We start from the raw sequence: 72,089 nt of genomic DNA, 5'->3' as shown, positions 1-72,089 counted from the left end.
TGTCCTAGTACTGCATCGACAGCATAATCACTAGCATCACACATTATCGGTGCAATTACTAGTTGTTTTTTAAGATTTTCAAATGCTTCTAAACATTCTTCATAAAAATCAAAAGACTTATCTTTGCTGAGTAAATTACTCAATGGCTTTGTGGTTTTTGAGAAATCCTTGATGCATCTCTGGACTGTAGCAAGAGCATTACATAGTCCAAACTCCAAATGACATTCTTATATATGCAAAGATACCAAAATGGCAAGTGAATGATGTCTTTTCATGATCTTCTAGATTGACAGTAATTTAATTGTATCATGAGTAGCCATCACAAAAACAGTAATATCATTGTCTTGCTAATCATTCCAACATCTGGTCCATGAATGGCAATTGGAAATGGTCCTTCCTGGTTGCTTGATTTAATCTCCTGCAGTCAATGCACATTCACCATACTGTGACTGTTCTGGGAGGAATCAATAATTCATTTTTCTCATTCCGAATTACAGTCATTCCTCCTTTCTTTGGTACCAATTGGACAGGACTGGCCCGAGAGCTATTTGAAATGGGATATATCATACCTGCCTCGACAATTTTACCACTTCTTTTCTGACCACTTCCCTCAGGTCTCATATTATTTTAAGTGACTTTAATTGTTGTAATATTTTTTTCTCATTATATCACTTGCCATTCTACATATGAACATTACAAGATATTATTTTAAGAGTCGGCAAGCTGCAATTTTTTTAAATAACGAATCTGCAAGACTTCTTACTTTTGATTCAGCTTCCCCGCGTGTTCTTTTTAAACGGTTCTTGTTTTAGGCGCTAAACTTGAAGTCATTGTCGTAGAGAGGCCCAGTAACCGAAATCAGTATACAACCCTCCAGTTTTTATTGTCACACATTTTATTAATTAGAGCGTTATTGTTTATGAGTGATGACTGGTGGTTGGATTTTGTTTCAGAATCCCTCGTCTGATACGCTTTATGATGATGATGAAGATGATAGTAGTTAAACAAGTTTGTCTTCAAATTCTACTTTGCAGAGAATTTGGTAATTGTTATGATTTTGTAAAGTTGCAGAGGAAAAGATTAAAGGTGGTTGCTAGAACAAGTGGAAGAAGAGTAAATTTCTTATTCAATTCAAACGTACAAATAGAAAAGTACATAATAGAAAATAACTGCCCACTAATATCATGTTCCTATAAGTTAGGCCACGATAGAATACTAGAATTAAACTGATTGCTGAAAACAAGGAGGAAATAAAACTAAACTAGAAATTAGGAGAACATATTTAAAATATTCAAAATAGAATTAAAATGAACTCAGCAAACGTGGCAGCAGTTCTAAACACAATAGTTAACACTCCTCCTTGCTTTAGATACTGCAGACACCAAGTTTAGTTCTCAGGTCTTCAAACTTGCTAGCTGGTAAAGGTTTAGTAAAAATGTATGCTATCTGCTCTTCAGTTTTGCAGTAAACAAGTGCTACAACATTATCCTTCTATACCTCCCTCACAAAAAACAGCTTGATGTTGAAATGTTTAGTTTTTCCATGAAAAACCGGATTATGGGAAATAGCTATTGCAGCTTGATTATCAACAAAGATCTTAGTGTCTTCTTTCTGCTCAAGATGAAGATCACTTAATATCTTCCTCAACCATAGAGCTTGATTTACAGCAGCAGTAGCAGCAACAAATTCCGCTTCAGCAGTTGATTGAGCCACTGTTTCTTGTTTTTTTGAACTCCATGAAAAAACTCCTGATCCAAAGCTAAAACAGTACCCCGAGGTACTTTTCATATCATCAATGGATCCTGCCCAGTCACTGTTAGAGAACCCAAACAGCTTATATTCCTTGTTTTTCCTGAACTTGGTGCCAAAGTTGATTGTGCCTTTGATGTATCTAACCACCCTCTTAGCAGCCTTCAAATGAATTTCGCTTGCACAGTGCATGAACCGAGATAAGATACTCACAGCATTCAAGATGTCTGGTCTTGTTGCTATAAGATACATAAGGCACCCAATCAGACTTCTAAAGTAGGCCTCGTCTACTTTTTCAGTTTCATCTTCTTTACTCAACTTCTCCTTTTGATTCATAGGAGTGCTTACTGACTTGCAATCTTCCATACGAAATTTTTTCAGAATTTCCCTTGCATATTTCTTTTGACAAATGAAAACTTCATCTTGACTTTGCTTAATCTCCATTCCGAGAAAAAAAGTCATCAGCCCAAGATCTGTCATCTCAAATACTTTTGTCATTTCCATCTTGAATTCATCAATCAAGGTTGCATTATTTCCAGTGACAAAAAGATCATCAACATAAAGAGATATAACAAGAATATCAACCTCACATTGCTTAATGTAAAGAGTGGATTCTGATAGACTTTTAACAAAGAGAGCTTGCTTCAGTCCATAGAGAGCTTTCTTGAGGAGATAAACCTTGTCTTCTTCCCCTTTCTTCATGAAGCCTTCGGGTTGTTCAACATAGATTTCTTCTTGCAAGAAACCATTTAGAAATGCTGATTTAACATCTAATTGGTACACTTTCCAACCCATTTGTATTGCAACAGCAAGCAATAACCTGATAGTATCTAGCCTGGCAACTGGTGCAAACGTGTCTGAGTAGTCTACTCCAAAAATCTGAGCATAGCCTTTAACCACCAGCCTCGCCTTATGCTTGTTGATGGAGCCATCAACATTTAGCTTGGTTCGAAACACCCACTTCACACCAATGATTTTTCTGTCTTGAGGTCTATCAACAAGTTGCCATGTATTATTTTTCTCTATCATGTGCAGCTCCTCCTTCATTGCAACCATCCATTTTCGATCAAGTTTTGCTTCATTGAAATCAGCAGGCTCACAAACAGCAATGTTGCATCTTTCATAAACATCAGAAAGTAATCTAGTTCCTCTGATTGGAATGTCATCCACCATCTCATTTTTCCAATCTTCTTCACTAGTCTGCCTCTCAACATTTTTAATCTGATTTGAAGCTTGATTTGACACTTTTAAAGTATCCCAGACCCATTCTTCATTTTCCACAAAGTGCACGTCTCTGCTTATGACAATATTTCCCGTTTCTGGTTGAAAAACTTTGTAAGCTTTGGATATTGTGCTATAACCGATGAAGATGCCTTGTACTGCCTTCTTGTCAAGCTTATCACGCTTAACTTGAGGAACATAGGTGAAGCACAAACAACCAAATACTTTAAGAAAGTTTAAAGAAGGTTTGTATCCATACCAAGCTTCAAATGGTGTCTGATTCTTTACTGCAGTTGTGGGAAGCCTGTTTTGAAGAAAAACTGATGTATTTGCCGCTTCAGCCCAGAACTTTTTTGGTAAGTTCTTCTCATGCAACATGCATCTGGTCATCTCCATTATGTATCTATTTCTTCTTTCACTAACTCCATTTTGCTGTGGAGTGTAGGGAGCGGTAAGTTGGTGTTTTATACCTGCTTCTTCGCAAAATGAATTAAATTCTCCAGATGTGTATTCTTTTCCATTATCAGACCTTAGAACTTGAATGTTGCAGCCACTTTCATTTTCCACCAGTTTCTTGAACTTCAAAAACACTCCAGCAACTTCTGACTTGAATTTTAAGAAAAAAATCCAGCAAAATCTTGTAAAATCATCGATGAAGACAATATAGTAAAGGCTACTGTTGAGAGACGGTGTTCTATGTGGTCCACATAAATCAGTATGAATTAACTGAAGCTTTTGTGTTGCTCTCCAAGCTGATTTTGGAAATGATTGTCTGTGTTGCTTTCCATATTGACATGCTTGGCAGTGAGGAAGAGTATCTTCTAACATAGGTAAATCCCTCACTAATTTCTTTGATTGAAGCAGTAGTAATCCTTGATGGTGATAATGACCAAGCCTCTTGTGCCACATCTCTGTGACACTTTCTTTGACAGTAAATGCAGATTGCTTCTCCTCTAATGGATTAAGTGTGAAGCTCTTTCCCCTCATCTTGACCTTGAACATCTCTTGGCCAGAAGCATCTTTTATCAGGCAGTGTTTGTCTTCAAAGTGTACCTTGAAACCTTTCTCTAACAATTGACCAACACTTATCAAATTTTGGTCAATTTCTGGAACATAGAGAACATCAGAGATAAGTTTTGTACCCGAACAACTTACAATTGCAATGGTGCCTTTTCCCTTTACAGCAATATTTTGTCCATTGCCAATTCTGACTTTTGAGGTCTTTGAACTCCTTAATTCCTTGAAAATTTCTTTGTCATATGTCATATGATTAGTGCAGCCACTATCAATTAACCAACTGTCACTTGAATCACTGCCTGAAAAGCAAGTAGCAACAAATAGTCGGTCCTCCTCATCCTCCTCCTCTTGATCAGCAACTTGAGCATCTGCTTCTTGCTCCTTAAATTCAGTTCTGCAAATTACAGCTTCATGACCAATTTGGTTACACTTGCTGCATTTTGCATTAGGTCGCCTCCAACATCTAAAAGGAGGATGACCCATTTTGTTACAGTGTTGGCATGGAGGATAATTACCCTTTGAACTTACGATCTTGTTCTTATTGTTGCTTGTTGTAGCATCATCACTTGCACTAAAATTCTTCTTGTTCTTTTTCTTCCACATTTTCTCTCTGTCTTGATACTTGACTGAAAGTGCTCCTTCAACAACTCCTTCTTGCCTCATGGCCCTTCGTTGCTCTTGTGCTTGCAGGGCATGAATGACTTCTGCCAAAGTGATCTTACAAAGATCCTTTGTGTTCTCCAAAGAGGCTAGAGATGCCTCATACCTTTCAGGCACCGTAACCAAGATTTTTTCTACAATTCTGGAATCAGCAAATCCAGTGCCGAGTAGTCTAACCTTGTTTGCAATAGAAAGTAATTTGTCAGAGTATTCTTTTATTGTCTCTGACTCCTTCATTTTCTGCAACTCAAATTCTCTCATCAGATTCAGCACTTGCATGCTTCGAATTCTCTCATCCCCTGCATATTCTTCCTTCAAATAGTCCCAGATTGCTTTTGGTGTTTTGAGGGTCATGATTCTAGTGAAAACTGTTTCTGAAACACCAGCAAAAAGACATGATTTTGCCTTTGCCTTCTTTGTTTTTTTCTCCTTGTGAAACTTCAACTGAGCCATAGTTGGATTATTTGGCAGCGGAGGAACTTCATAATCCTCTTCTATGGCTTCCCAAACGTCCAAAGCTTCTAGGTAAGCCTCCATTTTGACAGCCCAAATGTCATAGTTGTTCCCATCAAAGAGAGGAGGAGCAACTTTTGAAAAACCTGACTCATCATCCATTTCACAGGCCCCTCAAGAAGAGAGCTTTGATACCAATTTGTTATGATTTTGTAAAGTTGCAGAGGAAAAGATTAAAGGTGGTTGCTAGAACAAGTGGAAGAAGAGTAAATTTCTTATTCAATTCAAACGTACAAATAGAAAAGTACAGAATAGAAAATAACTGCCCACTAATATCATGTTCCTATAAGTTAGGCCACGATAGAATATTAGAATTAAACTGATTGCTGAAAACAAGGAGGAAATAAAACTGAACTAGAAATTAGGAGAACATATTTAAAATATTCAAAATAGAATTAAAATGAACTCAGCAAACGTGGCAGCAGTTCTAAACACAATAGTTAACAGTAATTGCTGCAATTCACATTAGTTTACGGAGAAATTTGCTGCCAACCCCTCATGCTTTTTTTATTCTAGGTTGAGTTGGTGTTGGATTTTAGCAGTACATTATTATAGTGAATTTGTTTTCACATTCATGAATTTGTAGTGAACTAAATGTTTATCACATGCTTTTGACATTTAATCTCCTTAAATCAACTTGGTTGTTTATGAGTTGTTACCAAATGGGAATTTGTGGGACTGGATGCATACCTATAAGTTCCAATTACTTTTCTTTCCAAGAGTATATAACAAGCTATTTATGTTTAGAAATTTATGACCACAAGTTAGAACCTCTCTCTTTTCTGAATTTTCTCTATTTGTAACATGCTCATAGAATTCTTGAGCCAGGACACATAGTTAGGGTTAATATTGTTATAATTTGACTTAGGATCTGTTTGGATTTGCTTATTTGAGATTATATACTAGCATAATAACTTGTGAGATTGTTTGAGAGAGCTTATGTAATCAATTCATGACATGTCCATAACTTTTCATTGTAGCTTATGAAAAAAGTTATTTATAGTTTGTATGAAAACAGCTTTACTATGTCGGATCTTTTGTTATACAATAAATAGCTTACACATAAGTACTTATATGATAAGCGCTTATGTTAAGCGTTCAACTAAGCCACTCCTAATTGCTTGTAGTTTGATTCTGCAAATGGGATTGAAGTATTCCCACTATATCTGGCATTCGTATTTTTTTTCTTATGTGTGTGTTTGTCTGGGATGAATCAAGTTCTTTTTATTGCTTTTTTCTTCTTCTTATGGTTGGTTTTTTCTTCTTAAGGTTGGTTATTGACATTGATTATATTACTGAGATGTGTATTTTAGATAGTGTTCTTGTATGCCCTGTAACTTATAATTACAATGGATCCTATTATAGGATTAGGATTAGAAAACAAAATAAAAATGAGTGACTATTTAAAAAGCATGTAATAAAATAAAGGGTTAATGGTGCTTTACCTCCTGTAATATAGGTTATTTTTTGTTTTCTCCCTGTAAAATATTTTTTTTTATTTACCCCTGTAAATTTTATTTTTTTTGGAATACCCCCTAATAGGTCATAAAAAAACGAAAAAATTCTTAAAAAAAAAAAATAAAGTCGTTTTTTTATGACCTATTAGGGGGTATTCCAAAAAAAAATATTTTACAGGAGGGTAAATCAAAAAAAATATTTTACAAGGGGGAAATTAAAAATGACCTATATTACAGGGGGGGTAAAACACCATTAACCCTAAAATAAAAATGCATTAGTCATTCCAATAGGTATATTCATACATTCAAGTAAGGGTTAATAGTGTTTTACCCCCTGTAATATAGGTCATTTTCGATTTTACCCCTTGTAAAATATATTTTTTGGATTTCGTCCTTGTAATTTGAATATTTTTGGTTTTGGACCTTCATGAATTTTGACTGTACAAAATTGAAGATATAGCATGGGGGGTAAACCGAAATTTGCTCAAATTAACAGGGGGTAAATCGAAATTTGCTCAAATTACAAGGGGATAAACCTAAATTTTCTCAAATTACAGGGGGTGAAATTTTTCATGAAGGTTCAAAACCAAAAAATCTTCATATTACAAGGATGAAATTGAAAAAATTATTTTACAGAGGGAAAACCAAAAATGACCTAAATTACATGAGGTTAAAGCACTATTAACCCTTCAAGTAATTATCAGGAAAAACATAATCAATTTAAAAGATTTTATATATGAGCAAGTTTCAATTAGTCAAATTCAATAGGAACTATAGGAGGGCTTTTAGGTTGCCAGAAAAATGTTGTTTGAGTTTCTAACAGCTCGTTTTACTCACTTTTAAGTCTTTGATTATCTTCTAGATCTAACCATGGGAAGCTCTATTATGCAATATGCTGACTTTCATTGTTGTAATGTTTACCACTTTTATTTTCAATCTTTATTATTTATTCTAAATCTGAATAATAAGCAAGCTAAAGATAAGCAATTGTGTAGGTGTGTGGAGTCGAAGTTAACGTAAAACATTTATTGTTGAATTTCCACTTTTTGCTACAGTGTGGCGAAAGATCCTACCATTGCTTGTGTCGTAAGTAATGTATATATACTGTAGTATTATTTACTAGTGTGTTATAACAAGAAAGATATAATTATAAGATAAAAAGCTAGCCCAAAATCATATACCCTCTTTATATATAGATGTAGAATATATTAATATTATTAATAGATAAAGAATTAAAACTTTGATTTTATTTAGCACAATACTAACTCCATTTATTTGAGGTTAAAAAAAAAAACACTTTAAAAATATAAAAACATAATTTATCAACGTCTTTGAATGAGAATTGTTAAAATAATAAAGAAAACGACTTTGAATGGCAAATTCCCCTAAAACAAAAAAGATTTTGATTGGTAAATATGTGACAGCAATAAATGAATATGGAAAGTGAGTGCGGTGGTGGAAGCAATAACGGAGTTTGCCAGTGTTAAACTGCCACGTCAGTCCGATTCCTTTCACACACACTGTATACATTTCCCAAAATAACCTCCAAAATCCAATATAATGAATGGATCTGGCCAATAACTAATCCAGTTTCATTTCTACTGAACAATCAAACAAACACGTAACCGAATTTGAAGCGATTTTCTTCTCACATCAATCAAAAATGGCGGAACATTCTTTCAAGTACATCATCGTTGGTGGAGGAGTTTCAGCTGTTAGTTTCACTTTTTCCAATCTTCATTCTTGTTTCAATTTTCAGATCGATCTTCATAATTCTACCGTATATTCTTGTCAATTTTCAATCTGAGTTAAGCGAATTTAGATGATGTTTCTTTAATAATTCTGTGTTAAAGGGATTAGAATCGGTTAAAGAGTTGAATTCTACTAATTCCTTGTGAAAACTGTGATGATTAATTAGTATACTTAATTTCTATACTTTGATGTGCTTTGAATTTTAGGAGATTAATTTTGATATACAATAAGTGTAAAACTTTAGACACTACCTTGGTATGATTTTTAAATAGAAATGATATGATCGATGATTAAATTCAAATATTTGTAATGATGTAGCAATTGTGATTACTTGATGGTGTAAAAAAATCTTTACACATTCTGTGCATATCAATTTTATTATTATTTTTTTGATTGAATAATTGAGGTGTTTTTTGAAATTGTAGGGTTATGCAGCAAGGGAGTTTGTGAACCAGGGAGTTAAGCCTGGGGAGCTTGCAATCATATCCAAAGAAGCTGTATATACTACTTTCTTTATGAACTTCACTTTGCATCATAGTTAAACTGTGTTTTTCATTTCATTTAATTCTTTTATTTTGGTTATACTTTTCTAATGGTGATTGTGGGGCTAAAAATGGTGTTCATCCATATAAAGTTTTAAATTTTATTTATTACTACTAGTTAAACTGTTGTTTATTTATTTGAATTTTGTTTTATTTTTAGTTTATCTATTAGCAAAAAGCATGCATTTATTCTGTAGGAAAATGTTGTTTGTCTTGAACAACAATTTTGTGAAAACTAATCAACGTCTATGTTTGCTAAACTTCACCTTGTCCTCTTGTGTTTTCCGTCAAACAAGACGTTGAAAGTCTATCTAACTACTCTTTCAAGACTACACCACATTATTTCATGAATTTCATGAGATGTATATTCGTCCCGAGAAATTTAGTGATGGGACATACTAGTCCTTAAAAAATTTGAATTTTTACTCAAGTACTCCCTTACCTATCATTCCCTTGTGATTGACATATTTTGGCAGTTTTAGGAATTGAAGTGTCATATTTTTTTTTCTTTTCAAATTTTGTACCATGTATTTATTGGCTGAGCCTTGTGCAGTTATGGTTTTGCTACAGATTCCCTTACCTATCTTACCTTTGTGCAGGTAGCACCTTATGAACGTCCTGCTCTAAGCAAGGCTTACCTTTTTCCAGAATGTAAGTTTGTATGTTATTATATGTGTTACATTCCCCTTTCCTCCTTTAATTTTCCCCCATTCTGTTATGGGTTAATTAATCTTGAATGCAACAATGTTGTAATATTGTTAATTTGATTGCATTTCTTCAAATTTATTTTTGATTTAAATTTAGTGAAGGCTATGTTATCTTGGGATTGTTATCTTTGATGAATTCTCCATTGAAGTATAAATAGCACCTTGCCTTGCTTGTCACTCTGAATATCTAACTTAATTTTACAATTGGATTTTTGCAGCTCCTGCTAGACTTCCTGGGTTCCATACCTGTGTTGGAAGTGGGGGAGAAAGATTGCTTCCAGAATGGTACAGTGAGAAAGGTGAGTTTGGCTTTTGATCACCCTTATTTTAATTCTTTATTATAATTGGATGGTTTTCAGAATAAATATTGGGTTATTGTGTCAAGTTAAAGGAAGAGATAAGTAAATATAAGAATGGGAATTAGGCGGCAACAGTTATCTAATGTTAAATTGCAAATTGAACCAATGATTGCAGGGGTACAGTTGCATCTTAGTACAGAAATTGTAAAAGCAGACCTTGCTGCAAAATCTCTGACAAGTGCAAAAGGAGAAACATTCAAGTACCAGACTTTGGTTATTGCAACAGGATCAACTGTAAGGCTCCTTGTTGATATTAGAAATGTAACATTCGGTGTTTATATTTCGCATCCTTTTTGCGCATACTAATTACTAGTAATTTTGTTTTGCAGGTTATAAGGTTGACCGATTTTGGTGTAGAAGGAGCTGATGCCAAAAACATTTTTTATTTGAGGGAGGTTGATGATGCCGACAAATTGTACGAGGCAATTAAAGGAAAGAAGAATGCGAAAGCTGTGGTTGTTGGGGGAGGGTACATTGGTCTGGAATTGAGTGCAGTTTTGAGACTCAACAATATTGATGTTACAATGGTCTATCCAGAACCTTGGTGCAGTAAGTGGACATTTATAAATGTTTCTCGTTACACCTCCCACTTATGTGGATTTGTGTGCACTCAATTTTTAAACTACTATTTTTAAACCATTGTTGCAGTGCCAAGACTTTTTACTGCTGAAATAGCTGCATTCTATGAGGGATATTATGCAAATAAGGGTGTCACTATCATTAAAGGAACTGTTGCTACTGGATTCACCTCTAATTCCGATGGAGAGGTATGGCTGCATGAGATCTCGGAATACTGTCATGTGGTGGCGTTTTAAAGTTCCTAATCATATTTAGCTTGACTTTCATCCATCTGTCAGGTAAAAGAAGTCAAACTAAAGGATGGAAGGGTACTGGAAGCAGATATTGTTGTTGTTGGTGTTGGAGGAAGGCCTCAAATATCCCTATTTAAAGGGCAGGTTGAAGAGGAGAAGGGTGGAATCAAGGTTAGTGATACCATATCCAGAGGCTAGTGTCAAGCGTTAAAAAAGTCTTTTAAGTTGTGATTAATAAATTTTTATATCAATATCATTGATACATTTGTTGTGGTTGTAGACTGATTCCTTCTTCAAAACAAATGTTTCCAATGTATATGCTGTTGGTGATGTTGCTACGTTCCCTTTGAAATTGTACAATGAGGTGAGAAGAGTTGAACATGTTGATCATGCTCGCAAGTCAGCTGAGCAGGCTGCGAAGGTAATCAACTTCCCTACATATTTATGCTTCTCCAGTTATGCACAAAACACATGTATTCTTTTCCCCGGCATGATCCCTATATCCCAACACGCGGTTTTGAAATCATTTTGGTTCCTTAGTTCTACATAACAAAACATGCACAAACTTTTTTTCTGGTCCTCCATATGGAAGTGTCTTATTAAGAGTCATGCTTGCCAGTGCTGTTCATTTTTTGTTAACTTTTTTTCTTCTTCATGCAGGCCATCATTGCAGCAGAGGCAGGAAAAACAGTTGAAGAGTATGATTACCTTCCATACTTCTATTCCCGCTCATTTGATCTGTCTTGGCAATTCTACGGCGACAATGTTGGTGAGACAGTGCTATTTGGAGACAACAATCCTGCATCATCAAAGCCTAATTTTGGAACATACTGGATTAAAGACGGGAAAGTTGTTGGTGCCTTTTTGGAGGGCGGAACTCCTGATGAAAACAAAGCTATTGCCAAAGTTGCAAGAGCATTGCCTGCAGTGGAGGATGTGAATCAACTTGCAAAGGAAGGCATTTCTTTTGCCAGTAAAATTTAATGATATTTTGGGAAGGACAAGTTGCTTGGTGATTGCACAAAATATATCTGTACTGGCTTCATTTTACTCTAGGTTATATCTTAGGGAACTTATATTGTGCTTATTTGTTTTATATATCATTGTGTGGCACCTGCTTCAGAGTGTCTTCTACTCAATAACTCTTGTAATTTTTGTTTGTTATGTTTTACAGACTTGATATGAGCAAGCCAAAAACCAAATAATAAAACTCCTTGCAAATAAGATCTTTTCGGCATTTAGTTTGCATATTGTTTTTCAATTTTGCGTGACTTCTTTTTATAGTTTGCCCTACCAGTTGCGACTAATTTTCATCGAAGTCTTTGACTTTGTTTTTTAGAAATGATATTTGTAGCGCGATGGGTTATAGTGAACAGATAACAAAACATGTGATTGGCTGTTTCATAGCACATTCCCTCCTGATTTCTGCCAAACCCTGAGGTTTAATTTTTTTCTACTGGACATGGAAACATTCATGATGTTCGCCAGGGACCTACTTTGCTATATATAACACTTCTCCTGAGATTTCACTTTTCATTTTGCATCTCCTTTCTTTTATGATAAGATTCTGTCTCCACTAACAATTAGTCTCAGATGTATTTTTTTTTATTTTTGAAGGTCTCTTAAAATAGTGCAAAATCTCATAAAGTGTGAGAACCTAATGTAGCCAAGTTTAGGATAAATTCTTTCTGCGATTTCTTCTTACTTAACTCTTTACTTTTAATTCTCACAGATCACACATAACACATTGCTTACTTATTGAGCTAAATTGAAGTTTTTTTAACAGATAAACGTTCTCATCAAATAGAAAGTTAACTAATTTTTTTTTATAAAGTATACACTTGAAATCAATTTTTTTAATTGCATGTTTTCAAATCTTCCACTTCAAATGTATCACATAATATTAAAATTATCATGTGGATGAAAATATCATACAAAATGGAGTCGAGACCTTGGCATAAGGGCGTACTTTAAAATGGTATACTTTAAAAGTTGGACAATCCTTGCTCACCAAACTATTTCTTACCGGAGATAGTACACTTATATAGTGGCATTGTTCTTCTTTGACTGGTTATGTTCTTAGAGTCTACTTTGCCGAGTAAGAACTATTGGTACTGCTTGCATATGAAGATAGTGGAGTAGATTACATTGTATAACCATTGCATTGTTGATAATGTGGCATTGTATTAGTTTGAATTTTTGTCCCCCAGTAGGGCATTCTTAAATAAGTTCATGACATTATGAGAATTTTAAAAAGATCCATGACTCAACCAAATTTTACTCATGCTAGTCCTTCAAATAATGTCAGACTAATTTGATAGTAAGTAGATAATCTTAAAGGACCAAATTGATAGTAAATGGTTAAATATAGGGACCAACTTGACAGTTTAATAGAGTCGAGGACCTTTTTAAAATACCCATAATCTCAAGAACTTTATTTGAGATTATCCTACAAAGTCAGGGACTAATTTTAGAGTTTGCTCTTCATTTTTTATAAATGAACATTTATATGAATTTGTGAGAAGCATAAGAAATGCAACAACTTAAACTTAAATTCCAATATTTCACTTGTCAAATAGGACGTTGAAAATGGAAAATGGAACACATTCAGCTAGACTAATATAGAACATAAATGTCACTAATATGTCAAATTGTAACTTGTGACTAGTAAATTCTATCAGTTAAATGACAATTAAGATTATTTATATCCATACCAGGACATCAATTTCTTCCACTAAACTTGTATTGAACAAAAAAAAAAACAAGCACAGAACCATTTTGTGAGTGGCCAAGTAGAGAATTGAAACATAACAGAATAAACAACAATTAACCGAAGTTATTCAATACTTTCAAGAGCAAAGGTTGAATTCCTTTGATCAATTCATTCAAGATCTTTGACAATTTTGATTCCCATGCTTCTAGCTGTACCAATAATGGATTTAGAAATGGACTCAAGTGGCATACCCTGCAAGTAAGGATCAGACTGTTTCACCTTAGCGATCTCATACACGTGCCGAAGTGACAGTGAGGTGGCGGTCACGTGACCGGGCCGGGTACTTCCCAATTCGATACCCGCGGCTTTCTTCAGGTACCACGAGACGGAAGGAGATTTCACAGTGAACTCAAAGGTGTTGTCCTTGTAAGCTGTTATTGTAACAGCCATTGGTGTATCAGGCTTGAATTTCTGAGTCCGTGCGTTGAAGTCTTTGCAGAAAGCCATAAGGTTCAGTCGGTACTGACCTAGCGCAGGTCCCACAGGAGGCGCCGGACGTGCTCCTCCAGCTGGAACTCTCAACCGAATTGTCGCCGCTACCACTTTCGGAACGCTCATCGTTGATGGCTGGAAGTGGCGGTGCTGCGATAAATAAGAAATTGTTCTTAAAATAGACCCAAAAAAATTTATCATACCAATACAAGATTACAAGATCATATACTACTATCATAATCTAGAATTTCAACATCCTCATTGGAGGTCAAAACAAGGTAAAGATTATCTGCCAAACAAAACATGAAAGTTTCACAACACATTTGAAAATTTAAAGCAAATCCACTCTAGTTTTTGAAAATATCGTAACACTTCTAAAAATCTCTGTTTACTAATTTCCAACAGCCTTTCATCTTGTCCTTTTGAAAAGTGCCATTAAAAAATTTAAGCCAACTCTTTTGTTATGTGACATATGTTGTTGATGTATAAGATCCATGGACTTTGTTTCCCTGATTTAGCTGATGCAAGAATACATCAACAAGGACATTGTCCATCTCCTGAGTCCCAATTTCTTTTTTAGGGCAGGCATTTTTCAGCCAATGAGAACAAAAATATGAAGGATTAAATCAACAAAAATATACCATGACAAATTCATATCAACTAGCAGATTAGCAAATCCAAATTCATATTAGTTTGTACATTTCTAAATACACTTACTTTTAAATAAACTCACACTATAAACATTATCTTCAACTATTCATATAATCAAATGAGTTTAAATCTAGTTTCATATGAAGAAAAAAAGTTGATTCTGCAGTAAAACCACACCAGTGTTAACTTAGCAGGATAAATAAATTTCATTCTATATACCTAATAGGAAACAATTTTTCTAACATCAATATGAATGCATATATAGTTATATACCTAATAGACTTGTAAAGTTGAGTTGAGGAATCTAGTAAATCCATCTAAATCAATCATGGGCCAACATAACACTTTTTATGCTTTAGATGATATATATGCCTTTAGTCTTCTCTTTATTGAAGATCATGAATCACCATTACTCCAGAACCTATCTTTTTATTCTAGCATATTTACTAATTAACAAGTAAACGCATAAAAGTAACGGTAACCTAAACAAAGGTATCATGACAAGTGAAAGCTTAATAAAGGTTTTCTCTGGGAACACAAAATGGAATATGCAGAGTAATGAAAATTTGAAAAGGGATTGAATCACAAAGGTCAAATTCAAACTAGAAAACTAAACAACAACAATAATACCTATAAAACATACAAAAGTAACAAAACCCTTCAAGAAAAGAGTAAAAACAAAACAAAAACTAGATAGCATAAAGCCGAATTTAACTCAAATTTGAAATGGAAATAGCAAATGCAAGCAACGAGTAATAATCTTCAACGGTTATGACAAGTACTACATGGTAATAGGAAAGAATGACCACGAAAAGCATGTGGCTAGTTTTTAGTCCATAACATAACATAGGTACAATCACAGTCCATGCTACTCTTCTAGTTCTATATGGTGAGAGAAAGTTGGTAGCTTTGGAATAATGCATTATATAGTGTCTAAAATGCAAGAACACTCATCATATGGAACTTTATTCTAGATCAATTCTGGCAAATAAAAATGCAAGAACACCTTTGTAGCACCGATAATTCTTGTTTAAAGCGTGTTTGGTGTCCAACATGTGTCCTTATCCAACACAACACATGTGATTAAATTCAATTCGGTCATTTTTCTATTCAAATTACCACTGGTATCGACGTGTTAGTGTCGTGTACGGTGTTTGTCCTTCATAGCCTCATAAGCAAAAACACTCTCACAAATCACAACTTCAACTAGACTAAGCAAGCAAAGGAAAATATATGACAACATTTATGCAGCTATATTGAATACAGTCATTATTTATGAAGCACTAACAGAGACACCGGACACGACACTGACTCGATGACACCACTACTAATTTTATTTTTTTTAAAATGACATAATTGAATGTAATCACAAGTGTCAGTGTCGTGTCCGTATTGAACATGGGACTTGTCTTTGATCAGAAGAGTTGGTGCTACGGAGGTCGTTATACAATATAATACGCTCATTCTATAGCAATCAAAATCAGTTGAGGCGAAGAAGAATAAAAACAGCTTCTTTAAACACAGAAATTTTTACCATTGCATAAAAAATAACCAAAGAAGTACATATTAGAAAGAAACAGAAAATGACGAACCTGCAAAGAGTTTCGCTAATCTGGAAGATTTCAAGCAAGCTTTGTTAACCTAATAGCAACAAAATTGAAAATGAATTAATCAATTTCAACGAAAAATGGAACAAATAAAATGAAGAAGAAGAAAAAGAAGATGAATGATGAACCTGGAGAAATCATACAGAGAGAGAAATCGAAACAGTGGAAGCGTTGAGAAAGAGAGTGTGTGCCGAGTGGTAGAGAGACTGAAACTAGGGTTTCGTCAATTTTGCAATTACAAAATTATGTTCAGGTTAAAATTGTAAATGCATGTGTATAAAACTTCATTTTTTACAAGACTCCTTCCAAAATGTTCATTTTATCCCCTATGAATTTTATAATCTAAAATGTGTCTTATTAAAGTTTCAAATTATAGAATTTAAATATGTTAAAATCAACATTTTAAAGGACGTGCGAAAGAAAAGAAGAATGTCATCGAAAATCCTCTTTTAAAATGTGTTTTGTTTACACATTTGTACGTCTCAGAAAGTTTAATGAATCATTTTGATTTAGGTCTTAATTAAAAATTGACTATATCATTTAGTTGTGTTATTTATTTTTATTTTTTTAAGAAATCATTGAGTTGTATTATTTAACATTTAAAGAATACACATACCTCTTCAAATGATAAAATTTGGAAAATACATATCATTGAGTTGTGTTATTTATCCTTAGTATATGATTCATTTATTAAGACAGTTTGTTAGTTTTTTCTATTTGCAAGAAAAAAAAAACAATTTTAAAAGATTTCACATGTTTCACTGTTTGATACAAATTTAAAAAATAAAAAAAATCAATCTAAGAAAAGAAATTCCAGTAACTTCATCAAATGAGAAGTTGAGTAACATGTCATCTCTTAAAAATTAATTTTTGTATCTGTAACTTGCTTTTTTGTTACTAAAAAATTACTTTTTTGTTTTAAAGAAAAAAAAAACTATTTTTATCATGGTAAATAAACACAAAAAACTACCTATAAAAAGAAAAAAGTTAATTTATAAATTACTAAACGTTAAAATCACTTTTAATACATAATCCATTTTTTTTATGTCCAGATATATAATCATGTCCTTTTTTTTTTTACTAATCTCTCTTCCCCTCTCTCTTTAAAAGTATACGACAACGTAATCGTCGATCTTGCACCTAGTTAGTTATGTGATCCCAAAATTATAAACTACCGTGATTTCATTCGTGAGTTTGGTATGGCCATGGCACATGTGAAATCACGATAGAGCGAACAGGCAAGGTGTTTTTCCATTCAATAGAAATAAATTTCCATTTCTATAGATACATTCTTTTGTATATACATTATTTTATATTAGATACATGCATACGAATTTTGTATTATAAATTATTATTTTCTGCTTGGTAGCTGGTGAACTAATAGCCAATAGCAAATATGTTAAGAGGATTGTAACCAAAAAATATATGTCAAGAGGATTAAATTTGTAGTAGATAATTCAAGTGAATCTAATGGCATTTCGTCCACTGATGGATGAAGAAGTGGGACTAGATTATTTGATTCATGTAGCCGACCACTACTGTGTTTGAATGAGATTCTAGAGATCTAACTGCGCTACTGAGCACATCATTCAATTTCTCTCCAGACATTAATAACGGTCAACATGTTACAGGATAACAGAGGTCACTCATGTCAAGCAGTGGAGCGAACCTAATGCCTAGAAGAAGATAAATCGCAAAAAGCCGTCAATATTGCAAATACAATGGTAAGACGATTGAAGGATATGTTACTAAGGTGGGGCAATTGTTGTGACTTGCTACATGTTGAAATGTAGGGACTGTTACTAGGCTTGGAGCTTATCTAATTCTTGAATGACTCTCAAATCTTGATAAATATGGTGAGGTTGGGAAGGCAGCATAATGCTTATGCAGTACAAGCATTGGTTTGTAGAATGCTCACGTTGACAAAGGCAACGGGCATAGCATCGAACTACATTAAAAACTATGATAGATGAAAATTTTAATTAGATGGATCTATCAATTTCTATTGCTTTAGCACTTCAAATAAGAAACAAAATGTCTGGTGAAAAAGTAAGACAAGAAATAAACTACTCTGTCATAACCAAAATATAACATTAACATTAAGAAACTAAAATACCAAACTGAATCCATCCAACTTAGTTTTTAATCATTGAAATGAAATCACACTCCATTATCTATCAAACAAAACTTCGACAAACTCAGCATCTGTAGACTTAATCAAAAAGACTGAAACCCATATCCTGCATCACAAGAAAAAAGTTGAAGATAAAACAATCAGAAATATTTCAGATTAAATAAATTACATACACACTTAGAATTTGCACAAAAATCTCAAGCCAAGACAGTATACATAACTACTCAAAATTATTGAAAAACAAATAGCGAAGTGCATCAATCATATTATGAGTGATTCTTTGCAGACAATGGCGGATAGTGTAGTGTGGCAGCCAACCCAAAAAACATTATTGTAGCATAGCAGGGCATGGTACGACCACCACATCAAAGTTTAGCAAAACAATACAAAACATACATACCATAATACCATACACATAATCACATAAAAGATCTCAAAAGTAGAAGAATAACCAAAATTAAAGACATATTCCATAGCTATTAATCACAGTTCATACGATCCATTTTCAAAACCAATAAAAAGAAAAAAGTTTTAGGGTAAATTGACTAAAAAGATTGGTTGGAACCACTACAAGAGTAGTGTTGAGGGCATACTTGATTCTTTACAGTAACTCAGCATATATATAAACCGCAATGTAGCCGCTATAGCTGGTACTAAAACCGTAATGCAACCGGGTTTTGAATAAAGCCTAGTGGCCGCTAAATTATGCGACACTGCTACATCGGCTGCTATTGACTACAGGGGATTGAACAAAGCTGAACTAACTACAAATCAAGAACCTTTTCCAGTATAAAACACATAAATCTAATTAAACTAGGCTTGCCAACCAAATGCAAGTTTAAACCCATTTATAGGACATACATATAACAACATAACTAGAATAGCTAAATGATAAAAGAAGCAATATGAACCCAGAAAAAGAACTTACGTCATCAGATTCTTCTTTCTCCTCTACCTTCTCCTCTTTCTTTGCCTCAGCAGCTGCAGGAGCAGCACCACCACTCGCAGGTGCAGCAGCAACAGCGACACCACCACCACCAGAAGGAACTGATGCCAACTTTTCCCTACCAGAAGCAATAACCTCAGCTATATCTTTGCCCTTAATTTCAGACAAAAACGACTCAATCCTATTATCTTCTGCGTCTGCTCCAACTGTACATAATAATAAAATAAAAAACAATTTCCCTGTCAGATATGCTTCAAATCAACGAGTTCAAAGTCATGTCAGATCAGTGGTGAGCTCTGTAGCACACCGGCACTTCTAATCAAAGGTGTTTCCGGTGTCCAACACATGTGAATGTCGGACACCGACACAACTGACACATGTGAAATACATTCAGTTATGTCATTTTCTTAAATAATTATCGATGTCAAAGTGTTTTGCTTCGTGTATGAGTTAGTGAGAGTTTGATTTTGTAACCTTAAATACATTTGTTGTAAATAATTTCACAAATAAAGAACCCTAATTTATGTTACTGCATAAAAATTTAAAGAAACCCATTTATCAAATTCCATAAATTATTAAAATTTAATTGACACAAACATAACTACAATAACAATATCTTTATACACAAAAATAATAAGCTAAAAACATTCAACATAAATAACGAAAAAAACAAAAACAAGTGACGAAACGAACCGGATCCGAGGATGTCCTTGATGGTTTTGGCGGAGGGGGTGTTGTCGCCACCAAGAACAGCAAGCAAATAGGCAGCAACAACCTTCATCTTTACGCTGACGGCGTTTTCGAATGAAATGCAAAAGAAATGAAGCAGGGTTTTGTGTAAAATGGATTTTAGGGTTTCATATATTTTTCGATGGATTAAATTATGGGCCTAAAATATGGGTGCCATTTTTTGATTTAGAAATTAAAATTCATAGACTCACTTTTAACACCTCCCATACTTTTGGAAGAACACCACGTTACCTCATTGTTGGACAACAATTTCTTACATGATTTTTGTATTTAAAACTATTATTGTTGTTTTTTGTATTTACCTCTAGTGTTAGAGGTAATCTTATTTGTGGTGCTAACAAGTACTTAATATGATATCTTTTGAGATTCGAATATGTAGTTACAACATTGTGAAAGATTAGACCATCATGATATGATAGTTCAAACTCTCAATAACAAAAATAAATTGTAATTACATGTATAAATTTAACATTAAAAAATGGACTATGTACAAATTATAAAAGTGGTCTATACAAAGAAGTACAAATATATTTTTTATTATGAAACATAGGCAAGCAAAAGTATAACTATAATTAGTTTGGCACTTAACCCTCTACCAAAGACATGCACCATAGTTTAGTAATGTTGTCTGCTTCCTTCACCCAAAGCACTCGAGTCACTTTTTTTTTAATTGAGAAATGTTATGGTTTAAATGGTGTGTCTAAATAACGCAATTCTTTTTCATAATTGTATGGGCTTAAATGTGGTTTGTCTAAGATAATTAGTAGTGTTTGTTCTAAGTTTAATTTAATAGATTTATTTGTAGGAATAACTTTTCTTCTGAATATAATACTGAGAGTTTTTTCCCTCAAAAAAAAATGTTGAGAGTTTTATCCCTTGATATTTTTTTCTTTCACAAAAAAAATCCCTTGATATCTTTTAAAATAATATTTGATTAATATTATATTATTTTCATAAACCTTTATAATAGAGAAGTTTTTTTTTGAAACAGTAAAATATTATTAACCGACAAGCCCGTCAAGAAGCGCTAATAAGCTTGGGTGGAAAAAAAAATACAAACAAAGGGAAATCGGTTGTCATACAAACACCAGCTCAAACAAAACCCCCTTAAAAACCACCCCTAAAGAAAGGAACAACCTAAAAGAGTAATGACGCAGGCATATACATATGACAAACCACATGAATACCCTTACGTCAACACCACAGGTGGCCAAACCAGCACAAAACTAACCACCACCAGCGCTACTGACAAAAGGCAGCTGAACAACAAACCAGTCCTGCCACACAACCCATACCACCCGCACGCAACACTCCACCAAAAACCCAACTGCTCACAGTAAAACAGCAGCAACCTTCACCTCAAAAGTCAAACCGAAGCATCTCAAAACCCCAACACAACACTGCTTCCGTGGAGAGAATACAAACAAAAGGCCAGCAGCAGTAAACTCCAACAACGGCTGCACCAAACAAAAACAACCGCTGCAACCACCTACACATCTATCGCTCTAGACAAAGTCTTGGATTCCAACTCCATTCATAGAAGAAGCAAGACGGAGTACTAGACCTTTCCAACATCCATCTCCAAGACAACACCTTAATATCTTCAATCACATCCTCCGTCACACAATTAATCCCCTTGAAAATCAAGTCATTTCTCTTAGCCCACAAAACCCAAATAGTAGTATGTCACACCAACCAAAGGCCTTTAGTAACTTTATTAGCACTTCCGCCTTCACTCCAACAATCCCAAAGAACAAATAAATTAGGAGGAATTAAAAAACAACAATCAAACCACTTCATCACTCTAGACCAAACCAAACTTGCAACATCACGATGAAATAAAATATGAGTGGCCGATTCTTCCTTCAATAGAGAAGTTAAAAGGTAGTTATACGTAAATTTATTTTCATCTTTTGAACTTTATTCCCACTAATTTTTTGAAATTTTTTTTCTATTCCTTAGAATATTTTATATCCAAAAATAAAATTTAATAAATTTTTTACAAACATAAAATTCATATTTCTATTATTTTATTTCTGAAAATCTAAAAAAATAATTTGAAACAAGCGTACTCATAAGTCCAAATAATTTGAGTTTTTGTATTGATAATATTCCTTGAATTTTTTTTCGTGTATAACAATGAGTTGGTCTTTCAAAAAAAAAAAACAATGAATTGTTTTTTTTTTAAGAAATGAGTTGGTTGACCATTAAGGGATATGTTTATTTTCCAAAGGAAAATTTATTAAAATAAAACAACACAAGTATTGCTATAAATCCAGCCATCGAATTCAAATTCATATCTGATTTGATTCTTTTTAACAACAAATGTTAAGTAATTTGTTGTTAAATTAAATCAGAACCTCCAACTTTTTATCATTTATCTTAAACAAATTGAGCTATCTAATATCTTTCAATTTGAATCATTAGTCATTATAGTCGCACATAAAGAATATCCAATTGAAAAAAAAAATCAACAATTGTTGCAATGGGATCATCGCAATACACCATCATCACTTTATTTTTTTTTGAAATAATAACACCATCACTTGTAAATTTTATTTTTTTTCTCTTCTAAGTTTTTACGAGTTTTCTAAAATACTATAAAAGAAGAAAACATTCATTTCTTTTTTTCTTCTTAATTTTACATTGTGAAGCCATATGTATTACAAAAAGATTGATGAGAGAAACATATAAATTAAAATTTAAAAAAAAAAATTTGAAATAGAGAAAAATGCTAAATGAACTTAATAAATAATTGATTAATTTCCTCTTATCAGTGTATCAATCTGGTAATATGTACGAGACATCGCTCCTCTTCCTCTTGATTGAGCCAAAAATGCTTGAGCATCCTTCCAATTATTTTGATTCAATATTTAGCACATAAAAATAAACAAAATTCTACAACTATTACGTCTCCAATGATAATGTAATTTGATAATTAGTTTAGTGTACTTATTTAGCTGGGAATCTTATCCAATAGTACATATTAAATTCTAACCAACAATATCAAAGTACAATTTTGCTTCCAAACTGAATTATTGAGGCAAATACTGGCATCATATCAAATACTATTCTACTTTATTGTCATATCCATCCAAAACTCGAGCAGCGACATATCAAAAGAAACAAAAGTAAAAGAACCTTGAAAGGGATACACATCTTTTTCTTAATTTCTTTCCTTTTCAAAGACTTTGATTTGATTAAATATGTGTTTGTGTACTAAATTTGATTTATAATATATTATTTTTTATAAAATTGATTATAATTAAAAATGAATAAAATGTAAACTGATTTATGTTTAAATACATTTATATAAAAATGAGGTTAATGAAAAAAATAATATCTAAGATCATCCAAACTTATTATAATCAATTATACACATTCATAATCAATTGTGTCTCCTTCTAAAATGGAATCAAACATAGACTAAAAGGACTTATTATATCCTCTAATTAGGTCATATTTAACTATTATTTTTCTTGAGTTAGATGATTAAAAACTATATGTCAAGGTCTACAACTCTCTGGACCGTAAACCACTCTCTTGTTTTTTTATGAGAGAAAAAATGGTACTAGCCGTCATGAATGGAAGAGGAAAACACTACGAACTACGTACTCTCAATTTCAAGAGTCAAGGATTCACTAGTAGACAATAGATTCTGGGTATATGGGACCATATAAATTTTCAATATTTGAAATTAAATTAATTTCACGTGTTGTTTACTTATTTTGTGGAAGAAGGTGCAAGGTAATGAGGAATGACGAATGCAACAATAAACTTGGTAAAAAAAATTAATGCAGCACAAATTTGACTTTAACTCTCTCCACGGAATGCACATGCAACATTATTATAGATAATAAAGGTAGGTACACACAATCAAATGATGGGTTGTTTTCCCTTTTGTCCATTTTTGTTTGGCATATGTTATCCCCCACACCTGTATAATGGATTCAGTATGCATTGTTGTAATAATAATAATCAAACTTCTATCTTTGCCTTATAACAAGAAGGGACAATTTGGATTGTTTGTGTCGGGGTCATTTGAAAGGAGAGGAATAACCGAGTTTTCAACAATAAATTGGCTGATACTTTTATCATTCTCGACCGGATCAAACTTACTTCTTTTTTGTGGTTAAAGGTTCACTTTTGCGTTTGATTATCATAACTGATGGTGAAACCCTCTCTCATGTATGAGTGTTTTTGTGTAATTATTTCATTTTTATTATGCTCATAGGCGGTGCTCCCTTGATATTGCACCAATGATTCCGTAACGTTTGAGGTTTTTCAACCATGGCACACCTTGTGCGCTAAGTTTCACTCCCGTTTAATACCATATTTCATTTTGGCTTGTTAAAAAAAAAGGGGACAATTAAACGACAATAATATCTCAAACTTAAGATTTAAACCGATGAAACTTATAGATGAAACTTATGAAATTTCATGTAAAACAAAAAAAAATGGCACTCTACTTAGTCACGCTAATGACGATTATAGCACAAGTTTTTTATAAAATAAAATTGAGAAATTATTATTAATTAAAGTTACGCTAATGACGATTATACAACCATCTCAATAAAATTTGAGCTGTCCTCTATAGGGTAATCAGGTTCAAGAACACACTTTCATGACCAAACAAATTGTGACATTCTTTAATCTAAACAATTGAATATTTATGATATATCTATAGCTAAAAATTTATGTATTCATTGTATACATGCTATGCTAAATGGAGCCTCAAAATCATCCTTAAATAGTTTTATACTTACGATTCATTCAACAAACTCCTATATTTATGTATGGATGGAATATTCCTGCTAATCTTTCGTAAATCACCACCAAGCTCACATTGATAGTATGTGATCTGGTATATACCGGATCGTGATATATTCAATCAACCATAATGGTACAAGTAGTTCTCTGATGCAGAGGAATTATGCTAACTCATGTCGGCTATAGTTTTTCGGTGAGATTACAATGATGATATTACAAAGAGAAAGTCTAGAGAGCGCTCTAAAAGAGTTGATGAAAATGGTAAATAAATGTGGATCTTTTTGCATTGACGTGCAACTATTCTTATATAGAGGTGTCCGTCATAAGTTCTTTCAAGAAACCCGACATGAGTTAGTTAGATATCGTGTCAATGACTCAGATCGATGGAGTTGTTCTCTTGTGCCAGGAGGTGCATGGAAGCTCCTTTGTGGTCCTTGATCCGACGAGGATTATAGGTTATTGGACCGCTGCATATTAGGTCGATGGTGTGGGTCAATGTCCGTCCGAAACCATAGTTATTGAACCGAAAAAAAACTCCTTACCCTCCTTAGTCCTTTCTAATCGCCGAGTCAATTCCCAAGAAAAGTCGAAGGAAAAAGGAAATCCTACGTCATGATTTATGTATGTACAATAATAATGTGGGCAACAAAAAAGGGTACAAGGGTGTTTATTAAAGCAAGGACACATTCATTGTTGTGTAGTACTACTACTATAAAATCAATAGCATTAAAAAGAAAGGAAATATAATTAAATTGTGATATGCTTCTATTGGTCCGCGTGTATTTGCGTAGCTAAGCATTAGTTATTGCACCGGTGACTTGTCTTTGGATTGCACCATCCTACCATGTCAATCTACGGTCAACTAATTTAACAGAAAAATAAAGCTATAGATTTTAGTTAAAAACACTATTTCATCGAATTAAACGAATTCAGTAAACACACAATGAATCTAAGTAAGATACACTAGTTTTACAATTTTCAATAGTTATTTTCACTTATATTAACACATTCTTTATTGAAAAAGATACGTATGAAGTGTATTTGAATTTTTAGTACAAAAAAAGTATGTTTTTAAATTAATCTTTTATGTTTGGATGGATAAAATAGTTTCTAAACATTTTGTGTATAATTATGAAAATGAAGTAGGAAATCAAGTATAATTCAACTACGGTGGGCGGAAATTAAAGTGAAAAAAGTTTTCTCGACCATATCTTTGGTCTTGTATAAGTGTTTCATGTGATCCTCAATCTTTCTAATCGAATTTTTCTCTGTCTTCTTTTATTCTGAATTTCTAAGTTATTGCCTATAGCCAGCACAGAGGTAGAAATTTGATTTTGGGGGACCAAGGAATGAAGTAGGTATAAGTTTGTTTTTTCATGTGTTCAATGTTGATTTTGAGGACCCTGTAATATATGTCATTTTCAGTTTTCTCCCCTATAAAGTTTTCAGTTTGTTTTACACTCTCGTAAAAAATTTATTTTTCGGAAAACACCCCTAAATAGGTCATTTTCAGAAAAAAAATTCAAGAAATTTTGATTTTTGAATGGTCTATTAAAGGTGTTTTTCGGAAAATACAAATTTTACGAGTGTGCAAATTAAACCGAAAATTTTATAGGAGCGAAAACCGAAAATAACATATATTACAGGATGAAAAACATTATTAACCCTTATTTTTATGGCATGGGAAATGACAACAAGGTTGATACTATTGACTCATGTTATAGTATGTCTCATTTTGTAATGGAAAATACTAGTACATCATAAATGAACAATAAAAGTAACTATTTTCTCTCTTTCATCTATATTATTTTTAAGTAATAAAAAAATATTCTTTTTTTACCCAAACTCAGTCGGACGGACAACGACATCGCGCGTGTGAAATATATATAATTTATAAACGATCACTCATTCGTAAAAGTGGGTATCTCAATGACCATATTTATAGGTCATCTCCTGCTTATATAAACACTTACTAAGTAGTATGACTATCCAATATGAGATATTTTTAAATCATATCAACACTAGCTCTTACTAAGGTGTTTATTCTATCCAACTTTCCACTGTTGTTGTTGGTGTTCCTGCAAACTCGTTATTATATCTTGTATCTATTTTACCCTACTAAGTACGCACCAAATAGACCTTTAACAACTTTATTTATTTCTCTAATTTAATTAAAGGAGTTGTTACTTGTTAGGGATGGAGTTGTTACTTGTTAGGGATGGAGTAGTACAAACATAAACTTAAGTATACTAAAACAAAATTTATTGAAGGCATTCAATATGTACTACCAACTTTAAGGTCGAGTAGTTGAAATAATCAAATCAAAATTTGACAAACAAAGTTGAAGTAGTAAAAAAAAGTAGCCGATGCCATTCAATTGAAGGAACGAGTGGGAAGACAAAGCCACAGAGGAGGCGCGTAGCGGTAGATATATAATTTTATATCTTTAATTTTTTTTCTCATTAATACTAGTAAAATAAGAATATTTTAATAAATAAATTATTTTATCATTAAAATTCACAATTAATCATTATCTTAACAAATTTATAAAAACTCAATTGAAAATATAAATTTGATTTACGATGATGATCTTAAACTCGAATTATTTAAACTTTCAGAAACTCAATTCTACGTAAACATTCACAAAATAATTTACACAAGCATTCTTAAACTCTATTTATATAAAATAAGTTTTTAAACATATGTGAATTTTAATAACATTAACACACATGAATTTAGTTCATGTAATCTCTAAAATTATAACTTTAAATGACACATACATAAATTGAGTTCAAGTTTGATACCCAAACGAAGAAAAAGAGTAAACGAATAACATAGACACACATGAATTTAGTTCATGTAATCTCTAAAATTATAACTTTAAATGGAACATACATAAATTGAGTTCAAGCTCAATACCGAAACGAAGAAAAAAAGTAAAAGGAAAAAATGCATGTTTAAAAACGTAGAAAATCTCCATGAATCTTTGGAAGACGTGATTCAATCTCTAATTTTCATTTAACTTCATCACATATTCATGGATGTTTGTCGGTGAAAGAAGGCAAAAATTAAGAACAAGAGATGAAAAAAGGGTTTTTAGATAAATTTAATATTAATAAGAGTAATTTCAATATTATTATTAAAGTTCAATTAAGTTTGGTTATAAGTAGATATTTTTGAGATATGATTTTTTTTTTTAAAATAGATTAGTGGTTAGACTCACACATCTTAAACGTGAAAAAGTGTAAAATATATAGTTCAAACTCCGACCTTTACATTTTAATATTTAGTTACCAACCAAGTTGTATTTACATAGACAAACATCTTTTATTTAAGTATTTAATACTAAAAATAGTTTAGTAAATAAAACAATTTAATGATTATCTATAAAAAGTGAATAAAAATAGTAAAAAAGAAGTGGACCTGACAGGACAGTTGGTGTTTATTTCTCTATATAACTCTACCTTAGCTAGCTGACTACAGCCTCCTGTGTGCCTCCCATCCTCACATTCCAACTCTTGTTCATTTTCTTTCCTCCTAATAATAACTCCTCTCTTCAACCAAAACCATTTCACTTTTCTTTTCACAATCTCTCTCTCTCTCTCTCTCACATTTCAAAACACACTTTAATTACCACTCTTCAAAAACAAAAACCAGTGTTTTGTTTTAATGGAGGTTGAAACTCACTCTTCAAACCCTTCTTCATCATTCTCCTCATACAACATTCACCCATCGGATTTTCGGAGCTCCGAATACCCTGACCCGACATTTCATCTCTCCCTTCACGATGATCCGCCACTATCTCCTCAACCATTCCAGTTTTCCGGACCTCACGCGCTTCAAAGCGCGTCTTCTCATTCCAACGCCGCTGTTCATGTTCAGAAGGTTTACCGTGGATACCGTACACGGCGGAGGTTGGCTGATTCCGCCGTCGTCGCTGAAGAGCTTTGGTATATCTTGCATGCAACCCTCTCTCTCTATATCTCTCTTCGTGTTTTTTTTTATTATATTTTATTATTTCTGTTATATTATTACGATTTTTGAGAAATAAATGTTGAATTGTTGTTCAGGTGGCAAGCGATAGATTTTGTTAGGTTGAATCATAGCACAATTTCGTTCTTTAATTTGCCTGAAACTGCTGCGTCTCGTTGGACACGGGTCAAACTCAACGCTTCCAAGGTCCTCTTTGACTTTTTCTCTCTCTCATTCTTTTTTCTTTTCTATTTTTTATTCATTATTTTGATTTTTTTTGTGACATGCATGTATATATTGTGCTTTTGTTTTTCATTATTATGATTATGATTAAGATTAAGAAATGTACAAACATGGTGTGACACATGTGGTAGATATTTGAGTGAATTTGGATTCCTCGGGGTCAACCACATTGGTAGTCATTGAATCAAGATCAAACGATAAAGATTTCAAACATCGTTTTAATTGAAAAAATATATAATAAATTTGATTGAAATTTGCACTGTTCAATCTTGATTCTACAACCACTGATAAATGAATCCAAAATTCATGTTTTGATCTATTAATCATGTGATCAGGTATTCGATCCAATGAAAATATATGTTTGATTATATTCGATCAGGTATTCGATCAGTTGTGCACATAGATACCTTGATTTACCTAAAACAATTAGGGAAGGTAGGGTTTTTTTGGGTTGGATTATTTCTAAAGTCAACCATTTTTTGTGGCAGGTTGGTAAGGGATTGTCCTTAGATGCCAAAGCACAGAAATTGGCTTTTCAGCATTGGATTGAAGCTGTGAGTATGATTGTTTTATTTTATAAAATTTTTATGTATGACCAATTATTATTAATTGTATATTATAGTTTTTTGATTTTGATTGGTCTTGATTTGAAATGTAGATTGATCCACGCCATCGCTATGGGCACAACTTGCATTATTATTATGAAGAATGGTGCAAAACTGACTCTGGTCAGCCATTCTTTTATTGGTGAGATCATTTTTTTCGCCTAAACTAAGGGTTAATTGGATGTGACTTGAGTAATAAGACAATTTTTTAATTTGCTAATTTACTGTTAATCTTATATTTTTATTTGTGAGATCAATTTTTTCCTAAAGGTTGAATTGGCTGATATGATTTGAGTACTGTTTATTTTCTGTTCATATAAGATGATTTCAATGTCGAAATAGTGAAACATGATTTTTTTTTTTTAACTGTAGCATCTAATTCTAATTAGTTATTCAGTGTTTTTCATACTTTCAATGGATATGCTTGTGCATTCAGTGTTTTCCATTTGAACTATTTTTCACATTGGTGCTTATACTCATCGACTTATAAAGGTTTACCTGAATTTTACATACTTCTTTTGGAAAAAAAGTATATCAGATTCGTAGGACACGGTGTTTAATTTTGCAACTGAATTTTTCTCTCTTAATTTACAGGTTGGATTTGGGAAATGGGAAAACTCTTGATCTTGATCGCTGTCCCCGACCAAAGCTCCGAAAACAATGCATAAAGTATCTTGGACCGGTATGTGCATGCATCTGTTTATTGGACTTGGCATTTTCTTTGTTTTGTTAATTGTAGTTGACATTGACTATAATATTGACTTATAGTTAATTTTTTTTCAAAAGTTATTGCTTCTTCCTGCTTTTCTAACCAGTTGGTCATTTCTTAATTATTCTTAAATAGCAAGAAAGAGAGCACTATGAATACATTGTCTGTGAGGGAATAATTATACACAAGCAATCTGGTGATTTATTTCATACGAAAAATGACTCTGAAGATGCCAAGTGGATATTTGTAATGAGCACCTCTAAGAAACTTTATGCTGGCAAGGTAACAATTTAAGCTATGTCACTGTTTCAACTTTTCAATTTTCTATTCAATTCAATTCAATCCTAATATAGATGCATTGTCGTAACCCTGCAGAAAAAGAAGGGATTATTTCATCATTCTTCCTTTTTGGCTGGTGGAGCTACCTTAGCTGCCGGACGGCTTGAAGCTGTGGATGGAATTCTGGAGGTATAATTAACTTCACAAGGTTCCATGATTCAATGTTTTGTTTTGTATTTCTTCCTGGTTGTATATGTGACTATACACGTATTAAATTTCAATTTATGCGCGATGGCAAGTGTTTGATTTTTAGTAACCTTTACTTTTCAGTCCATCTCTGCATATAGTGGACACTATCGGCCAACAGACGACACACTCGATACCTTCTTATCATATCTCAAACAAAATGGTGTCAATCTTGATGAAGTAAAGGTAATTGATTATCTTCAGAACATATTTATGACTTAACTGTAGTATTACCGTAGTTTTTAATAGGTTCTTAGAATTTTTTAGGCCAATGGACGTTACTTCAAGAAGATATTAAACAATGATTTCATATTGGGCAAACTTAATTTTGATAACTAATTTGGAAACATGGTGTACTATATTCGTATACATTTTGATCTCGATGAGGTTGGTCTGCTAGAAGCATGCAGACCAGCGTGCTAGGTCCTACCTTTGTTGCTATGTCGGTTTTCGCCTTCTATATTTGTGGAGTTTATCCGAAAAATCTGATACATTTTTATTGAATATCGAATAACTTATTTTTTGTTTTAGGTACGCAAACCAAATGATGACACTGATATTTACGAGGATGGGAAGCTCGGCGAGAAAACCTTAACATCTGAAAGTTCTATCACTTCTAACGTATCTGAGGAAACCGAGAATACTCCATCCGTAGACAAGAAAGACGTAGACAAGAAAGACGCTCCTCAACTCAGTTTGGAGGTTAGTAGTTATAAAAGGACTCTATCAGGTGGTCTTCAGAGTCCAAGAACGACCGAGGTGCCCAAGACTTCTATATTGCAAAGAATCAATTCCAAGAAGGGTTCAAAGTCCTACCAATTGGGACATAGACTTTCGCGTAAATGGTCAACTGGAGCTGGTCCGAGAATCGGGTGTGTTGCTGATTACCCTGTGGAGCTTAGACTACAGGCCTTGGAAATGCTTCACCTTTCTCCGAAGCTTCCACCCTCTCCCATGTCATACATGTCAGGTGCTCTTATTTCGCCTGTCGTTTCTCCAACGCCTAATACCGTGCACATTTACAATGATGAGAGTGCACATTTAAAATGATGAGTTTGGTTAATTGAATTACTGCTGATATTAGTATTATGTTTTCATCTCAGTGCGGTGATGCTTTAAGTTTTCTTTTTCAAATGTAGAGGACTTGGTGTTGTGTAATAAAATGAAATCAAAAAAATATTTTTATCATCCACCTCATGCATGTTTTTACTAAAGTAGAGATAATTGAAGATGTGTTTAATGTGACCCTTGTGGTAGTATATAGATTGGTTTAAAATTGAGATCTAACCACTATTTTGTGGCCAAGGTCATGTCATGCCACACCAACTGTCTTCCACAACAATCCTCCACGTTTTTCATGTACTATCAATTATTGTTGTCTGAATTTAACAGAGAGAAAAAGGTGATTTTAGAAGCATAAAATTGGCAAGTCTATGGATTCAATTTTGAGGTATAAAATTGGCAAGTCTACGGATTCGAATTCAGTTGAGATACACACTGCGTAAAAAAATAAATTAGATACACTAAATTGATTTTAGTCTATGTTTGGTTCCACTAGAGGGAACCAAAATTGATTTAACATGTTTTGTGGTTGTTTTTGAGTAGAATTGATTTTATTTTTAAAATTGATTCTACTTGAAGTTAGCTTGAACTTGTAGCTTTTGATTCTAGAATTGATTTTACACAAATTTAAAATTCATCTCACTTTTACATGAATGTATACAAGTATAAATCACTTTACATTCAAATTGTTTTTAGTCAAAATAAATAATTATTGTCTACTAGAAACTATTGGAACCAAACATACACTTAGAAGTATAAATTTGATTTTGATAAATTTGATTTTGACATTTTCAATTGGTAAGTATATTATTTAGTTAACCATAAATATATGGAATCAATTTTCAATCAAAATTAATATTATTATAAAATTAACTCATCTAAAATTAATTTTCTACTCTGAGCACCAACACACTTATAGTAAAATTCATAATTTCATAGGAGCATGCTTAAATACATGTTTGTTTATTAAAGTTGCGGGGATCATCATAAAACACTACACACATCTCTTGTGTCAACTTTCATGACATGTGTGATTTAATTAAGAATTTATCTTAGGAATATCACATAAGTACATGACGTGAAATTTGAATATTCAATTGAGTGTGGACTTCCAGCAAGTAGCCAGAGGACAGAAAATGACACTATTTATAGGATTAAATATATAATAAATTAACAAAATAAATTAGAAGAATTTAACTAACTAACTAAATACACTATTCATGACTTAGAAAATATAGTTTCAAAACAAAACATTAATTTCATTAAACAACAAAATAAAGCTTCCCTAAGAAAGTGGCCACACACATAGAGTCAAAAAAGAAATTGGCAACATATCAATGAGACAATGAACAATTGACATCAGCATCAATATCTTTATGAATTGAAGACTCTACTTTAAAAGTCACGCACGAGGCACGACTATTGTTAAAGTTTGAGATAATGAGATGTTTGTGTAGAATCTACTTCCAGTAGAATTATTGTTAAAATTCACATTGATGCTACCGAATTATGTGAATCCTATATATGTTTGATAAGATTCATGTGAATTATAACCGATTAAAAAAAAGTGTATTGTAAAATGTGTTGTCGAGTGTGTTGATGACATTATTTATGTTTCTGTAAAAATAAAAAAATATTAGGAGGCAATAAACAGTTCTTATTCAAGGAATAGACAAGCCAATTAAGTCACAACTCACAACAATCTACATGTCAATTGTACCACACACATCGAAGATAATGAGCTAGCCAATACCCAATCTCAAAAGTCAAAAGGATGGTGATATGAAACAAACACGAATTAATGCCAACCAAATAAGCTAGCCCTGGTTTAGATCCTCTCAATTTGATAAAATAAATGGAAGTAGATAATTTAGAGAGATAGACACGTAAAATAGACAATAGATCCTACCATTAAGTGGGTCCCACCACCATTAATTATTTTTTACTTTTTCCAAATTTTTTGAGTCTATATCTCTTCAAATAAAGAGTTAAAGAAGATACAAAATAGAGAAGATCTTCCTTAAAAAAATGGAGAAGATCTTGATTCGGTAGCCCTATCATACAAAAGTGGCATTTTGATTTGTAATCAAGTGAAGACCGACATCGTTGCAAAAAAGTGGTCTTCAGATCTAATTCCATCTCCAATTTTAATAATGCCAAACAATTTAATTTCTCCCATATATTAGAGTCACATGCAATAGAATGCATGCAAATAAAATAAAACATTAAGATGGGCATTATTCTTCATAATTTAATTAAGTTTGGTGGAGATCATATTCTTAATCAACGAGACAAATTAAGAAAATTTGACCACCTTAAAAGTCACCATATTCTTAATCAACGAGACAATAACCATGTGATTCTACAATTTTATGTCTCTAGAGTCTTTTTCTTTTCTTTTTGTAGTAAAAAAAGAGTCCCCTTTCTTTTTTTTTTTCATGAAAATGTAAGAAAACATGTCACTTCAAAAGCAGAAAAAACAAACTCACGTGTAAGAGTCTTGAATATTCTTTATTTCAGTCTAGAGCTAGCATCTTTTGCTCACCTCTTCCAGTCCATTGTATAAATACTATTATCTTGAAACACAAAAAAGAAAAAAAAATTATTATCTTGAATGAAATGATGAGTTTTGTTTGCCTACCTCTAGAAAGTTTTTTTTTCTCTATAATTACTAAAATAAAGAAACTCATTCATTTAAATTGGTAGGACACATAGATTTTTTTTTTTTTTTAAGGAATGGTAGGACACATAGATAAAAAGTAAATTAAAAATTTTTAACATCAAAAAAATGATGAATATGCGATAAGACTCACAAAACACAAGTTAATAGCAAAATGCCTACAAATATGTCAAAAATTATAAATACGATGAAATCAAAGTGTTTGGAGTACCCATGCATCTAGATCTATAACAACGAAGACGCCAACATCATTGTTGAATTTGCAGTGGATCAAAGCTAACCTGTCAATCTGATTGAATGAACACCACAATAAGACAGGAAATCAAAATAACGTCGCACCACGGCGACAAACAAAGCAACACATCACACTAAGACGAAGAAATCACAAGAAAAATCAAATATTTATGAAAATCACTTGTTTAAATACAAAGGAAGAGAAAAATAAATTAGAGAGGTGATTTAGTAGAAAAAAAATTGACCATAAACCACCGCTTAACAAAAAAAAAAAAAAAAAGAGAAAGAGTTTTTGGAGTGGCAGCTAAATTTATTTTTTAAAAAACAAAAGGATAAAGTCAAATAAATCCCGCTAGTCTACATCGAGATCAATATATCTACATTTTCTTACGTGGAAGGAGAACACCATCCATCTTATAGTGAAGAGTGACTTAGATCATGATGGACATGATTACTTAAAAATGCAAATTTAATGAGACGTTTACTACTTTGGTTAGACGTATTCAAAACTTTTGAGTTTGAGTTGGACAATCAAAATTAGCCATATTTGACATGAAGACAACAAAAGTGTAGACTAACTTTTCCTATAAAAAAAAAAGGTGTAGACCTGTGTTTTATAGGTTTTCATATTTCAATGACTCCCCATAACAAGCTTCAAAGTCTTTTGAAATGTTGGCTAAAGGAAAACTAAACTCTAAACTACTTGAACTGATTAACAACCATTGGTGTCTTAAGATGATATTGAAATGTTGTACTACTTACTCAATGATTTCAAATATAAACAAATTTAACTTTTTTATTGTATTTAATAATGTCATTCCTAAAATAATTCCAAATTAAATAAGTTTTATGTTTAATGACTTTATTTTTCATATAATAAGTTCCTACAAGGAGTAGTTTTGAAAGTGTAGATTTTTTAACAATATCAAGAAGATTGATCACATTTAATTAAAGTTTTTATTTTGGTCAAGACGTAAAATTAAAAGTTTCTAATAAGTATGAAGTTAAATATCTTTCAAAAAAAAAAAAAGTATGAAGTTAAATAAAAAAAAAATTCTAATAGAGGAATTTTTTTTTTGGGGTCAATACCAGAGGATAACAAGTTTTTACAGATTGACTAGTCACTATTGACTACGATTTTAACTTTGTCTGATCTATATTTACATATTCACATCTAAGGCAACTCAAGACCTAAAATTTACGTGGATAAAATGCTATCATCTCTTCAAGGCCATTTTCTTATCAATATTAGAGAAAACAATTTCCTGACAACGTACAAGTCCATTAGCTCCTCCAAAGCACAACCATCTCTCACTACCCTTGTTAACGTTCCATCTCACTTTATGCAATGCTGCCATCTTAGGAGGAAAGACCTCCGGAATAGTCTCAGAATCCGGCTTTTCATTATCAACTCCGGGAGTATTTGTCGGTGCACCATCTCTACAAACAAGAGCTGTGCTTTCAGCTGATTTTTTCTTTCTGCTACAGCTCAGTTTTGGTCTTTTGGTTTGCTCCCGAGAAGACAATGCTTCCTCAGATACAGATTCCAAACCCATATTGTCACCATCACAAAGAGCTGCAACAAATTGAAGATTGGATGAATATTCTAAAAAAATAATGACAGGTGATCACATCATAATTAGCAAGGCTGACCTAAAATATGACAATCATTAGTAGAAGCTTTTATCATTTGATTATACGCAATTCTGCTCTTGGATAATAAGTCTCGGAAAGATTCTGAATATCTGCCTCTTTCTAGCGGCTTCAATGGGAAAGGAGAGTTTGATACCGGAGTGTTGACAATGATAGTTGATTCCTCTTCAGTCACTGATCCACAGAGAAAGAATGGAAGTCGATTGTGCGAATGATCTGTCTCCACTGCTTTAGTTGTTAGCTGAATACATAAAACAAACTCATAGTCATAATTATTTTTATTCTGGGATGGAGTGGTGGAGAAAATTCATGTACATTAAAACATTAATCAAGGATTCTGTTACAACTACAAATTTGAGGAATATATGAAGCAACTAAACGAAAATTGGAGTCCTCTCAAATTCATACCAAGGCAAAAGATCCACGTCTCACAGTTTTAAAAGAAAATGAGGGATATCAGTCACTGATCGATAACTGTCGTAAGTTAAGTACCTCATTAGTCATTTCTTTTAAGGGCTCACTGTCATTTATTTTGTATTTCTTAATTCATGTCAAAATAATAGAGTTCAACTTAAAACAGTGGTGAGCAAGGGTTGAAATCTTGACTATTTTGGTCATAAAGTTCTAATACCACGCCAGAAGAGGTGCTGGTAATTGCAAGTATATCTCCAACAAAATGCTACTCTTACCTGAAAACGGACAGCAGCACCATCTGCACCACAATATGCAACCATGCCTGACATGATATTATAAAACAGGTCATTTAGATGGTTAAGTAACAGTAATGTGCTGTTTAAGTAGCTCATTATGATATTCAGACAACTTATTATATATCATCACTAGATAGCTTGTTTACTGAGCAAAACTAACTGATGCTTTACGCCACACCGTATTTTTCACAGTATACAACTTGCAAGTTTATCTAAACCCAGTTTTTTCTAAAAGAAACAAGATCCATTTTGATAACATCACAGAAGTAATGCATACCGAAAACAGTACCTGTTATCGGTGACACTTGAACACTCCAAATGGCATAAGATGAATACGTAGTACCATGCAACCAAGGTTGTTTCTTTCCAGTGTATATCGTTCCGGTGACAGGGAGGTCATTTGCAGCCTTCGCCAAGCTAATGGTTTTCATTGTTCCATCCTCAAAACACATAATGATACAGCTACAAAAGCATAAACAAAATAACTCAGTTAACTATATCAACGAGCTCAGACATCATACGATCCAGTTAAAATCAATGGATTACCTTGGCTTTGACTGCCAATCCAGACTGTAAATGATTCTCTGGGAAGGTTGGAGGAGCCTCAGAGGACGAAATGGATTACTACAAATAAATTTCCATCATGATGCAAACCATTGGAAACAAGTTTAACAGCCTCTAAGGCTGAAGGTACAAATATAAATCAAGAGATACTAATAGTTGTAATTTCCAATCAAGGAGACACCAAAGCTAACAAAGACATGCACATATAGATAATACAAAGAAATATTGACTCTCCAGTTGATTCATTCGCAATGCTTACATTAAGAATGCAAATGAACTGAGAGTAAATTTAAGAGGATGCAATATTAAAGAAGACATATGTATGCTTATATTTGTATATACAAGTCAAGTTTACCAGCTCAAGGTTCATGGAGAGAACATTATTTGCATGTAGAATGTAAATAGCCACTTCACAAATAGATAAAAACAAAGAAAAAGTGCTAAGCAATTTAGCTGGGTTCTGCAGTCAACAAAAACTCTAAATACCTACTACTATTTTTCCTTGGCAGTAAAATACATTCTAAAACCATTTTTTTCAACAGCACAGACAAACAAAAAAAGCGCCATCAGTTTTAAATTTGCAATAAGCTATTTTGAGCAGCAGTAGTAATGTTACACAAAACATGCTTAGAACCAACTGTTGTCAGAACTCGGAGCATTCAGGTTATGCTGCTATTATTAGTCCTGTTGTTAGTCTATTATTACCCTTTTTAAAGACATGTGACCGACATTTTGATTTTCTAGATCACTTAATGTTGTTGGGTTGGGTTTTTAGCTGGTTCCAAGTGAATGAAGAGATAGCAAGAGTGACGGTCCACATTCTGGATCTACATTCAGAGATATATGCACAACATACCATTTTTACTGGTCCACCCAACAAGTTGGTGGTTAGCAAGGGTTCTCGGGAGATAAACTAAGATACTCTAAGTCTCCAATCTATATCTATATCTATATACAAAGAGAACTCCAAAGGTAACTGACTTTACTATTCGTTTTGGTCCAACCTTTTCCATGACAAAGCCATCCTTAATAACCATAGTTTTTTTTGAAGGGCCATCCTTAAGAACCATGTTCTTTTTCAAATTTAAATATAAATATAAATCTACACCATAATTAAAGGAAACTCCAAGACAGTTAATAAATTTGGTTGGAGATTTTTCTGTTACAAGATTACCTTTAACAACACAAATCTTTTCCAAATTTAAATTCAAAACATACAACAGAAATTTTTGTTTAAACTAAAATTTAGATAAGTTTAGATAACATTGATATTATAAAACTGAAATTGAATAAAGTTAAAACAAATATATTATACAAGAAAACATAATAAATGTACATAGAACAATGCTTAATAAAAAAAAGCGTATAGACGGGCACATCAACGCTTGTCTTTCTGCTAGTATAATACTACTGAGAAAAACTCAAGTCCTGCACTGGATAGATATGGTTCTTGACAAGAATTTCTAAAGAGAGGCAATCCTCACCTTACAAGCCGGTTTTGTAAGGATGAGTTACGCCCAAATTTCAACAAATACAAAGATATTGTCAGAAAATACCTATAGTTCAAAAAGAAATAAGGAAAAAAAAAAACTCACCGTAGGTCCCAAAACTTGAGGCCTTCATGTCCTGCGGTTACTATTAAGTTAGAAGTCTCTGGATCACTGAAACATTATAACAAAAAACCAAATACTATTAAACATTTCAAAGGTAAGAGGATCGTCAAAGGATGTAAATATAGCTCATTCCAGATGTAAGATATTTGTCGGTGTAATAAACCAATGCCTTGTTTATTGAAGTAATCTTCATAAAAACAAGGGTGCGTGTCTACACAATGAAAAGAAAATTGCAGCCTTGCAAACCATGTCTGAACACAAATGATGCTAGTTTTATAATTACTGAAAGAGTTTGATTAAAGAAAGAAGACAGTTAGTTAGAATTGATTCCTAGCATAATAGTCAATCTCCACAGTGATTTCAAAAGAGCACACACACACACACACACAATAAAGAAATAAGTTGAATAAATCATCTGGAGGAATTAAATAGATTAGGTTTTAGCTGCAGTATCTATTAGAGTTCTTATTTACCAATGAATTTGATGAGGGAATGCAGAAGTGAAAATCGTATACATATATAAAAACATATCTTTAAATAGACACTACATTTGATTCTTAAAGATGTACTTTAAGAGCAACATATTGTTAAACCTCTTATTAGAGAACAAATATAAATTATAGCAGTTATGGTCAGTAATGTTTTTATTTTTATGGCTTGGTTACTGTTTTTACTTGTAATAATTGTCAGTTATGTTGTTTTCCTTTAGGAATAAATAGAGAGAGGAAAGGGGAAAGTGATTATTGGGTAACTATTCAGGGGTTATGGGGGGGAGAGAATAAGCTCTCTAATTTTTGGAATGGAGAGACCAAGGCTCTCAAATTTCTTTGAGGAAACTGTTGTATCTATTCTATCTTTAATTTTCCTTTAATCTATCTCTTGCAATTATACAAACCAGATTTCCCTTTTTAAATATCAATATATTTTGGCCACTGTTAAACAGAATTATTCAATAAAAGTCAGTATTCAATTCAGTTTCCTAATTATAACTATCAGTTTCTAACACACATTCAGTTAGATCATTCACATCAGTCTTTTGGCTGAGAAGGTTAAATTATCACTAACCCTTCAAAAGGAGCCCATGCAACTGTTCTAATAGGAACAGTATCCCCACCGAAACAAAGTATAGGCTTTGTATCTGCAGATAAACAACCGAGTCAATGGACAATAGTTTATCACTCATATGTAGTAAATTTATTTCCCAGCACAGCTCCCTTCCTTAGCAACCCCAACTAGATAAACGTAAGAACACGTTGGGTAGCAAAATTATTACCATCACATTTAGTTGAAGAATTTGTAGAGAATTTCCACAGAGCAACCTAAATATAAAACAACTTATTTTAGTAACATACATTGTTTAAAAAGATTACAGATGACAATATACTGATATATTAAGAGTAATGATACAGCGAATCATAACAGATTTAAGATACAGAATTATTACATAAAGGTGTAGGAAAAAAGATAAACTTAAGAAAGTAAATATAATGCTTTCACTCTTTTCCTTCATAATAAAATATCATGCACAGATGTATGTATTATATGATTATTAAAACGATGAACCAACCAACAACTTATTAGAGTATCTGTTAAGATAAGCTACAACTAAGCCTTTTCCAACTACGTGAGGTCAGCTACATGGATCACTTGACGCCATAATACGCTGTCAGGTATTGAGTTCAAAGATAGATCATTTATCACCAAACCTCTCTTAAATGATCGGCCTATAGTTTGTTTTGAACTTCCATTGTCTCTTAAGCTGTCTCCCATCTAGTCAACCTCTCTTACTAATGCTTCTAGTGGGCTTCTCCTCACATGCCCAAACCATCTAAGATTACCATTTTCCATATAATGGAGACCAATTCGGTGCCTCTTTTACTTCAGAAATTTTGTGGTGGTAGAAGTAATCTTGATCCTCTTTTGTACCAATAGGTCCATTTGAGTTCAAAGAAATGTCAGTCCTTCATTAAAAAGTTCAATGGAATAACTCTTCCACTGTTTCTTGATATTTTGTTCTTTGACCATTACGTTTGCCCTCATCACCTTTTAAAGCACCTCACCCTATAGCTCTCCTAGACCACTCCACTTTTATACATTATAAGATATGATGCTCCTTTCTCGAAAATAAGTGTTAGATATAGTAAAATCAAAAGCTATAGCCAAATCAGAGACAAATTCTATATTTACTTCCTTACAGAACCCATTGACAAAATGATACCCACTGGATGCCCTACACAGATAACCATTTATGATTTATATCACTTAGGAAATCTGTTAACATGGAGGTATCACTTTGACTAAACCTATCCTACAAAAACTTTACCTAGTGTTGCTCCTCTATTCCATATTACTAAAGCAAGGTAAATTTCATTTAAGAAAGGAAAAGAAGGCATAAATTGGATAACATTAGGTGCAAATTATACCGTTCCATCATGGCAGCCAGCAAGTAAATAATCATGTGGAGGAGTAACTGACCACTCCACTGTCAGTGGAATGCTGTGAAACAAAAGAATAGAGTAAATTAAACAACATAGCCAGTCTAGAAAAACATATATTAAAAAGCATTGTGCACAACACATTCTTCAGTTGCATGAATTTAACAACCAGAAGACAAGTTGTCAATAACACGAATTACAAGCCACCTTTTTTAAGTGATTCTAATTTTTAACATTCTCCAGAATTAATGATGGGCAGAGGATTATAAACAGAAAATTCAATTCAGTAAGGCAGAGACGCAGATCTAAATATTGCAACTTCTTTTAAAATTGATGTTTTTAAGTTTTTCCTGGGCAGAAAATTTAAATAAAACTAACATTTTTTTCAGTAATCATTTGCAGCACACAACTCATGAAACGCACAATTGTTGACAATCTTTTTTGTTTTACTCAAGGGCTATAGATCAATATATAGCATTATATAAATTTAACATTCTTGCAAACCATTTCTACAAAGTATTCTTATTTTTCTAAGCAGCACAGTAGAGTGTTCTATATAGAACTTTTCGAATTCAGTGCCAAGCCATAACAAGCCCTATTATGCAGGTCCACTGTTTTTTACAAGCATAATGCATTAGCGTTATAATATTTGTGAATTCTCTCTATTGATACACTTGGCCTATTAATTTGTTTTCCAATGTCTATTACAAATTTGTTATACATGATTATAAAAGAAACATCAACATTGTGTTCGTATTCTTTTTCTTCAAAGATTTGTTGAAAAGAAGGAACCTCTCAATGCATTGGTGGAATTTGAGGTCGTGTAACTGGAGATCACAGGTTTGAGCCATCTAATCGACTTCTTACAAATGCAAGATAAGGCTACCTACAAAAGACCCGTAATGGATCCAACCCTTTCCTTAACCTCACTATGGCAGCAGCTCTATGTTTTTTCATTTTAATTTGTTCAAAAACATAGATGGGTTTAATGTCCGTTATAGTTAGAATGGAGGAAAATTACCTCTGTAAGCTGCCACGTTTCAACATTGAGCATTTGAATACAGGCTCCAATTTTATAAAACGAGGATCTGTGCCCTCCTTCTGCGTATAAACTGCTCTCAGTGCATGAGGAAGAGGAACCTCCCACCTGCAATTGATACAAGTATAATGAAGCAACAACAAAAGTCATCCACGTCATAAGCTCCTCAAAATCACAGATAGTAATAAAAGGAAATTGCTTTTGTTGAGAATAACCAATCACTGTGAAATTTTAATGAACAAATTAACAATTTATCAATGGCAGTGCAATGATGGGGACTTGGAGATTATGGGGTGCCTAGGTACCACATTCAGTAGTATGAGATACTAGTGGAGCATTTAAGCAGCTTGGTTCACCCCCACTAATAGCTAGCTTCCAAAGTGCTTGGGTGCTTATCAGTAGTTGTAGGTGGGGGAGGAAAGGGGATGAATATTATTTTGGATCTGTGAGAGAGGGATATCTTTCACTGACGAGTCGGGTCTTTGCAACTTGTAGGGATTTCTTCTGATTGAAAAATCATTGCAATCTGTCGTTTGAGGTACCATTGTGGGTTACTGGAAACATTCTACTTTTAAACAGAATTTTGTGCAGCAGGCAATCAGAAATTTGTCGCTAAATGTCTGCATTTTGTGCAGATAAGAAAAAAAAATAAACCATGAATTTGACAAATAAAAACAGTAAAATGACTATTGCAACTATTCTAACAGTAAAATGACCATTGCAACCATTTCAACGGCGAACATAAAATGTAGTTGAATCTACATGAAAAGAATCGGTTGTGACTATTGAAACTATTTACTTACCGGTACAATTCAATTTCAGCTTTAACATAACAATAAACTAAGTAATTTTATTTACAGCATAGGTACCTGGACAACAATTGGAATACACCAAAGAGTAACTAGCTTAATCAACTACATAATTTTATTCAAAAAAAAAAAAAACTACATTATAATCTTAAATCTTCTAAGTTTAATTTATCATAACATTGACCTGGGTTTACTTTATGATAAGCATTGGTCTGAGAAAAACTTCTTATGCTCCATAGGTTGTGTCACATTTTATTCAAAATATACCAACTGTCAACCCTAATTGTCTATTGAAGTAGTTGTCTTTTGTCCATTATCTCTTATTCAACTTTTCAGGAGAGGTCGTTATGTCACAGACACACAGTCAACATAGTATAACGATTAGAACAATATTTACTTAAAATATCCAAATTTCAAATACCTCAAATCTAATAAAGATGATTGTTCATAGCAACATATAAACACAACAACAAAAATAAAAAGAAATCATTCAAGTATCACTAAGAACATTAACAGAAAATGGAGAATAAGGCCCAAAACATCTTACACTTCCAGAGATCCATTGCCCAACAAGACAGCAAGATAGCCCATTCGATGCTTGCATGAGGAATCAAGATTGCTAAGAGGCCTCCATTTGACATCCCATGCCACCTTTCCATTATGAGCTAGGCATGACACAACTCTAGGCAATGCTACATTTTGTGGAATGGGACAAGTAGATGCTTGAGGTTCCAATACAGGGCTACCATGTGGTTGATGATTTGCCTCATTCTCACACTGAATCAATAATGGCCTACTTGTATCTGGGCTACAACTTCTTTCCCTATGATTAATATCCAACCTACTTCTTGCAACAAGTGTTTCTGAATCGTATGCAGAAGCAGCTTTCTTGGCATTCTTTCCCTTTGTATTCGCAGCAGCTTTCTTAGCATTCTTTCCCTTTGTATTCGCAGCAGCTTTCTTGGCATTCTTTCCCTTTGTATTAGAAAATTGTTGTGAATGATGTTCATCAGAACTGCCAGGAACTACATCTGGAGAAATAAATTCAGCTGAATCTGGAAGTTGAACAGTAAGAGGAACAAATTGGTTCTCACAATTTGGATCACTCACTGTTCCATCTTTTGAATTCTTTTTCGGTCTTCCTTTAGGCCTTTTTTTACTCTTGTATGTAATACGAAGTATTTCTTCGTTGTTTTCATTATTCCCATTCGGGACACTACCAGATGCTATGTACTTGGTCCCACAATTTGTACTATCCACTGCTATTGCAGTTGGATTCTTTTTTGGTCTTCCTCTTTTTCTCTTGTTTGTAATAGGAGATATTTCTTCGTTGTTTTCAGTAGGATTCTTTCTAGGCCTTCCTCTAGGCCTCTTTATTTCTATCGATTTGTCATTTGTGGCCGTGTCTTTTTTAGGTTTTTTTTCCTTCTTCCCAGGGAGATATGATACTTCTTCGTTGTGTTCCCTGCTATTTAGAAGACACCATATTTGCACAGCACCTCTGCCAGTAAGTGAGGCGCCCATTTTGTGATAAGATGAACCAGGTGGATGAGCAGCAACAGCAATGAACTAAACCAAGTATCAGAAAGAAGGTCATTTAAGTACAACAGTCACAGAAAATGAAAATTATTTCCTACTTCCAAGTGTGGAACAAAGGTAAGTGCATCATTTTACTACATATATGAATATAGGTGCAGACACACAATTAGAAAGCAGACCACAAAACTATGTAGGTAGTATGTAGAGCATTGCAGAATTTTAAAATAAATTTGTTGATCTTGCTGCTATGTAATCATGACATTGTTTTACCAGTGTCTCCATCATAATTAACAAAAGGATTTAGGTAAGCCAGGTGGTAATTTAACATGGTGTCAACTAGCTATTAGGCCGAGGCCATGGCATCTGACATTTGGCATACAGAAGATGGCGAGGAAGATAGTACTGATATGAAAACTCAGTTTTCTACTTGAGCAAAAAAAGTGAACGACAAAAAGGAATTACCCACAACACAGGGGATAACCACATGGGTCAATAGCAGCAACAGCGACGCTATACCACTATAACGTGGTGGAATTTGGACAAACCGCAATTGTTCCCCGGTATACTATTTAGTACAAAATGCTATCAAATAGCGACTATAGTGGCGATATAGTACTATTGGTCAGAGGAATTTTAACAATCCACTATCTGAGATTGACAACACTGTCAAACAACATTATAATGTCTCCTAAATCACTTCTAGCGATAAACCATTTAAATCTAAATCCTTTTAACAGTTTGGAATAAAAAAATTCTAGATCTCTCTACCTCCCAATACATGTCCAAACCACCTAAGGCAGTGTTTTTCCAGTTTTTCAAAAATAGGTGCTACCCAAACTTCCTCTTTAACGCATTCATTGCTCTAATCATATCGTGTCTTAAATGCCCACTCGTCCATTGTAACATTCTCATTAGTAGAACACCAAGCTTTTTCTGTTGGATTTTTACTCCCCAATATTGAGTGCCACACAACATTAATTTACAGATCTTACAATTGTGTGATAAAATTCTCTTAAAATTGAGAAGTAATTTTCTATCACAAAGCAAGCTGAAGCCCCTTTGCATCTCACCCACTTGAATCCATCAGGTTAATTTCGCTCTGTTTCATTGTTATTTGTTTCATGGATCCAAAATTCTTAAATTGTGTTGAATTTGGTATGCTATGGTCTACAATTTCCACCTCTATTCTACAATTATGTGCCCCTTGCTTATAATATATGCCGTACACTATGTTTACTGCTACTTCTACTCACACATTCGGAAAATTCATTGTTAAATGAGAAATCACCCTTAACTCTTAAAAGGACAAGACGCTGGTATGCCATATACTATGTGCCCCTTACCTCACCATCAAACTTCAAATAAAATCTCCCTCAACGTATGAAACATCACACTCAGAACAATGAAAAAGACAGAATTGACTGTTTATATTGCATTCAAACTTCAAAGACTTCCCAAAGAAGCAACAAAACAATATAAAGAACTAATATTAAATGTTCAATATATGTCTAAAACAAAGACAAAAACGAAGTACCTCACATTTAATTGAACAATCAGGCTCCCCATGCATCCTAGGACACCAATCTAATGCCCATACAGAACCTCCAACATTCATCACAAAGTCTCTGCTCCAACAAAGTGTTTAGCCAAGTTAAACAATAATCAGCGACAAAATACTTAACTTATCAGCAAGTTAAAAAATAAGTGTTACGTGAAAAATAAAATACAAACATAAACTCCATAGAAATGTCATTGAATAAACCAAGACAAAATAAGTTAATATCAAACCATACTTGGATTCTTGAGGTTTGGCATCCCCAAGTTGCTCCTCCTTTTGCATATTATGCTGAAAAGAGCACACACAATGATAATGTCTAGAAAGTCTAGTTATCACTAATTTATAACTTAAACCTAAAAGCAAAATATATACTTAATATACTATAACTTCATGCCTGGCAAACAATTAAATTAGAGTAAAATATAGGAGGACTTGTACCTTAGGAACGGTGGCAGATGAAAACTGAGGTAAGTTTATGTCATCTTTGATATCATTTCTCTCATAACACTCAGAGCTCCCAATTCCGTAAGAAAACCTAATGCTTTTAGATGGATATTTAAAATCCTTCCATTCTCTGCACGTTTAATGGTCAACCAAAAAAAGAAATTAAGGGGTTGTTTGGAAACTTCTAAAAACTATACAATCAATATATTGAAGATATGTTTTAATCTCACGAAACCCAACTTAGAGATTCGGTTCATAAAAAACAAACAATTTCAAAGTTGATTTTATTTTAATACAACTTTCCCTTCCCTCTTCAAGTAAACATTTGATTGGATAGACATAATTGTAGGAACCACTTAGTCATTCAATGATTATTAGAGACACTCATGTAACTCAACTGTAGAATATAGTAGACCTTACATAGACTAGCACTGCCTTATAACCAACTCAAAGAGTTGGTTAGGATTGATTAGGCGATAGTGATACAAACTGAGGTTACATGATATATATCGTAGTTGTCAATCCAGAGCATCATAGCTGATACATATTCATCGATAATACAACCAAATCGCATTGCTCAAGAACAAAACACATTTGCCATTTCTTCACAACAGATTAACAGCAACAAATTCAAAAAACGCATGAAACAATTAGTTCTTTACAATCATACCTTAAAAAAGTGACAGAAGAAAACATTCTCTTGATCTCGCTTTGCTCAACAGCGATGTTGCGTTCTTCTTCCCCGCAGAGTTTGGCAATGGTGTCCATGTCTTCAAAGAAATTCTCGGCAGAGATATCAAACAAAGAAATCTTAGGGTTAGCACCACTGCTGGTACTACCACCACCACCTTCATGATTTGCTGCTGTAGCAGAATCATCAGCAACGCTTTCGCTCTCTTTATTTGCCTTCGTCTTTTTCTTCTTTTTCTTCTTCTTTCTCTCTTTGATATTAAATAGTGTGGCAATACTTAAGTTATCTTTTTCCTCTTCCATTACTCTCTTGTTTGCAATTGCAGGTGAACTTCAAAAAATCCCAGAACTGATATTCAAACCCTAGACAAGCTAAATCCCTGTTCTGTTGATAAACAACGCCTTAATCCCTTTTGTGAAAGGTAAATGCCCTTTACTTTACCTAGGTGGACAATTTCAAATAAATTAATTAGCAATTTTCTCAAATATTATTCACGCACCCAACCTGTATAAGCAGTTCGACAAAATTAACTGAAAAATAATTTTAGGCCCACCAATAAATTAATTCATAATATTTGAGGGGGCAATACAATTGAATTTAAACTTTGTATAGTGAATGTAGCACTTAACAGATAAAGCAGAACATGAAGAAACAACGATCTGAATTTTAAAGTGATACTCGAAAACCAAAACAACAGTATGAACATATACAAAATAAACACCATACAATCAGCATGATTATGAGAGAAGTTCCAAGAGGATCTCAATAGCCACGGATATAAATGCTAATGATAATCAAGCCAATCAAAATAAAATATTATATGCCGTTAATGCTAGATTTCACATGACCATCCACACAAGCAAGAAGAGAGCAACCAAAAGCAATAAAGATACTTCAAATCTGAGAAGTTGTTACCTACTACTACAACGTCGCCGCTTGGAATTTCCTCAAATTCACTTGATTAACCTAAAACGCAATTTCACTTCATTATGTAGCTTCAACAAATCGTATAACTAAATCAGAAATTCAAAAAAGCCTAAATCAAGTTCCGCTTTGAAATTAAAACAACAAAATTAAATCCATATAGATCTCAACATCAACAATGAAAAATTAAAAAGGGGCAAAAAACCCTAATTCGTTTGAAATCAAAATACCATCAATAACACTTGGAGATGTGCACAGATTTCTTGATTGAATTTGATGTGACGTAAGCAAATTAGGGTTTTGGTGGGACAGTAGTAGTGAACTGCTCTTTTTAGAAAAGAAAAATAAATACAAGGATTTAATGGGGCAAAATTTATGTGTAGCTTTTATTTTCAACTAGTATTTTCGCCCATGTGATGCACGAGATGCGTGTTGGATACAGATATAGTCTATGGTAGGCTTAAATGCACTTTTAATTCCCCTATTTTTAGAAAAATGTAATTAAAAGGGGGAATATGTCCCTTCACTAGTGATTAATGGTGAGTATATCTGAATTTGCATCCATTAGATTTTAAATGATAGAGAAAAATACTTCATTCTTAGATCTGTGAAAAAAGAGTTAAATATGATGTTCGTTGTCAACAAGTCCTAGCGCAAAAATGCCGAAATTGCTAGGTCAGATGTTGTCACTGGGTTCTAACCCCCCTTTCTCCACTTGTGTGTGTGAGTTTTCAATGACATAGTCATTTTGTCTATCTTTCAACATTTTGAGTAACTGATTCAACATAGTATAAACTTCCATCTAAGCTCTTTTCTAATCAAAACCACCACATTTCTTTTGAATTCATATATTTGCAATATGCACAACTTGTTATAATAATTAGTATTCATTGACACACAATCAACTACAATGCTTATTATCGAAAGGCATGAAATTGGATGAAGCAATTTAGCATGGAAGAAAGATGGGAACGGACCTTCGATTGAAATTAGTAGAGAGAAGTGCCGATTTGACGGTGTCGCTGCCGTGGACGAAGGAGGAGTTCCGAGTTCGGTGAGAGGGAAAGGGGCTCCAAACACTATAGCAAATCATCAACTCTCACGTTTCTGTAGCAGCATCGCGTGCAGTGGCGGAGCCAGACCAAAACTTTTGGGGTGGCCGCTATAAAAATAAACTAAAATATATAAATCATATAATATACAATACGACCCATTTCGGTTTCATTCATCAAAAATTTAAACTAAATAATACTTAAAACCGATCATAAAAAAAACTACATGACAAATACTCAAAGTGATGTTTTACAACTTTTCCTGTTGAAACAGTTTCAAAATCAACGTAATTTCAAAATCAAATAACAATACATGGTTTCAATGTTACACCAATTCTAATAACATTCAAATTTCATAACAAAAGCCAGTTTCAATTTCATTGAAATAACAAATGATTTCAAAATGGACCAATTTATATTTTACTTGATAAACATAAACAGAAGACGATGATAGCTGAATTCAAAAGCTGAGCCAGGTTCGATAGATCTTTCCGATGGAAAATGCCATGAATGTTGCTACTTTTCATGACAGGTTGCTGGAACATGCTTATAGTTATAGAAAAACCAGACACTATAAAAAATAGAGGAAGCAGCAAGATTAGCTCATATAGGCATGCTAGAAGTTGAAGATATGCTTACATATTTTTTTGAATCAAATAAGCTTACATTTTCCATCTTTTCCACCTCTACTATTTAGGATTATTGTTTAAGTCCTTCTCTCAAAGTCATTGCCATATATGATTGAAATTGGCGAAGGAAGTAAGTTAACTTTTCTTAATTACCTATAATAACTCTAAAACAATTGGACTAGTTATTAGGCTTTCATATTCTACTATTATTTAAGCCAATTATTTAAAACCTAGTCTTTCAATTGGAATTCTTAAAACTGAGTCTCTCACACTCGAGACAATTATTTAAACACAAGTAACGGGTTCAGTAGCAATCAGAGTTCATGTTCTAAACCATAGTAATAAGCAGAACATTCATGTCTTACTAAAACATTTTTGTAGCAATCAGTAGCAATCAAAAACTCAAAAATTCAATTTCACATTACTAAATCATTACTAAACACACATACAAAATTACAAATCATTACCAGAATATTAAATTCAATTTCACATTACTAAAGAACATGTAATCATCAAATCAGAATCAGAATTGAAGGAAGTTACATTCAAATTTCACATTACCTTACAAGTTACAACAATTAGGGTTTGTGGAGAAGGATGGATGGAGATAGCTCTCTGAACTATAGAATCAATACAGAAGATGGAGGAGGATGCGGCGGTGATGGATGGAGAAGGAGGAGAGTGGTCGCGGTTCGCCGGCGGTGGTGCGGTGGTGGATATTGTTCGGTCGGATTTGCTTTGGCTGGGAGAAGAAAAAAGACGAACGCGCATCAGATGAAAGAGAAAGGGGAAGAGGAAATGAAATTGAATTGGTAATATTCATATTAATAAAGGGCATTGTAGTAATTTCCAGTGTATAAATATTTTTTTTTTTAAGATGGGGTGGCGGTGGCTCCCCCTTGCCACCTCCAGTTCCGCCACTGTCGCGTGTCTGGCTTCTTTCTACTTTCTAACTTTCTTTGTGGAACTGTTTCTACTCTAATTTAAACTTTTTTTTTTTAACGTAGAAAATTGATGTTGACTCATATGATAGGGCTGAAAAACATATGTAAAAGACGAAAATACATTTGTTTTTCAATCCATCATATGTGTCAACATCAATTCTCTTTAACATATGGGTGTAACCGAAGGATAATGGTAAAAACATTTTAAAATGACAAAGGATGAAATTGGAACTAAAAAAGATAAAAGACAAAAATAATATTTGAAATTAAGTTAAGGGATTAAAACTATAATTTTGCCTACAAAATTTCAATTTTGGTACATTGCTATTTCAAGTTGGCCTAATATAAAAATCTAATATGGTGTTAAAGTTTTCTCCAAAATTCGATGTGTCACAAAAATAACATTATAAAAATAAGCTATTTAAAGTTGTTTTTACGAGAGAAGCGAAAACTAGACATGACAACAAGACGAGGGCGGATTTAAACATTATTTGTCTCCTCCCTAACCGTTTCAGGGGTAACAATTGAACATCCACCCCACCCACCACAGAGATGGGTTCCCCGCGCCCACCCACAAAAATTGTATTTTTAAAAAAAAAAACATGCATGTTTGTTCATGGGACGGGTTCCCTCACCCCCACCCGCAAAAATTGTATTTTAAAAAAAATTAAAAAACCTGCATGTCTGTTCATTTTTTTATATCAACAAAAAAACAATAATTAAATTAATAATAATAGATCTAATAAAGCTCTTTCAAAATAGCAAGATGAACATGTTTTTAAAGAGTAATAATATATTAAAAGAATTTGGTACCTATTTGTAAGTTAATGGGTGTAAGATTATTAAATATAATAAGGTAAATTCCAATAAAGGACGGGGCGGGGCGGGGGCGGGCCAAGTATAAGCATTTCTCCCTTCCCCCATACTAAAAAATTGGGTTTCCCCCACACCCATATCTAGTTAAATCGACTTTCCTCATTGAGTTAGGGACGGGGGCGGCCAGGTCTAGGTGGAGGCGGGTTCTGTTGTCATGTCTACCGAGAACTTTAGGTCAAATATAAATATTTAGGTATTTAGTTTAGGGGATAAAAAGTGAATGAAACAGGTTTAACATGAAGCCTTCTTTTATAGAGAATAATTAGGGCTAGTTTATTGTGGTTGAACAAGCTCGCCCCTATAACTAGAGGGTAATTACTTGCTCCTCATGTATCACCTCCTCCTTAAGGCAAGATATTCAAGCGGTCTCTTACCCCTTAATCTTCGCCGCCGGACAATTCAATACTCGGTCTTTAAAAACACAACCTAGGTATTTGGATCACGGGCCCTTTGCATCTTCCATTCAGGTATGGGAGTGATGGGCCTGGGGTTGGAACAGCCCATCCAATCCACATCTTCCATGAACAAGGCCTTTAAGGACAAAGTGGCTTGAATGAAGTCCCCTGATATGGGTCGAGCGACTTTTGTATGTGAGAATGGTGAGAATGAATGTCCATCATTAAATTAAAAAATAAGGGTTGAGATTAAAACATGAGTATTTACTAATCTTGTGACCAAACTCAATTTTCTATAGACATTTTATTCTCTGCGTACTCCTCTTCTTCTTCCTTCATAACATGTTGTTTCTTCTTCCCCTCACCATCAATTATCTTTTCCGGCGACCCAACCATCTTGTGTCCATCATTATATATATTAAAAAAGACAATGATACTCAATTTAATACAAAATCAACTATAAATGAATATGATTCTTTGAATTATCGTCGAACTAAAAAAAATTGTTATTAAATTGTTGCTCATTTTTTCTTATAGATTAATTTTAGTATATTACTAGTTTTCAAAAATATTCTATTTGTTTACATTTGGGGCCCTCATAAAAAACGTGTTAGTTTTGCCATTGAACAAAATGAAATGAAGTGAAGCATAATAGAAAGATTATAGTTTTCATTTCATAGTTTGAATATTGCATAATGGAACAGGACAAAAACCATATTCCATCGTTTGGAAAATGATGGAGCCGAATATATTACAATTTTTATATTCCTTTTTTGCCCTTTTTACTTATAAAAATATTCTACATAAAAACATTGTTTGTCCTCCTAAAAAAACATTATTTCTAGTAACATGGTACTTAGTAGTCATAGTCAACAACTGAAATTGTATGGTTTTGTAAAAAACCAACTAAAATTGTATGCCGACTTGGCACACATGATATATTTTAACACTGTAGGTTTAAAATTGTGAGTAGGATTAATAGTTTAAAATTTGGCTTGTTGACATTGAAGGTTTCTTGAAAGAGAAACGTAGGATCGAAGAATATTAGTTATACGTACTACCAACATGACTTGCACTCAGTTTTTTTTTTTCTGTCTGTGCATTATGTTTTGTTTAGTACCTATAATTTCTACTTCTCCGTAAATGAGTGTCGCTTTAGCCAAAATAATTTGTTTCAAAATGAATGTCACTTTTAGTTTTCAATGCAATAATAACTTTTTCTTTTCAATTGTACCCTCCAATTAATACTCAGCACGCTACTTTCAAAGTATTACTTTTAAAACTAACCAATAGTCAATAAGGATAATTTGGTAAAATAAACATTCTCTTTCTTTTAATAATTGCATTTCTTAATATGTGTGTAAACACCTAAAACGACACTCATTTTAAAACGGATGGAGTAAGTTTCTTTCAATCGTCAGAAGAAGCTCATGAGAATCAAGCAACCGAAGGAACAATACTACGAGTTAGTCTTCTATGGTCACAAAACTATATGTATAGTGTTTAGGCACATATGAAGGAACATTTTTTCTAATAATAAAAAATAAAATTAATTTAACATTTTTGAAGACAAGTGCCTCATTGTGTGCATGCATAAACATTATACATTTAGTTCTGTGACCATATAAACATTTCTCATTACTAGACTACTATTTTCAGCATCATCAATGATTGAAGACAAAGTAGAAGATTTCATTAATATATAATAAACACATTATGTAGATGTCATTGAGAACTCTAGTATTTTGGCAGCTATGCACAACTTGGGCTAATATGCTTCTAATAAAATTTTACTTATAGAAAAAGAAAGTTGTTGCTTTCTTGCAAATAGGGATGAATAAGTAATTTTATAACTATAAAATTCAATTAAGAAGTTGTTCCATTTCACCTAAATTGGGAAGTAAAATGTGATTAACTAATAAAATGTGATAGAATGTATGTAATTGAGTTCCATTTCGTTCCGCCTTTCTAATGAAAATTTAAATAATTGAACATTTTTATTTCATTTCATTTCGTTAATCACAACACAACTTTTAAAGTTATGTAAATGTGAAGTTGCTTAGCATGCAGACCACACAAGTGATTCAATAAATAGAACTATTATGCTGAAGTAAAACACTCTTAAAACCGAATTCACTTCTCATAAACCCTAGTTTTTCTGAAACCTAAACCGCACCCTCTCAATCTATAAGCCTTCAATCAAATAAGCTACCAGCGTGATTGAAGAAATTTTGTTCATGTGAATTAAGTAAAGATGTTGGCTGATCACTCTCTGAGTTCGACTTTGAAAGTCCTGCACGACAAGAGAAAATTCTTCAATCCTTAATCATGATCATTCATAAGAATCCATCAAAAGAAAAAACAAATTGTTTATCCAGTGCATTTAATCTGATTTTTTATTGCGATTTTTCTTCAAGACATGTATCAAATTGACCTGCTAAAATGATTTAAGATAATCTCCTTCTCTTCATAACATACCATTGTTTATTTTCTCTACGTAAAAAAATGTAACAAAAAAACTCGATGTACATAAAGTTTTGTAGTGTATGAAACTCGAAAATGTTCCTTGAAGAAAAAGGAATCTTATGATGTCAGGGAAAACGTAAAGTGACGTGGTTGAAAATTAGGCACGTGAAGTAATGTGTTTCCAACACACAAATAGTACGAAACATATGGGCACTTTGTTTGGTAGTGAACGCACGGGTTATTCGTGCCCTCTAACTTATCTTTCTTTAATCACTTTCGAATCTAATCACTTTTCATTGCAGCTTTTCATTGCAGAGTTTGTCTACCACTAAACTAAACTAGTACAATACTGTGTCTGTCTGCACCAAGACATTTTAATTTCTTCCTCCCAATTTTATAGGTTTAAGCTCAAAGTTTATTTTTAACCATAAAAGTTTATATCTTCTAACAAAAAAAAGAATAAATGAGTATGTTATGCGACAATATGTTCCTTATAATCAGGGGCATAGTTGTGTATTAGGGAGGGTAACTTTTGCTACACCAAAAAATATTTTTTTTTTTGTTTTTATTAGTAAGTATATTTTATGTTTAGTTACCAAAAAAATATAGTAGCTAATTAAATGAGTTTATTTTTGTAAAGCTAAGAGAAATAAGATATTTAAAAGATTACTGTTTGTTTAATAGATTTATTTTATCTTATATTGACATTATCGTTATCTTAAGCAAAGTGAAGATAAATTTGATTCTTTGAAGTGTTGTTGATCTCAATTATTTTTAAAAATAAATTGCTATTGTTAGTTTTTATTTTTTTGGTGTTACATTGATTTACATTTTATATAAGTACAATTATTGTGATTTATTCCCGTGAACATAGCTTAGATGGCAGAGACATGTATTATTATATGCAGGGGTTGGGTTCGAACCCCAAACACCCCACTTATTCACCTTAAAAAATATGAATTTTAGTCACTAAACTCTTTGACAAAAAAAAATTATTGTGATTTTTTTTCTTATAAATTAAATTAAATATAATAATTAATTTTTTCTTTTCTTTTTATATTTAGCCACCCCGTGCTAGCTAGCTTTGCCGCTGCTACGTACACCAATTAATATTTACAATTGCATATTTCATTGACACATGAAAGTCCAGCTCATATAGTAGTATATTCAGTTTCATTTATTTTATAACAAAATGCAAAAATTATTTTAACATATCACCGTAGAAAATAACGTATCAAAATCTGCTCCTTTTTTGAAGATTAATTATTGATAGTATAGTGAGTGTGCTATTTGAAAAATCATCCAATCAATTACTATGACTATTGATGTATATATCCAAAATGCCTCCCACTTGTCTTGACCTCCTCTTGTGACTCTAATTGCATATATATCTCTCTCACCCTCCTCCACTTCATATATGTCTATAGCCATATCCATTTACTATAGTAGTTGTCTTTTCTCTTTTTCATCTTTAATTTTTCATCAATGGATCAACTTGATCAACCTTTAGTTTCTAATAGCTCTCTAGTTTTTCCACTCATGATCACCTTAATATTATTAATTTTTTTCACTACTATTTTTTCATATCTCATATCATGTTTTCACAAATTTTTTAGTAGTAGTGTGTTTTGTAGTTGTGAAATTTGCCAAGCTTATCTCTCTTCAAGTTGGTCAAAAGATTTCAACAATCTTTGTGATTGGTATGCTCATCTCCTAAAAAAATCACCAACAAAAACCATCCACATACATGTCCTAAGAAACATAATCACCGCAAATTGTGAAAACGTTGAGTACATACTCAAAACAAAATTCGAAAACTACCCAAAAGGAAAACCCTTCTCATCAATCTTAGGTGATTTTCTAGGTCGTGGTATCTTCAACGTGGATGGTGATTTATGGAAATTTCAAAAGAAGATGGCAAGTTTAGAACTCAACAAACAATCCATAAGATCATTTGCCTTTGAAGTTGTCAACAACGAAATCGAAAATCGACTCATCCCTCTACTCCAAAACCAAAACCTAAACCAAGTTGTTTTTGATTTGCAAGATGTTTTCAAAAGATTCTCTTTTGATAGTATTTGTAGATTTTCCTTTGGTTTAGACCCTATGTGTTTAGAAACATCCTTACCTATGTCGGATTTCGCTCTTTCTTTTGATCTAGCATCAAAATTATCAGCTGAAAGAGCCATGGTTGTGTCTCCATTAATTTGGAAGATCAAAAGATTTTTCAACATGGGTAGTGAAAAGGAGTTACAAAAAAGTATTAACATCATTAATATGTTAGCCAAAGTTGTTATAAATCAAAAGAGAAAATTAGGTTTTTCCCATCACAAAGATTTGTTGTCAAGATTCATGAGTACTACAATTCATGATGACATGTTTCTTAGAGACATAGTCATAAGTTTCTTATTGGCCGGTCGCGACACCGTGGCATCATCACTCACAAGTTTCTTTTGGTTATTAGCAAAAAATCCAGAAGTTGAGAAAGAGATTTTGTTAGAAGCAGAAAGAGTAATTGGACCACATGATGAAAACAATATTTTTGGTGTAACGAATTTTGAACAACTTAGGAAATTGCATTATTTACAAGCAGCAGCACATGAAAGTATGAGACTATATCCACCAATTCAATTTGATTCAAAGTTTTGTTTGGATGATGATGTTTTACCAGATGGTACAAAAGTGAAAAGTGGAACTAGGGTTACTTATCATCCTTATGCAATGGGTAGGTTGGAGGAATTGTGGGGTCCAGATTGTTTAGAGTTTAAGCCTGAAAGGTGGTTGAAAGATGGTGTGTTTCAACCTTCAAATCAATTCAAGTACCCTATTTTTCAAGCTGGGTTAAGGGTTTGTATTGGTAAAGAAATGGCTTTGATGGAACTTAAAAGTGTGGCAATTTCTTTGCTTAGAAAGTTTCATATTGAATTGGAAGATAGAACAATGTTTCATGGTAACCCAAGATTCTCTCCTGGACTAACTGCCACTTTTGCTTTTGGTCTTCCTGTATTTGTTCGTCCAAGAGGAACCAAGTGAATAATCCGTACTACTATATATATGTATCAAACTTGTCCTTATGTATACCTAGTATATTTACAATTTATGGTCCATATTTGGATTTGTGGACATTTATATATGGTCCATGTTGTTTGAAGATTAAATATGTGAGGTCAATTTATTACTCTCTCATATTAAGAGAATCACGTTAACCACTAAAAATACAAGATTGGTGTGGATTCTCTTGTAGTATTGTATTAGGGTACAATATTAAATGCTTGAGGCTGCTGCAGTAACGCCGTTGGTTTTTGACTCTGCATCATCATGTGGATATTGATAAGTGGAATCTACATTATTAATGTTATTTTAGTGCGGAACAAAAGTTAATTATGACATGTTTGTGCTGTCTGTATTTTTTTATTCATGTTATAGGTAAGAATTATTCCGCTCTTTTTTTTACAAGAAGAAATTTATTTTATTTTATTCATAATAATAGTAGAGATACAAGATGGAATCATAATATAAATATAGAAATTAGTATGATGTAAAGCCACTCTAATAAGGTTATGAGCGACTTCATTGATTTGTCTCCGAAAAATAACACATTAAAATTATTGAAAAGAGAAAGTGTGCATAAAAAAAGAAAATTTATTGATGAATTAAAATAAGGGTATAATAGAAAAAGAAGTTCAAAAACTCACTTCATTAATTTGATGTTATTATTCTTAAAAGACACTTATGCATGGAGAGAGTAGTAACTAATTTCCATAGAAATATCTTTTGAATGGAAGGCTGTTAACTTTAATGATAGTAAGAGAAAATTCATAAAATCCTCGACCTAGATAGATCATCCTCCACATTAAAGAGTACCACACCGAATAAGAGATGATCTGACGATGTGTTTATAAGTGGAGACAATCCTCACCTCACAAGCCCGTTTTGTGGGGTTGTGTTAGCCTCACCACGATTTCTAAGATGATATCAGAGCCTCCTCAAAATCCGTTGGACCACCTGCTATTAGGTTTTTGTTTAACGGACCAGCCACCATTTAGGTCCATGCTCCAGATGTTCAGTCTTGGACGTGAGGGGTGTGTTAAAGAGTTTTACATTGGATAAAAAATGGTCTGACAATGTATTTATAAGTGAGAGCAATCGTCATCTAACAAAGTGGTTTAATGGGGTTATGTTAGGTTCAACAACGATCGCTAAGACTCCACGAATCCAATTGATTTCCATTGCTTCAATAATTTATCATAACAGGAAATAAGTTGACACAAGTTGACATTTTGACCTTCTAGTTTGTAACCCGGTCGAACTTAAATATGTTAGGAACATTTAAAACCCTCGTTAGAAACCTTAAAACACCTGATAATTCACTATCTTTATTTCTATAAAGGGCTTTAAGATGCTGCTCTTGTTGTTTTTCTTTGTTTGAAGGATTGTTGTTTCGAGACTTTGTAGTCAAACTGTCCATCTTTGGTTCAAGTTATGATTGGGATAACCGAAAAAAACTAGATTGTAATTCATCTAGTTGCTTTTTGCAATGATGTCTTACTAGAACAAGGGATTTATTCGAAATGAAGTGGTAATTCTCATTAAGATCATGTCGGTCAAAGAAGATTGATTGGAGGCTTCTTTGCAAAATGTCTCTATTGTATGTTTTATTTGTGTATGTTCACTTTTGATGCTATAAGACTTTGTAAATCTCCTCAAAAAAAAAAAAAAAGACTTTGTAATGTGTTGTTGTCCAATCCTAAGCCATTAGAATAGAGTTTGGATTGTATCCTACGCCATTGTTGTAGCCATTATATATGTAGCACTTATTTTATGTAAAAAACTTTGTAATGTGTTCTTGTCCAATCCTTTTAGCTAGCAAGTGATTGTGTAGGTTCCCTGCGACTCTCCATAGATGGGTATAGTTTTTCACTATAATGTTGAGTTTGTACTATAGTTAATAAACTTCCAAATTATTGGAAGGAAAAAATAACAGATTTCTTACAACTATTAATTTGCCTTTACACATTATATCAGCAATGGTTTTGCTTTTTCCCTTTAGATTTTGTTTAGGAGTTTGGAGGAGAGAGAAATAGAAAGTTTTAAAGGGTTGAAAGTATAGAGGAAAATGATAAAAATTTTCACATTTTTCGAATGAGTAATTTTTTAGAGAATGATAAATTAATGCTTATGATTAATATATTTATTATTTTAAAAATATTATAACTACCTAGATTAAATTTGAAGAATTTTAGAGTTACTCCAAATGAGGAGGGTTTTGCATTATGAAGAAAAATGAAATCACAAAGTCTTCACATCTCAATGTCATTTATTTTTTTCACTTTGCTCATTCCTTTTAATTCCAAACCTTCCCCTCTCATCCCCTCCAAACTCACAAACAAAGTAGCCATGTAGGGAATGATGATATGCTTATGAGCTGAGTCATGATATATGCATATTAGTTATATTTAATTGTTACTCTCTCCGTCCCATTTTAAATGACATAATTTGAAATTGTTCACTATTCACACAACATACTTTGACCATATATTTCTACTAATATACAAAGATAAATTATATCATATAAAATGTTGGATTTGTCTCGATGAATATTTTCAAAAAATATCAAATTTTCATAATTTTTTCTAATAAATTATTAAATGTATTTAAAATTAAAACTGTACATTGACAAACGTGACATAATCAATTGTGTCACATAGTATGAGACGGAGAGATATATGTATTGAAATTAGGGGTATTCGCGGTGCGGTTTAGTTCCGTTTTGAGGTTAGAAGTCATCCGAACCAAAAAATAAAAAAGTATGCGGTTTAGTTTGATTCGGTTGACTTTTAAAATAAAATCCGAACCAAACAAAACCAAACCAATGCGGTTTGGATTGGATCGGTTGGTGCGGTTATTTTAGACATTTTTTTTTTTTTGGTTTCCAACATTAAAATCAAATTAAAAAGTTAAAACACAACATATTTTCAGCAATGTTTTAAATTTCATCCAACATTACAATTTTATTTTCATCCAATAATGTTCCCAACTACGTATACCAAATTTAAACGTGGACAAAAAGTAATCCTATTTTGTAAGAAATACAAAAGACTAATTTTTTTATCATTCTCTAAGAGTTCAGGTAGTACATGAATACATTTTTGAAAGAAAAAGCAAAGAAGAAACTTAACAAGAGAAAAAATATGTCATTTTATTAAAGTTCTCATTTAGTTTCTATGAGTATTGGTCCAAACGATATATATTCAATTAGTGTATTTCTTATATTGCGGTTTGGTTCGGTTGGTAAAATCAAAACTGCAAACCGAACCAAACCATGCGGTTGAGTAAAAAATTGATCCGAATACATCCGAACCAAATGCGGTTTTTTACGGTTTGGGTTGGTTCGATTTATGATTTTTCTATTGGATTGGTTCGGTTTTAAACACCCCTATTTGAAATATGTCACGGTAACTTGTTAGTTGAAGTGATGAAGATTGTAAGGTTTCGTGTGTCCCATGTGCAGTTAGTATTTTTAGTGTTGATTGATTTCCCTTTTTCTATGATATGCGAAATTAAAAGATACACTCTCTAGTCACTATTATAAACAAAAGACTTCATTTTAGATTTATTTATTAATTAATGATGTATATGTTCTATAATAAAGACTATATACATTATTAATTAAATAAATTTAAAATATATATTTTTTCTTATAATAGTGATCAAGGTTATAGTTAGTTAATTAGGATATTCAGATTTTTTTTTTTAAGGAAATCAAGTGAGGTTTGTTAACTATAATAGGGGGCAATGGTCATGTAATATGCTTATGGATAAACTAGTGTGGCTTGTCGAAGAAAAACAAAGTTTTAGTATTACTACCAAAATAAAAAAGTTTTAATAGTGAAAGTTAAAGTGGCGTTTATGTGGCAGTGAAAAGAACCACAAATATTTTCAGCTAAATTGTCACTATGACATGGCAATGATGTGGTGTGTATGTTGAAATGTCACATATGCATTATAGTGTCCAGCTCATATTCTTCAACGAAATAATTAACTGAAAAGAAAATTAATAACCCGGTGCAAATTGAGAGACATGATGTTTGTCTATTATGAAAATGACCTACGTATTTCATGGACCAATTTGTATATCCAGTCTTCCTTTTTCCGCTTGATAATCATCATTATAAACAATTTTGCTTCAAGCAAATTATTTAGTATTGAGCAACATTAATATCAACAACAAAAAATAATAATCAATTTGCACATTGCACCCTTTGAAATGAAATCACATGCAATAGTTACAACTTACAAACAAAGCCAAATTTAACGATAAATTTACAAATTAATGAAAAGATGGGGTGCCTTATTAAACAAGAAACAAAACAATGCAAATATGTGACACACAAAGATACATAGCTCTAGTATAAACTTTGATGAAGGCCTTTCTTCTCCAACTCATTATACACAGCATTCCAACCTGCTTGTGTTGGGTGTAACTGATCCCAAAAGAAAGTTGATTCAAGGTTTTCACAAACCAAATATTTATTAGAAGTATGTTCAAAATCTACACTTCCACAAGTATACTCATCGCTAACTCCGACGCAACATGGCTTCAAACGGTTTGAAGGGTGATTCCACACTGACTTGAAACTATCGAAAATGCTGAGGATTGTGAATGTGTTGTGATCCTTGGCTTGGATTGTTGGTTCATCCTTGTAATAGATTGGTTCAATAGATTGTTGTGGAGAGCTACAAGGTCATTAAATGTACTATTGCAACTCTGAAATGAGGTTTGAGCGGTGGCTTGAGGAAGACATCCAAGAGGTTGTAAATCACCCACAACAATTCTCTTAAATCCTAAGCTTTGAAGATGAATCAAATTGGTGGTTGTTTGGTTAATCACTGATTCAATAAAAGATGGGAAACCCTGCGTATTTTAAATGAAATTATTTTGTTAACATTCATTTATAATATATAACATAATAGATGAAAAAAATGAGTGTAGTTTTATTCTTTTTAGAAACCCTTCTTATAATATGTAAAATAACACCGTTCATAATTTTCAAACTTTAGCGTAATAAAAAGAGCGAAAAAATGGGCACGTGAGCATCCATCTTTTCGTTAGATCATTATAAAGTATATATGATTTATATTTTTAAATTTAGTCCCTTATTTGTACTTAGTTTTAGTCCCTTCATTTTAAAATCATTCAATTTGGTCTCACCTTAAGATTATTGAATTTAAGTCCGCGATATAGAACTGTTACCTTCAAATTATTGGATTTAAGTCCGCGATATAAAATTGTTAAATGATGTGACATGTGATCTAATAATGTCATAAAATTTCAAGAATGTCCTGAAAAAAGTCAGACAATTTTCAACAATCGTCGATGAATTATATTAAAAAATGTAAATCATACATTCAACGTAGATAGTTTAACATAAACTTCAATTCATTATTTCAAGCATTAACCGAATTTAACATAAAATCAATACGGGTTTGACTAAAATAATACTTGCAATATTTTTAAAAATTAAGAAATAAAAAGTGTGATAAGTATTATCATATACAATTCAATGATTTATACTATTATTTTTGAGACGTAATGTTATGATTACGTTTAGTATTAATTTATATTAAAATATGAGCGTTATTTAAAAATATGAGAATTTGCATTGATTTGTATTGTAGGTTTATGTAAATATTCTAAGGACAATGAGTAAAAATATCACAACAAACATAAAAAATTATTTTTTTCTTATAAATGTGATTGAAAGGAGTCGTTTTTGGTGTGTCCTATGATATTTTATAAGTTTAAAGACATGTCATATTTTATCCTAATAGTGTAATCATAAAAGATCATTTATGCTTTTGGGGTGTCCTTTGTAAAGATGTAATTCCCTTTTCATTTTCTTATTTTTTTTCTTTTCCTTTTCTGATGTAACCAAAAGAAATAGTGAGAATATATCACTATTATCTTATGATTAGATTTCTTTTAGTATTATTCAATCATATATAAATATTAATAGAATAAAAAAGGCGTTTACATGAGTGTAAGGAACCATTATATGTATATATATGATTGTCACAAAAACTAATAAATAGTTAAGACATATGTAAAGAGTAGAAAAAAAAACAATAAAAACTATCATACAAAATTGAAGAGTATTACCCAAAAATTGTTTAGAAAAGATGACAATGATCTAAAACTTCACAATTCAGCCTTTCTTCCCACTCCATTTTTTCTAATCTCGTATGACACTCCTTTTGCTGGGATGGAGGGTAAGATAAAAAGACCCCAAAACCTCACCACATATTTATACACACAATGATCATGAATATGAATAGAAAAAAATTATGACTAACTAATAATACAATGAATGAATGATGAATGTTCATATTTATGTTATAGAAGTTAAGGAATAGAAATCAAATTGTAGTTTAAAGGTTGAAGTGATAACTCTTGAAGGTTACGTAATTAAAATTATTATAACAAAAATTATTACAAAAAATTACTATAACTTTCAAAATATAAAAATTATTTAATTTGATAAACATATATCAAATTGTAGTACTTCCATAAATTAAAGTACAACAACTCATAGTTTTCAACTCTACATTTATGATAGAAATTCGTTAGAGAAAGTGTTTCTTTGAAAGGTTATTAGTTATTACGGAAGAAAAAAAATAACCTACACAATTATCCTTTCATATGTAAGATGCTGCAAAATTAGTGTTATTAATTAAAAAAAATCATTAACGTAAACTATGGAAAAACATCTACTAAAGCATGTCATTTATTTATTTTTTTAGAGATGAGAAACATATCAACATTAACACCACACATTAAATTGATATAGTGGAGGTAACCAATGAATTTTAGAATAAGAGAGAGTGAAGAATAAGAGATAGTGAGAATAAGCTCTTTTAGAAGTGCCACATAGACATAATACTTGCATATGGTTAACTCAAGTTTCCTTTACAAAGATATATAGATATAGATGATTGTGACTTTTCCATGTGGATGTGTTTGTGTTATTTCCCCATCCACGAATCTTGATTACAAATAAAATTGTTATGAATTTTTTGTTATTAACTTTAATTTTGCCAAAAAATTATATTGTTTTTTTAGAATTATCTTCTATTGAGTATTTGGTTTGATTATTTTTAAACTTATTTTGATGATGTATTTTGGTAAATTAGTTCATATTGTTCTCAGTTATGCATAAACGTATTTAGTCACTGAAATCTTATTTAAGTCGTTGAAAATATCATATAAATATATCACGTAACAACAATACAATGTAAACATTGTGTTTATATGATATGTTTATTTTTAACTAAATAAAAATGTCATACAATAATAATAATTGTGTTTCTAAATGAAAAATAATAATAGTAGAAACTATATATATATATTACAAATGTTGTGTTCAATGAGTCAGGTTTCTCAATTATTTATCCAATGATTAGTCAAACTTTCATGATTTTTAAAAGGTAAGAGAATTACTTAAGAAATTAATAGAGTCTGTATTAGATAATCACTTGTCACACTTAAATATTTTGAAGTCCATATCTAACCACACATCATATAAAACAACATTAGATTATGAACAATGTAAAAAAGTAATGAACGATTATAAACCAAAAACTCTTAACACAAACAAAAAGAACGCAACAATTTTTCCATGTGCAAATGTCGTCCTCCAGTAATTAATAATGAATGATCTAAGAAATTGCATCAAACAAAACAAACATAAAATAAATACCACTCTGATGATCAAATAAGAATGTACCGAATATGCGAGGTTGTTAGGGATATCAAAGTGTGTGTATTCACAGAGAGGCTATGAGCCAGCCTTTATAATGAAAATATTATAGTAGGGTAAACTTAGATCCATATTAAAAGGTCCAAATCATGTCATACGGCCTTAATTCAGTGATTTTTAAGACGAGTCCATGTTATGGTACACTTATATATAAGCTAAAGGGAGTGATCCGATTTTTGGGAAAATGGGTCATGACCCAATCCATTAGCTGATGGAATCAGGTGACTTTCAGCTTCTTGCTGGTCTTTTACGGTAGGTGGTGTGATTAAATCCCATTTGAAGATTCATGCTAGCATTCATGTATAAGTCAGCAAACAAGAGTTACTCGACAGATGTATCAATGCGAATGGGGATAATAGTAGGATACATGAAGCTTTTGACTATGTGTCTAAACATGGAGTGTCAATGGAATGAGACTACCCCTATATAGCCACACACAGATATCCCCACATTGATAAAGCTGTAAAATATCGTCTGAAACATTATTGTGGTGGTTTTTACTTTATGTAAAATTTACAATGTTAATGAAATTAATTTTGACTTTTGTGGTAAGATAATAAGTTTGTGGACTGGGGTAGTAACATTTAGTTTGAAATTTCTACCTATAACACAAAAAGTTAAGTTTGTCAATAATGTGTAGGATACGAAGAATCGTATGAATTATTTGAAAAATATAAAGTTAAATAATATTTCTTGTTTGATGACACATTTAAACTTGATCTCTTGAATAAAATAATAGCATTTATTACAATCATGAAGATTTGAAATCTACCTTATGGTTGTAAATTTATTGTAGAGGTCTTTGTGTTATTTTATAAACAACCAATTACGATTAAAAACAAAATTATTTTATGGAATTTATTGATGAAAAAATTATGTCAAGAACTTATATTGTTTTTAGGAAATATCTTTTATTTAACTATTTGTTTTGATTATTTATAAACTTGTTTTGATATTTCAGATTTCACAAACAATTCAAGCCTATATAATGAAATTTTGTGCATTGTTGAAAACTTTTGAGACCATGATACTCCTAAATGCTGAACATTTAATGCAAGTTTCAATCTCAATGAATTGTTGCATAATCGGTTGCATCAATTGTTCTAGGTTCATAAGTTGATTTTCATCTCGCACGCCAAACTTACAACCGACCACAATAACCTGAACAACTAACTCTAATTTCTAGCAAAGACAAAGGAGCCAAAATGCACTTAAATTTTCAACTGTCACGGGTCGATCACATGCATAAGCGAGCACAACCGTGTTAGTCTGCCGTAATTATTAGGAACTCTAACGTTGACGATCACATGAATGTCGCTAGTGTCCCCACAACGTAAAGTGTACTGCTTTACTGTCACAGGAACGTTTGGTTTTTGCAATACGAGAGCGACATCCCATCCAAAGTTCTATAGGAAGGGGGCACAAATCAGAGTGATTTTTCTTGTTCTTGGGTCGCAAGCGACGACAACACAAATGCCTCTATATGCGTGTAGGTTGACTAAGTTCATGGATTATGTTGAAGCATGAGAGAAAGAGAGTAGCGTGTGGTGAAACGAAAATGAGGGAGAAGATAAACCCTAAAGGCTCAGGGGGAAAAGACAATTGAAAACAACCTCTAACCAAGATATCCCCTTCCCAATGTCTAAAATAACTCCATTGACAGAGAGCACTAAAACAAAGCAAATAAATTAAAACCGGCCCAAACAACATGAATCAGTACGCAGGAAAAATCCTCAAAACAATACCCTTCCACATAAAACATCCAGCCAACACATAGCTGAATGATCTTGTAAAATACCCCATCCCCCAACCAATACAACAAACCCGAGACAAGAAACAAACAAACACCATCCAAAACAAAATTGAACAGCAAAAAATTAAGAGCTACGAGCCTTTGAAGTCATAGACATAATCAACCACAAGCCTTGTGTAAAATCTATTTTCCAATGCTCTGATCCAATTCAAGATACGAAATACCTCAAATTGTACAAGTTTGGAAATTTATATGAAGTGGGAAATCTATTTCCCAATGCTTAGTCATATTAATACTTTGATCATTGGCAATATTTAATCACGGTGTCCTTCAAATTATCTCTGAAAATACATAAGACTTATAAATAATATGAAATAAAAGACCATTGACAATATTTAATCACGTTTAATAATTGTTTTTTATAATGATTGACTATATGAAATAAAAGACCATCAAGATGAGTCAACACCTCCTATTTGATTGTAGTGTGTGACTTATAAATAGACTTTAAGTGATTTGATCACAACACACAACAAAAATACAAAACACAAATATGTTCTTGTTTTCTTGTTCCACTACTTAAAGGTTGAGGTTAAGAATTGGTCTCGGTGTGGATACCAGTAGAGTCTTCACATCTTTGAATTTTTTTTCGTGCTTCAAGAGTTTATACAAAGGTATACTTTTTGTATCTATCTATAATTTTTATAATTTAAACGCAAAATAAATCTAAACTTCATTCCGTTGGATGTGTTATGAACTCTATCAACATATACATTATATTGTCCAGCTCATACTCATCAAAGAAATAATTGACCAAAAGAGAATTAATCCGGTGCAAATTAAGAGACACATCTTTTTTTGAGGGAAATTAAGAGACACATTTGTCTATTTAAAAAGTTCATGAACAAAAATGAGCTATGTATATAATTTCATGGACCAATTTGGTTATCTATTCTTCCTTTTTCTTTTGATAATCATCATTATCAACAATTGAGCAACATTAATATCAACAACGAAAAATAATAATCACTATTCACATTGCACCCTTTAAAATGAAATCACATGCAATAGTTACAACTTATAAACAAGCCAAATTTAAGGATAAATTTACAAATTATTGAAAAGATGGGGTGCCTTATTAAACAAGAAACAAAACAATGTAAATAGATAACACAAACATACACAGCTCTAGTATAAAATTTGATGAAGACCTCTCTTCTCCAACTCATTATACACATCATTCCAACCTGCTTGTGTTGGGTGTAATTGATCCCAAAAGAAAGTTGATTCAAGATTTTCACAAACCAAATATTTATTAGTAGTATGTTCAGAATCTACACTTCCATAAGTATACTCATCGCTTACTCCGATGCAACATGGCTTCAAACGTTCCTTAATGTTATGGCTTGAAGGGTGATTCAACACCGACCTGAAACTATCGAAAAGGCCTAGGATTGTGAATGTGGTGTGATCTTTGGTTTCTTGGTTCAACTTTGTAATAGATTGTTTCATTAGATTGTTGCGGAGAGCTACAAGGTCATTAAATGTACTATTGCAACTTTGAAATGAGTTTTGAGCAGTGGCTTGAGGAAGACAACCAAGAGGTTGTAAATCACCCACAACAATTCTCTTAAATCCTAAACTTTGGAGATGAATCAAATTAGTGGTTGTTTGTTTAATCACTGATTCAATAAAAGATGGGAAACCCTGCATTTATTCAATAAAATTATTTTGTTAACATTCATTTATAATATGTAAAATAATAGATGAAAAAATTAGTGCAATTTTATTCTTTTTAGAAACCCTTCTTAACTATGGCTTTTAGTTTTTCAGTGTAAGTCTCCAAATGATCTCCATAAACTTATATACTTTCGACTTAAGGGTTAATTTACTTTCTATTTTTCTCCTTCCATTTTTAGAAATGCAACAATATTATTTTCATTTTTTCTAAAAATACATTCTTCCTAACTTGTATTTAATCTTATCTCTATATCACAATTTTTTGAGATGTCTATAGCATAGTTGTTTACTATACGAGTCTTTTATCTTTTTATTTTTGAGATATATTGACCTTTATACAATATTTATTTTAAAAATTATTATAGTTAAATTATCATCATCATCATCATTATAAAGTAGTATATATAATTTATGTTTTTAAATTCATACTTTACATCATAGAAATATATAAAGTATGATGATTAAAATTAAGTAATTTACCGAAAGAGAGCCATCTATGGCCATGTAATCATAGTAGTCATTTCCAGCAACAGAGACATAAGCAATAGAATTGGTGATATCTGAGAGAGTATAGACATTTTTTTGGATGACTTGGTTGAAGGAATCAATTTGGGTTGTCATATTTGGTCATGAAGAAAATGTATCAAATACACCTGTACCACCATATGCAAAGTTCATCCCATACTTCAAATCATGTTCAGGCACTATGTTGTTATACCATAATTTGTGAATGATTGGTGATCTCAATCCCAAATACTTTGCTGCACAACATATAAGAGGAAGCACCATTAATTCCAAACCTATCATTTTTCATATTAAAGCTAGAAAAGTAGAGACACAAAAAATAAGTTACTCACGTTAAAAAAAATAAAACAAGTTACTTAAAAAACAATGCACTTTGTAGTGTTCCAATTGATAATGATGCTATTAGAGGGAAGGGTGAATTCACATACCAAGGAAGTCAGTTAAAACTATGCCGTCGGAGAATCTTCCGGACGGCTTTCGGGGAAAGGTTATGCCATATGGGGCTCTCCATGAACCGGATATAGGTTTTATGGTGTTGCCGGTATCAACATACGAGTCTCCGAAAACAAACAATTTTTTTGAAGGATGATTGAGATGGCGAGTGGCCTCAACTTGCATATCCATTTGTCCTACACAATGAACAAGATGCACAATTAGTTTAAGATATTTATTAATCAACCAATCAATTAAGAAAAATCATATAGAAAGTTGAATAGATATTGATTAATAATAGTCATCGATAAAGTTAGTGAATATTCCGTACTATTAATATGGTTACAATAAAACATTTACTAAAAATGGTATTAAAATTTCATGATCATAAATTCATTAACATATTTCCCTCAAAATTTAAATTAAATTCATACAGATATATACCTAAGAGAAGTACAGGTACTAGGGAAAGACATAAGAGGATGAAAAGGTGCTTTTGTGAGTCCATGATGAATAGCAATGAGAGTGATCAAGGCGTTGAGATTTTTGTTGGGAAGTTAGAAAGGAGAGAGTAAAATATAATTGAATATATGATGGATAAATTTAGGGTTTTATATAGTGAAAGGAGACGTGGCAAACAGTTGGAATGTGAGAATTATGTTACAAAAAGGATTGAATGGTTGAATTTGTGAATAATTAAGATTTGATTTTGTAATTTGGCTGCGTAGTTAAAACACGGTGGGAGGCTGAAGACTTGAGTAAAATAAACTTAAGTTTGTATGGCCAAGTCTATTTTATACCACTTTTTTTAAGAGGATATTTTATACCACTTGTCAGTATGATTTGGATTAAAAATAAAATGTCCATAGCTTATCACTTATAGGATCCAACTAACTATAACTGCAGAGGTGCTTACCGGCTGTATGTTCAAGAGCTGGTTGATGTTTTCCACCTCCATAGACCGGGTAATTGGCAAGACATTTGGTGACTTAAGGTTCCGGCCAAAGTAAAACATCTGATTTGGCGTATGTGCAGAGGATGTCTGCCCACTAGAGTTCGCTTACATGATAAAGCGGTTGCGTGTCCCACGAATTGTGCTAGTTGCAGCCATGCTCATGAGGATCTTCACCATCTTTTGTTTGAGTGTCCTTTTGCCATTCAAGTTTGGACATCAGCGGGAATTTGTTACGATATTCAAAATGCAGCCATAAATTCGGATTCTGCTGTCAATACAATCTTCTATTTACTCCAAAACTCAACTATGAATGTCCAACAACGTTTTGCCGCGACTTGCTGGAGCTTATGGAAGCATCGGAATCTCAATTTGGGAAGACGTAAATGAGGTGAGTGGACAAGTTGTTGGTAGAGCTAGACACATGATTGAGGACTGGCATGAAGCTAATTTACCACGAGCAGAAGTGCTGTTACAGCCGGGTATGCAGCAGGTGCAGCCTGCCGTGTCCGTTCAGCAGCAGCAGCATGCCGTGTCCGTGCAGCAGCAACAGCCTTCTGTGTCCGTGCAGCAGATCGTACAACAGCAACAGCTCCAACCTCGACCTGCTATCACCCATTGGCAGCCACCAAGTGTTGGAAGGTTTA

General features: G+C 32.6%; 6 protein-coding genes and 1 pseudogene across 10 annotated transcripts; 3 read left to right on the top strand and 4 right to left on the bottom strand.

The window, feature by feature from the left end:
* The first annotated feature begins 8,205 nt into the window (after positions 1-8,205).
* Positions 8,206-12,025, top strand: LOC25483862 (monodehydroascorbate reductase). Its single transcript, NM_001422403.1, has 10 exons — positions 8,206-8,331; positions 8,795-8,866; positions 9,511-9,562; positions 9,837-9,917; positions 10,093-10,211; positions 10,307-10,526; positions 10,626-10,744; positions 10,835-10,960; positions 11,070-11,210; positions 11,450-12,025. Exons 1-10 carry the CDS (start codon positions 8,281-8,283, stop codon positions 11,771-11,773), a joined length of 1,305 nt encoding a protein of 434 aa, NP_001409332.1. The 5' UTR covers positions 8,206-8,280; the 3' UTR covers positions 11,774-12,025.
* Positions 12,026-13,379: 1,354 nt separating this feature from the next.
* LOC25483861 (54S ribosomal protein L19, mitochondrial) lies at positions 13,380-16,539 on the bottom strand. 2 transcript variants are annotated; one of them, XM_013612575.3, is made up of 3 exons: positions 16,381-16,539; positions 16,238-16,286; positions 13,380-14,144 (listed from the first exon to the last, which is right to left on the bottom strand). In XM_013612575.3, exon 3 carries the CDS (start codon positions 14,118-14,120, stop codon positions 13,671-13,673), a length of 450 nt encoding a protein of 149 aa, XP_013468029.1. In that variant the 5' UTR covers positions 14,121-14,144; positions 16,238-16,286; positions 16,381-16,539; the 3' UTR covers positions 13,380-13,670. The 2 variants fall into 2 exon arrangements, with proteins under 2 accessions (XP_013468029.1, XP_039683211.1); XM_039827277.1 differs by having other exon boundaries at positions 16,396-16,503.
* A 1,695-nt stretch (positions 16,540-18,234) lies between these two features.
* LOC25483860 (60S acidic ribosomal protein P2-4) lies at positions 18,235-20,183 on the bottom strand. Its single transcript, XM_013612574.2, has 3 exons — positions 20,026-20,183; positions 19,315-19,538; positions 18,235-18,492 (listed from the first exon to the last, which is right to left on the bottom strand). The coding sequence occupies exons 1-3, from the start codon at positions 20,111-20,113 to the stop codon at positions 18,466-18,468; spliced, it is 339 nt and encodes a 112-aa protein (XP_013468028.1). The 5' UTR covers positions 20,114-20,183; the 3' UTR covers positions 18,235-18,465.
* An 8,148-nt stretch (positions 20,184-28,331) lies between these two features.
* LOC25483859 (IQ domain-containing protein IQM3) lies at positions 28,332-32,098 on the top strand. The gene is made up of 9 exons (XM_013612573.3): positions 28,332-28,802; positions 28,923-29,031; positions 29,556-29,621; positions 29,726-29,814; positions 30,267-30,354; positions 30,517-30,663; positions 30,757-30,849; positions 30,991-31,092; positions 31,438-32,098. Exons 1-9 carry the CDS (start codon positions 28,522-28,524, stop codon positions 31,954-31,956), a joined length of 1,494 nt encoding a protein of 497 aa, XP_013468027.1. The 5' UTR covers positions 28,332-28,521; the 3' UTR covers positions 31,957-32,098.
* Positions 32,099-35,927: 3,829 nt separating this feature from the next.
* On the bottom strand, positions 35,928-51,351 carry LOC25483858 (uncharacterized). 4 transcript variants are annotated; one of them, XM_024777818.2, is made up of 18 exons: positions 51,104-51,351; positions 49,839-50,036; positions 48,853-48,903; positions 47,917-48,378; positions 47,241-47,376; positions 47,038-47,090; positions 46,779-46,869; positions 44,253-45,274; positions 42,879-43,004; positions 41,846-41,918; positions 40,696-40,741; positions 40,488-40,560; positions 39,405-39,470; positions 37,792-37,869; positions 37,535-37,707; positions 37,225-37,271; positions 36,536-36,776; positions 35,928-36,458 (listed from the first exon to the last, which is right to left on the bottom strand). In XM_024777818.2, the coding sequence occupies exons 4-18, from the start codon at positions 48,237-48,239 to the stop codon at positions 36,100-36,102; spliced, it is 2,907 nt and encodes a 968-aa protein (XP_024633586.1). In that variant the 5' UTR covers positions 48,240-48,378; positions 48,853-48,903; positions 49,839-50,036; positions 51,104-51,351; the 3' UTR covers positions 35,928-36,099. The 4 variants fall into 4 exon arrangements, with proteins under 4 accessions (XP_024633586.1, XP_024633582.1, XP_013468026.1 ...); XM_024777814.2 differs by having other exon boundaries at positions 49,839-50,023; XM_013612572.3 differs by lacking the exon at positions 48,853-48,903 and having other exon boundaries at positions 49,839-50,023.
* A 5,253-nt stretch (positions 51,352-56,604) lies between these two features.
* LOC25483856 (cytochrome P450 94C1) lies at positions 56,605-58,610 on the top strand. Its single transcript, XM_013612570.3, has one exon. It carries the CDS (start codon positions 56,709-56,711, stop codon positions 58,254-58,256), a length of 1,548 nt encoding a protein of 515 aa, XP_013468024.1. The 5' UTR covers positions 56,605-56,708; the 3' UTR covers positions 58,257-58,610.
* Positions 58,611-68,783: 10,173 nt separating this feature from the next.
* Positions 68,784-70,682, bottom strand: LOC25483853 (GDSL esterase/lipase At5g03610-like; annotated as a pseudogene).
* Between the last annotated feature and the right edge of the window lie 1,407 nt (positions 70,683-72,089).

The sequence above is a fragment of the Medicago truncatula genome, chromosome 1 (genome assembly GCF_003473485.1).
Source record: "Medicago truncatula cultivar Jemalong A17 chromosome 1, MtrunA17r5.0-ANR, whole genome shotgun sequence".
Taxonomy (NCBI): Eukaryota; Viridiplantae; Streptophyta; class Magnoliopsida; order Fabales; family Fabaceae; genus Medicago; species Medicago truncatula.
This window is presented reverse-complemented; position numbering and strand designations above follow the sequence as displayed.

Excerpts from the sequence above, each read along its gene's own strand:
- LOC25483862 (NM_001422403.1), top strand. The coding sequence starts at position 8,281 with ATGGCGGAACATTCTTTCAAGTACATCATCGTTGGTGGAGGAGTTTCA. Across the intron at positions 10,212-10,306 it reads TTATTGCAACAGGATCAACT|GTTATAAGGTTGACCGATTT; the intron begins GTAAGGCTCCTT and ends TTTGTTTTGCAG. Across the intron at positions 11,211-11,449 it reads CAGCTGAGCAGGCTGCGAAG|GCCATCATTGCAGCAGAGGC; the intron begins GTAATCAACTTC and ends TTCTTCATGCAG.
- LOC25483861 (XM_013612575.3), bottom strand. The coding sequence starts at position 14,120 with ATGAGCGTTCCGAAAGTGGTAGCGGCGACAATTCGGTTGAGAGTTCCA.
- LOC25483860 (XM_013612574.2), bottom strand. The coding sequence starts at position 20,113 with ATGAAGGTTGTTGCTGCCTATTTGCTTGCTGTTCTTGGTGGCGACAAC. Across the intron at positions 19,539-20,025 it reads CAAGGACATCCTCGGATCCG|TTGGAGCAGACGCAGAAGAT; the intron begins GTTCGTTTCGTC and ends TATTATGTACAG. Across the intron at positions 18,493-19,314 it reads AGAAAGAAGAATCTGATGAC|GATATGGGTTTCAGTCTTTT; the intron begins GTAAGTTCTTTT and ends CTTGTGATGCAG.
- LOC25483859 (XM_013612573.3), top strand. The coding sequence starts at position 28,522 with ATGGAGGTTGAAACTCACTCTTCAAACCCTTCTTCATCATTCTCCTCA. Across the intron at positions 28,803-28,922 it reads GTCGTCGCTGAAGAGCTTTG|GTGGCAAGCGATAGATTTTG; the intron begins GTATATCTTGCA and ends ATTGTTGTTCAG. Across the intron at positions 29,815-30,266 it reads GGTCAGCCATTCTTTTATTG|GTTGGATTTGGGAAATGGGA; the intron begins GTGAGATCATTT and ends CTTAATTTACAG.
- LOC25483858 (XM_024777818.2), bottom strand. The coding sequence starts at position 48,239 with ATGGAAGAGGAAAAAGATAACTTAAGTATTGCCACACTATTTAATATC. Across the intron at positions 40,561-40,695 it reads TTCTTCAACTAAATGTGATG|ATACAAAGCCTATACTTTGT; the intron begins GTAATAATTTTG and ends GTTTATCTGCAG. Across the intron at positions 36,459-36,535 it reads TAATGATTGTCATATTTTAG|CTCTTTGTGATGGTGACAAT; the intron begins GTCAGCCTTGCT and ends AATTTGTTGCAG.
- LOC25483856 (XM_013612570.3), top strand. The coding sequence starts at position 56,709 with ATGGATCAACTTGATCAACCTTTAGTTTCTAATAGCTCTCTAGTTTTT.